This window comes from Chenopodium album, chromosome 11 (genome assembly GCF_948465745.1).
Source record: "Chenopodium album chromosome 11, dcCheAlbu1.1, whole genome shotgun sequence".
NCBI classification, from domain to species: Eukaryota; Viridiplantae; Streptophyta; class Magnoliopsida; order Caryophyllales; family Amaranthaceae; genus Chenopodium; species Chenopodium album.
The window spans coordinates 37,710,711-37,782,799 of NC_137844.1; the positions used below are offsets into that span (position 1 = coordinate 37,710,711).

Below are 72,089 nucleotides of genomic sequence, written 5' to 3' on the forward strand. Positions count from 1 at the left end.
AAATTATTTTCTATTGCTTCTGTGTAGCTTTTGATGTATGCTGCTAACCTGACTCTACCGTAGCTACTGTTGAAATGTTGATGTTGGTGAATTTTTCTAATGCCCACTGTTGCTTTTATTTTTGGAAAAATTAGAAAAAATAATCCCAACTTTCATCAATTTATGTAGAATAATCCCAACTTTCGATTATTGTGGAATAATCCGAACTTTGGGGGGTCTTCTTTTTCATCAATCCCAAACTGGTCAACAAAAGTCATTGACCTATTATATCAAGTCACTTGACACGTGTCAAGTCCTGATCATGGAAAAAAAACTCGATCGTTCCGTTGTATAACGGCCGCTTTGTAACGGGTTTCAGAGTTGCCGATCCGAAAAAGGCCGTTATATAACGCCGAATTGAAATTCACACCCAAATCGCCGAGTTGGCCGTTACGTAACGGTAGAACGCCGTTCTGTAACCGTTACATTCGCGAGTAATTGTTTTGGGCATGCTGAGATGCTCAGAATTCTCTGTGAACCAGTGTTGCCATGGCTATGGAGAAGTCAGATTTTTTTTTTTAACGGGAGGTTGAAGAAGGTAGTACAAAAAGAAACTGAAAGTAATAAAAGTCACATGATGCTTTACAGCTGTCTCCCTTTTCCTGGTTCTTTTTTTTTAAATCCTTTTTATTTTAACAGTTGTGTCCCATCGCTTTTTTACCCCTTTTACTTATCCTTTGTGGTAACTGGTAAGTTACTAACTTACTTATTAAGTAGTCATCTTTACCCTTTTTCTTTTTTTTTTTTAAAAAAAACCCAAATTAGTAAAAACCAAATAAATAAGTGCTTCAAAAAAAAATTAATACTACGTGTAATTGTCATAGCTTTAGCATAATATGGTATAAATAATTAGTAAACAAGCTAAAATTCTACTTATGTGTTTTTTTTTAAAAAAAAATTCACACCGCGAAATCCTCGATCCGTTCTATTTAACCGTTACAAGCCGTTTCCGCGACAACGCGACCGTTACTGCAAACGCGACCGCGACCGAGTTTTTTTTCCATGGTCCTGATTGGTCCAAAAAAAATAAAAATAAAAAAATACATAAAACTACCCAGCTACCCCTAACCTCCACCACTACATCCCAGCACACCACCCCACCATACACCCTAACCTCCACCACTACATCCCATCCCGCCGCATCTCCCCCTCATCCCTTGAGTCTCCATTTTCCCCACTCCCCGAAACCCCACGCAACCACCGAAATCACCAACCAGCCTAACCCCCAAAACGCAGCCACGAAACCACAGCCACGGAACCGCAGCCACAAAATCGCAGCTACAAAGCCGCAGCCACAAAATCGCAACCAAATTTCGCTAGTAGGTAAGGTGGTTTTGGGGGTTTTCGGTGGGGCTGGTGGCTTTGAGAAATTTTCGACAGTAAGATGGTGGTTTTTGGGGTTTTCGAAAGTGGGGTGGTGGTTTTTGGGGTTTTCGAGAGTGGGGGCTGGTGGTTTTTGGGGTTTGGCTGGTGGCGTGGGAGTTTTAGGGACGGGGATGGTGGTTTGGCTCGGAGTGGCGACTCAAGTGGTAGAGGAGGTCCGGTGGTCCGGTGAGGGAGGTGGCTGAGCTGGGTGGGTTGTCGGATTAGATGGGTGGTTGGGGCTTTGGCTGGTGGTTTTTTAATTTGTTTCTTATTTATTTTTAACCAATTAAATTGTGACACATGTCACTTTAACAAAAAAAAAAATTTAACCCCTCCAACTGGTCACTGGTATTTGGGATTGATGAAAAAGAAGACCCCCCAAAGTTTGGATTATTCCAGAATAATCGAAAGTTGGGATTATTCTACATAAATCGATGAAAGTTGAGATTATTTTTTCTTATTTTTCCTTTATTTTTGTATATAGTTGATGCTTTTATTGTTTGCTGCTGCTTTTAATTGTTGTATGTTCTGTTGTTGATGTTCATGCTTTTTATTATTTAATAGTCTTCTGCATCTCTAAATTGCCATCATTAGAATAGAAAAGTTTGTTTGTCAAAAGCCTTGCATGCATCTTGGTATCTATGATTAATATATATGTAAAATGCTTGTTATTATTTAATTAACTTAGAATAAGAATATGCATTCTTTAATTAACTTAGACACTTGTTATTATTTTACTTTTGTAGAGTTTATGAAACTTGCACTGTCTAGCTTTTTTGTATAATGCTGCCTTAATTCTATTGTAGCTGTTATTGAACAGTTGCTTCTATTATTGAACTGTTGCTATACAGTCCTAGGAAAAAGTTGCAAAAAACCCAATGGGAAGGAATGGCCCAAGATTCAACACATCCCTTACATTATTTATTAGATTACTGAGTAGGTGCGCTCCAATCCATTCATTCTGTTATTTAGTCGTTAAAATAGTTTGTAATATGAATATATTTTTCACTCAATCTCTAATTTGCATCTCTTTTTCTACTTGAGCTTTGATTTAGCATGGGGGTGATACAAATTTTTCGAGAGTAATCCCCATAATAAACTTTTTGAATATACCATTAATTTGCCTTTTCATTAATTTTAGAACCTAACAGAATGCAAAATTCTATCTAGTTTGTCCTTTTCTTGAATCAACCACATGCCATAACATTTTTATTTAACATTCACAGTAACTAATTTACCGAGTGTCTAATACAATAATTTGTGAACCTTTTCTGACTTCCAAGAGGTCTTGATTGCTCTACAGCTCTGCTAGTTGTGCTAGCTATTTGTTGTCTTGCTTATTATCAGCTGGCGTAAACATTTTTATTTTGCTCCTCACTAGGGATGTCCCATCCCCATCCCCACCTAACATTTTCTCCCCATCCCCGCGGCGGGTCCAATATTCATCTCCATCCCCGTCCCAGCTGGTACAACTCCAAAACCATCCCCGCCCCACCCCCCACTTGGATATCCATCCCTACCAAGACCTGCCTAATCCCCTCCCAAAACCCACCTAATCTCCGTCTCTCAAATACACAATCCTACATAATTAATACGGATTATAATAATTAAAAAAAAATTCTTAATACTACGCATATTTTTGTTTATAATATAAGTGTAGTACAAAGTATTATAATTAATATTTTATTTCACGTAATTATTTTATAAAATAGTATAAAAGTATATAATTTTCTTTTAAAGACATATAGATGTGGGTATGAGGTGGAGATGGGGCGGGTACGTAGTGGGAAAATCCACCCCCGCCCCATCACCCATGATGGGTATGGTTTTTATCCCACTCCCCGCCCCACCACCCGCCAAATTGAGACCTATCTCCGCCCCATTTGGGCGAAGATGGGGCGGGTCTCCTACTTGACCCGCCCCACTGACATCCCTACTCCTGACCTTCAGGTATCCAACTCACTTTTCTGTTCGATTTATGGACTCTAATCCATTGTTTTTTGTTTTTCATCAATCCATCTACATCTGTATGTTTGTGCAACGAGATTTTATTTGGTGTGATTATGTGTTTGCTTTCTAATATAGACCGGACTAGAGAAATCTGGGTAATGCTTGTGTGTACACCTGATTGATGACTAGATTGCAGCTCTAGAGTCATTGTTATTGGTTCAATTTTAAAATAATCTCTGAATATTCATTGTGAAAACTGGGTGAACTTTCTACCATATCTTATTTTAAGAAGCGTAACTATAATTTGCAGCATTAGGTTAGTAAATTCTTGTTGTTTAGCAAAAAAAAAAGGACACTCACTAAGATTTCACCTCTGACACTTAGCATTGCTTTTGACATTGACCTAAGACTATTTATGCTATTTATGTTCAAGATATTGAAGTATGTTTTGATTTCTAGAAGTTTCTCCGATCATGTTTTGATTAACTCTGATAGTTCTTGAGTGTGATAATAGTCGATGCTATTATTTAATAAGACTAGAAAAATAATAAATAAATGTACACTTCTCGAAGAGAAAGTGTCCTGTTTATTGGGATTTAATTTGGTTGTGCTCTGATGAACAAGTTTGGAGTAATTTGCTTTCCTGTCTAGCTTATTAAGTAAGAGAGCTAAAATGGGGGTTGCAGTGATCCTTAAGTAGTCCAGTCGCATACGTGTTAGAGTATGTACCTATTGCAATTTGTTTTATCAGTCTCAAGTTCATAATGCTTGGTGATCAACATATTAACCCCTTTCCCTTGTATCTACAAATATTGTCTTGGTGAATATTTTAGAATATTATTTTTGTTATGTAGTACTATATAAGTTGGGATCAATATGTGGTTATCATCATAGCAATTGCTTTGTTTGTTTTTTTTCACTCTGAAAATCTGGACATTCTTTTCAGTAGTATTTTATATAATACCACCAGGCTGCCATGAATTATATGCTAGCAGGTTTGCCTTCTCCTTTAATGATTTTATGTGTGTCTCTTCTCCTTCTAATGATTTGAAGTTTGGTGACTTATTATAGATTCTTATATATAATTGGATTAATTTGTTTATCTGGTATATCACTTAGATTTGAGGTTTCTCGAGTAGTGTTATTAAGGATTATTTATGTCTGTGAAAAAAAAGAGTATACTAAAAAAGAGTGGGAGCAGGTTTATGATACCAATTTGCTCTGTTCTTGTTTGATTTAATTGGTTGGTTGTATATGTCTTTGTTTTACTTTATATGAACTATGACCTTTTTACCATTCATGTTAATATTCAAACTATTATATTTCAGAGGGGGAAAAAAACAAACATCAAGTTCCTTTTTTTTTTTTTTTAATTGCTCGATTCTTCTATAATCCCATTTTGATTTTTTTGGGGTTTTTGTTTATCAGGGGAATCAGATGAATTGGATATGTGTAAATAGTTCTAGAGGTGGATACTGAAGCTGGAGAAGATGCTTCTTGAATTGTTCCCGAATTGCTTTACTTGAGAAATTGGAGAAGCAGGAGAAATAAATGGAATTGGAGAAGCAAGAGAAAAAAAAATATGATAATGTGGTCCAAAGAATTACTGATAATATTTTTGGAGGGACAAAATGATTTATGTAATACTTTTAAATATTTTATTTCTTAGTTTAACTAATGATAATTTAATTTTAATTTTAATTTTAATTTGTAATTGTTCTTATAGATAACGATGTGCAAACTTTTAATTTATATTAATAAAATTCTATTTTTTATTTTGGAAAAGTTTGATTTTATTTGTATTATTATTATTAGGAGTACTATTATTATTGTTGGCATTAGATATATGCACTGTGTGGCATTAGGTTTAGGGAACCGTGGCATTAGGGTATATACATTGTGGAATTAGGTATAGGAAACCGTGGCATTAGGTATAGGAAACCGTGGCATTAGGTATTATAACTAATGCCATGGCAATAATGTTGTCGTTGCATCAGTTATTGATCTAACGCAACGGATCATTGATGTCGTGGCATTAGGTCTCATATGCCGTTGCATTAGACCTACTGCAACGCCAACAGATACCACGGTACATGGCCGTTGCATTAGGCCTAATGCCACGGATTTTGACGCCTAATGCAACAGATTTAGGGGTTGCAATAGGTCAAAAATGTAGTAGTGAATATTGTTGGATGTATCCGTTTGAAAGGTTTTAGCTCCTACAAACTCATAGCTGCTATTATCGTTTATACACCTATAGTTGTTTGCATAACATAGAACTTATTCAATATTTTTAATTATAGGTTCCTTAATCATTTGAAACGTAAAATTGGAAATAAGGCTCGTGTTGAAGGTTCAATCTACAACGCATATCTAACAGAAGAGATAGGGTACTTTTGCTCTAACTACTTCCAACAAGGAGTGGATACTAAAACACGTGACTTAGGTCGTAATGTTCATGATGATGTTGAGAGCACTTTGGATGATAGTGCTCTGGAACTGTTTAGGGTTGATCATGGACATGCTTCTACTGGTGGAGTGCATCGCTTTTTGGATGAGAAAGAACTAAAACGTGCTCATTTATATGTTTTGGGAAATAGCGGCATTCTGGAACCATATGAGAGGTATTAAATTTGTCTATTATCACACTTACTAAGATTTCATTGAATTTTGTAACGTATCCAATGTCGACCACCATCATTAATGCTCTTTCTCTAGTTATATGGAAGGGGGTTTGAGGACCACATTGTTCTAATGCAACCCACTATTCGCAAAGAAGATGTGTGGATTAAACATGAAGCTGAATTCCTCGAGTGGTTTAGGTTGAAAGTGAGTGTTTTACGCATTTGACATCAACACGTTTTCTTACTTTGTTGCTATAACTTCATGACATATTTCAATTTAATATAATTATGCCATATGAGCAGGTGATTCAAGACAAGCCAAATGATGAAATATTGTTTGCTTTAGCTATGGGCCCATCTAAGCGAGTGCGTACTTGGAGCCAATTCTATGTGAACGGATACAAATTCCAAACTTATGGCCATGGAAAACATAAGTCAACCATGAATTATGGAGTAAGTGTATCCAATGAAGATGGTGGAGATTATTTTGGTTTTGTAGAGGATATCATCGAGTTGGAGTTCACTGGTGCCCTACGGACTTATAAAACTGTTCTCTTCAAGTGCAGTTGGATGGATTCCACTAGGGTTATGAACATTGATTAATAAAAGCTTATAGAAGTCAATCATACCAAAAAATATCCTTTTGTGCTTTCTTACCAAGCCAACCAAGCCAAAGTTATGTGTGACAATAGCTTATAGATCGCGATAACATGGCTATATGATTTTTACTGATGTTCATAATGTTTTTCTTACTGTAGGTTGTCATGGCTGGTGGTGGTCGTCGGATGTTGGGACATGCCACCCCGAGAGAATTGTTTCCGTTGATAAGCCATGCAAATACGGAAACTTCTCTGGAAGTTACCCCGTCCCCTGAGTCACACGTGGATGGTTCTGGGACAACTACTCAGGTTCCTCAGACGCAAGACGATAACTCTCCCATGGGTGAGGTACCTACCCCCGTTGCAAGAAGGACTTTTCACCCTACAAGATTATGGTAAGTTAATCATGGTTAGCTTAATTTGCATTCCAACTTGAACAATCTTGGTTATATTTGTATTTTATGTATGTAGTGACTTCATTTGTTTGCTTATTAGTACTAAGGTTCGATGATAACACCGTGAGCACCTCCATTACAAGTATTTTTCAAGCACATTGGCGCAAACCATGGCTTAACTATGAAGAGATTGACAAGATTACTAAGTCCCATTGGTGGAACCAGTTTACGGTATTATAAAACCTCCGAGTTCAATTTATTTATCTAACTTTGGTGTTTGTTGGTTACTTATTACAATATATTGATGAGTGTCATTTATGGCACTCATAGGGTAGTCTTTTAGGGTTATTTCTTTCCCTTTTCCATGCTTTCTTCTCTTAATTTTGGTCCTTTTTCCTTTAGTTTCTCCTTTTCGTCTTTTCTTTATGATTCTCGTGTTTTTATCGTGTTTTCCTTTATTTGGCTCTTTTTCCCTTTTATTTTCTTCCTTTGTTTACTTGTGTAGGTATTGTGAGAATCACCTTGGAAAAGGATTCAATTCGGCACCTTAATGATCAAGCAAGGAAAAAGCATTTGGCTAGAGAGGGCTTAGAGAAGCCTTGGAGAGGCCTCGGAGAGGTCTCTAAGGAAATTCAAGCAAGCTGCGGGCGCGGGCCCAAGTTGCTCAAAAATTCCAAAACTTGGCAGGAACTTGCCGCGGTTGCCCCGCGGGCTCTCCGCGGGCGCGGGTAAAATGGAGAGGCCGTTCCTTTCAGAGAGACCGCGGCCCCCCTGATCAGTCTTTGGGAGTAGGGGATTAGCCGCGGGCGCGGGTGTCACTGCCGCGGGCGCGGGTCCCTGATGCCGCGGGCGCGGGTGCTGCCCAGATAGACCGCGGAGGGTTCCGTACCCATTTCTTCGCGGGCGTGGGTCTATCGGGAGAGGGCGCGGGAGCTGCCGATTTCTTCTTAGCTTATAAATAGAATTGTATTTCCTTTTTGAAAAAAAAACTTTTGATAATATTTCATTAGCTTAGTTTTAGAGAGAGAATTTAGAGAGAAGTTAGAGAGAAGTTCTTGGTTTTGGATTTGTAACTCAACATTTGATCAATCAAGTTTGGATTTCTTCATTTTCAATCATCAATATTAGTGAGAATCTCTTCCTTCTTTCATCTCTTACTTACTTGCTATTTGATTTATGCTTCATGCTTGTTTTTCTATGGATTTGAGTTTGATATTATTGAATACTTGATTTCTATTAGATTTTGATATAGAATGATGATCAATGCAATTTCTAGTTATTTGTTCTTGAATTTCACCATGATTAGTGAGTAGATTAGTTGCTAGGGAAAGGGGGAAGCATGTTTGATTAATGAAATTGCTAGTTGATGCTCTTTGATTGATTGATTTGTTGCAATTAAATTGGTAGACATAGTTTTGCATGAGATTGATTAGACTAGGATTGATCACCCTATAAGATTAATCTAGATTGCATTGCAACTCTTAATGACATGAACAATTGATTTGAAGGTGTTGCTCTAATTGATTGAGTTTGTTTGTGATTCTTCTTGGTTTGCCTTTCATAGTGACCACTAGATTGGCCTATAGGGGATAGCATTTGAACTCTCTTGATTGCTACTATTGTTTGTCCATTGCAATACTTGAATTAATTGATTGAGCTTTAAACTAGCATTATCATTGATCTTGCATGTGGAACCCATATCCCTAGTGTTTAGACCTTTGATTACTTGTTAAACTTGTTTTAGTTCACTTTAGTACCAATCATAATCTCAATTTCGTCTTCGAGGTAGCTTGACTTAGACTTTAGTTTTCATCATTGCATTCCCTTGGGATCGACCCTTAACTTGCCCTATATTCATATAAGGTTGGTTAGGTGTTTACAAATTTAGTTTGACTTGGGGAAAGGGTAGATAACGACATGCATTTTCCTCTTGTCAAAATGGCGCCGTTGCCGGGGAGTGCTATTGGTGCTTAGCTTTTGTTGTTGAGTCTACTTCATTTTATTTGAAAAATACAAAATGATTTTGTTTCTTTAGGCTACACTTGTAGCCATGCTACTAATATTTTCTTTGAGTTTTGCATGCATAGAACCCGTGATCGTTCCATTGTTCCCCTTGATCCGGAAATTGAGAGAACTCTTTCAAGAAGGAGAGTGGCTAATAGATCCTTGGGTTATAGTTCTTCAAGCGAAGAAGATATTCAAGAAGAGCAAGGCATGGGTGAAAATCCTAGAGTGGCCTTGAAGGAGCTTGGAGTGCCCGGTGCATATAGGTTTGAGAGCGGCATAGCTCCACCTACTACACCGGCAAATGACTTCGAAATTTGGCCGGCAATGATCACCTTAATTGAGAGAAGACAATATAGTGGGGCTAAGAATGAGAGCCCATTGAACCATCTTAAGGAGTTTGAAAAATATTGCAACACCATCAAAGTCAATGGGGTTTCTCAAGAATTCATCCGCCTCAAGTTGTTCCCCTTCTCTCTCATAGGAAGATCTTTGGAGTGGCTAGACAAAGAGGTGAAGCCCAACTCCTTGAGAACTTGGGACGATGTCACAAAGGCCTTCTTGTCCCGCTTCTACCCTCAAAAGAAGACGGCGGAGGCAAGAGCCTTGATTCAAGGGTTCAAGCAAAGGCCAAGTGAAAGCCTTTACGAAGCATGGGAGAGATTTAAAGAGTATCAAAGGGAGTGCCCTCACCACGGAATCCCAACATACCAAATGATCTAAATCTTCTATGGCGGTTTAAGTCCCCAAGGCAAGTCATGCCTTGATGGAGGGGCCGGGGGCCCTATCATGAACAAGACCGAAGAAGAAGTTGTGGACATTATTGAGGACGTGGTGACATACTATAGGGATTGGCAAGATGGGGAGAGGGACTCTTCAAGCAAGCAATCTTCATTGTACTCGGTGGACCATCTAAATGCGATCAACAACCTTTCCTCCCAAATGACAAACTTGGGAAAGGAGATGACCGCAATCAAAGCTAAGTTGGAGAGCACTTCTTCCTCTTCTCAAGCTTCGAACCTTCCCTCCCAATTTAAGGGGAGAGGTACTCCTTCTAACTCTCAACCCCCTCCCTCTTCACATAATATGCCTATGGGTTGTTTGTTTTGTGATGCATGTGGATCGTATGATCATGACTCTAGTACTTGTCCTAATGAATGTGTTGATGAGTTTGATAACAATGAGAGTGAGCATGTGAATTATGTGTCAAATAACAATGTTCAAAGGTTTGATAATCAAAGAGGTCAATGGAATAGGAATTACCAAGGCCAAGGCAATTTTGACAACTATAACCAAGGTGGTGGTTATAGAAACTAAGGGAACCAAGGTTCTCGTGGTAGCTATAATAACCAAGGTTATAGTGGCCAAAATCAAAGCCAAAATTATGGAAATCAAGGCCAAAGTTATGGTAACCAAAACCAAGGTTATGGAAATCATAACCAAGGTAGTGGTAATCATAATCAAGGTGGTGGTAACCATAATCAAGGTTATGGTCAAAGTCAAAATAGGGGTACTTGGAACAATCAAGGAAGGGGTAATTTTCAAAATAATTCTCAAAGAGGTCCCCCACCCGGATTTGTTCCAAATACTCAAGGTGAAAGTTCCTATTCACAACCTTCTTCACCTAGGACTAATTTGGAAGAAATAATTGAGAATCAAACCAAGTTGTTGAACACATACATGGCCGTTAGTGATAAAAAATTCAATGAAATGATGACCCACAATAAAATGCTTGAAAACTAAATCTCTCAACTTGCTAATGCCTTGAAAGATCATGTAAGCACTTCTTCTTTACCTTCCCAAGGTCTTGATCCCAAGAAACCCGTGAATGCTATTGTTACAAGGAGTGAAAAGGTTCTTGAGGAGAGATTGCCTAGGAAGGGTGTAGATAAGGAGATTTCTAAGGAGGTTTTGGTTGAGAATGAGGGGGATAGGGCATCATTGGATGAGGTTGTGGTTGAGACACCTAAAGAGGTGAGAGTAGAGAAAGAAATTGTGAGACCTAAGCTCCCCTACCCACAAAAATTCATGAGACACAAATTGGATGAACAATTTGGGAGATTCATTGAGATGCTAAAACAACTTCATCTTTCTCTACCTTTTACCGATGTGATCAACCAAATGCCAAATTATGCCAAATTCCTCAAAGACATTTTGAGTGGGAAAAGAACTTGTGAGGTTGTGGAGACCATCAATTTTGACCGAAAATTATAGTGCTATCATCATGAACAAAATGCCACCCAAGTTGAAAGACCCCGGAAACTTCTCCATCCCTTGTGCCATTAACAAGATGCAAATTGATAATGCCTTATGTGACTTGGGAGCTAGTGTGAGCCTAATGCCATATTCGGTTTATCAAAGACTTGAGCTAGGGGAACTCTTACCTTCTAACATTACCTTGCAATTAGCGGATAGGTCAATCAAGTTTCCAAAAGGTAAAGTAGAAGATGTCCCTCTGAGGGTTGGGAAGTTTGTGTTCCCGGTGGATTTTGTTGTTCTTGAAATGGATGAAGATGCTACCATTCCAATCATTTTAGGTAGACCCTTTCTTGCTACCTCGGGAGCCATGATTGATGTGAGGAGTGCAAAGATCTCCCTTAAGGTAGGAGAAGAGGTTATAGAATTTGATTTGAATGAGAGCATGAAGTATCCATGTTCTTCTTTGGAAAATTGCATGATGATTGATTCACTTGATATTGTTGTGTCTTCCATGCATGAGCACTTGCTCACCTCTAACGATGCTCTTGAGAATGTTTTGTTGAACAAAGACAAAGTAGGTGCATCATGCAAAGAGATGACTTTCTATGAGGAGTTGCTTGATGGGAGTGTGGAGGAAGTGGATGAGCAAATGTGCTTGAAAATCTCAAGCCATGAAGCTTTGAAAGCGGCCACATCAAAAGAAGGTAATGGTGTGCCTATGGTAGAGCTCAAACCTCTACCATCACACCTTAGGTATGAATTCTTGGGCCCTCATTCCACTTACCCCGTGATAGTTAGTGCATCCTTGAGTGTGAGCCAAGCTCAAGCGTTATGTGGTGTTTTGAGAAAACACCAAGGTGCTTTGGGGTACACAATTGATGACCTTAAAGGTATAAGCCCCGCCTTATGCCAACACCTTATAACGCTTGAGGAAGGCTCCCTTCCCTCTATTGAACGACAAAGGAAACTACATCCCCAAATGGGAGAGGTAGTTAAGAAGGAGATCACCAAGCTATTGGATGCGGGAATCATATTCCCCATCTCTAGCTCTAGGTGGGTCTCCCCGTCCATGTCGTTCCAAAGAAGGGGGGCATGACCGTGGTTGAGAATGAGAAAGGTGAGCTCATTCCAACTAGGACGGTCACCGGTTGGCGGATGTGTATAGATTATAGACGTCTAAACACATCTTCCAAGAAGGATCACTTTCCTCTTCCATTTATTGATCAAATGCTTGAAAGACTAACAAGGCACAAGTTTTATTGTTTCCTCGATGGGTATTCGGGATTCTTCCAAATCCCCATCCACCCCAATGATCAAGAAAAGACCACCTTCACATGTCCTTATGGGACCTTTGCCTACCGGAGAATGCCCTTTGGGTTATGTAATGCACCCGCTACTTTCCAAAGGTGCATGATGAGTAATTTCGGGGATATGTTGGAGGAAGAGATGGAGGTCTTTATGGATGACTTTTCGGTGGGAGGTGTTTCTTTTGAGGAGTGCCTTGTGAATCTTGAGAAGTGTTTGGCAAGATGTGTGAAAGTCAATATTGTTTTGAATTGGGAAAAGTGCCACTTTATGGTGGAGGAAGGTATAGTGCTTGGGCACAAGATTTCAAATAGAGGCATTGAGGTGGATAAGGCGAAAATAGAAGTGATTGAGAAACTTCCACCTCCGGTGAATGTCAAAGGAGTGAGATCGTTCCTTGGTCATGCGGGTTTTTATAGAAGATTCATCAAGGATTTTTCACTTATTGCTAAGCCCCTTAATGACCTTCTTCAAAAGGATGTTGAGTTCAATTTTGATGACAAATGCTTGAAGGAATTTGATAGATTGAAGAAGGCCCTAATCTCTACTCCTATTGTTCAAGGCCCAAGGTGGGATCTTCCTTTTGAGTTGATGTGTGATGCGAGTAATTGGGCGATTGGAGGTGTTTTGGGACAACGGGTAGACAAGAAGCTTCATGTGATTTACTATATGTCCAAGACTCTCAATAGGGCTCAAAAGAACTACACAACAACGGAAAAAGAATTTTTGGCAATTGTGCACTCTTTTGAGAAATTCCGGTGTTACTTGTTGGGTTCCAAGACCATAGTTTTCACGGATCATGCGGCCCTCAAGTATCTCTTTGCCAAGAAAGAGTCCAAGCCTAGGTTGATTCGATGGGTGCTTGAATTGCAAGCTTTTGAGATTGAGATTAGGGACAAGAAGGGTGCGGAGAATGTTGTGGCGGACCATCTTTCTCGCCTTGAAGGGGATCAATTCATGATGATGGTTTACCAATTGAAGATAGAATGCTTGATGACTTCTTGTATGCCATAGAGGTGAAGGAACTACCATGGTATGCCGACTTGGTGAATTTTCTAGCATGTGGGGAGTTTCCACCCTCTTTCTCAAAGAACCAAAAGAAGAAAATCAAAAGAGAGGCAAGACACTACTCGTGGGATGATCCCATCTTATACAAACATGGGGTTGATGGCTTGCTTAGGCGTTGTGTTCCAAATGAAGAGGTGCCTAGTGTTTTAAGGATGTGCCACTCGGACCCTAGTGGTGGGCACATGGGTGTTTCCAAGACCGCTACCAAGGTTCTTCAAAGCGGTTTTTGGTGGCCACATCTCTTCAAGGACTCATGGGGCTTTGTTAAGTCATGTGACCGATGTCAAAGAGTTGGGAACATTTCCAAGCGGAATGAGATGCCTCAACAACCTATCCTTGAATTGGAGGTGTTCGATGTATGGGGAATTGACTTCATGGGACCATTCCCCTCTTCATACGGGAATCAATATATCCTTGTGGCGGTGGACTATGTTTCTAAGTGGGTTGAGGCCATTGCCTCTCCAACAAATGATCACAAGGTTGTATTGAATTTGTTTAAGAAAATCATCTTTCCAAGGTTTGGTGTCCCAAAAGCGGTGATAAGTGATAATGGCTCCCATTTTGTCCATAATGCCTTTCAAAAGATGTTGAGGAAACATGGTGTGCATCAACGATTTGGGCTTCCCTACCATCCTCAAACAAGTGGCCAAGTTGAGGTTTCAAATCGTCAAATCAAGCTTATTCTTGAGAAGACGGTTGCTCGCAATAGAAAGGATTGGTCGGACAAATTGGATGATGCTCTTTGGGCTTATAGGACGGCTTTTAAGACACCCATTGGTACCACTCCATATCGCCTTGTCTATGGCAAATCATGCCATCTCCCGGTTGAGCTTGAACATCGTGCCTTGTGGGCCATCAAGAAGATCAATTTTGACTTAGCAAGTGCGGGAGAGAAGAGGTGGTTGGATCTTCATGAGTTAAAGGAACTTCGGCTTGATGCTTACGATTGTGCTAGCACCTACAAAGCTCGCTCCAAAGAGGTTCATGACAAGTTGATTGAGAAAAAGGAGTTTTGTGTAGGTGACAAAGTTCTTCTCTACAATTCTAGAATGAAGTTGTTCCCCGGAAAACTCATGTCAAGATGGAGTGGTCCATTCTTGGTGAAGGATGTTTTTGGTAATGGTGCCGTGGAGATTTCTCCTTTGGATTCCTCATCTTCATTTAAGGTTAATGGTCATCGGCTCAAGAAGTACTTTGATGGAGTGTTTGTTGGTCTTGTTCACAAAATGATTCTTTTCAAGCCACCTTGAGAGGGTGGTGCACGTCGAGCTAACGACGTTAACCAAAAGCGCTTACGGGAGGCAACCCGGATTCTCATCTCATTTTTCTTTACTTTTATTTTCTTTTAATTTTCCTTGATTAATTTTTGATCTTTAGTTTTGTTGGTTTTATGTTTGTTTTGTAGGTTGCCTATTGTCATCTCTTGTTGGAAAGAAAGGGTTTGATGAAGAGTTTAGAGTGCAGGGGAGAGGGCTCCCCGAGGGCTTGGAGGGACCTCGGGGGGCCTCTTCAGCTTTAAAGAGCATTTACAATCAGGAACTCCCCGCGGTTGCCCCGCGGTCTCTCCGCCGGCGCGGGGGAGTTTAGAGAGGCCTCGGAAAATTGGAGAGGGCGCGGCCCTCATTTAAGCACAAAAATGAATTTTGGATCAGGAACTTCCCGCGGTTGCCCCGCAGTCTCTCTGCGGGCGCGGGAAGTTTTGGAGAGGGCGCGACTATATTGGAGAAGGCGCGGCTAGCATCAGGTATAATTTCTTAATTTTGGGTAGGAACTCCCCGCGGTTGCCCCGCGGTCTCTCCGCGGGCGCGGGAGAGTTCCCGAGACTGCGGCTGTATCGGGAGAGGGCGCGGGTTCCTAGGTCTTCTTTAACCCGGCGCCCCCCCTCTTCTCTCTCTCCTATCTTATTTTCTCATCTCCTCTCTAATTTTCCCCTTTCTCTCTCTACATACTCTCAAACCCTAACCCCAAATCATCAAATTCTTACTCTTTTCTTCAAATTTTCCATCAAATCTTCACAAAATCTACCTTATTTCTCCATTTTCATCACTCCTACTCAATTTTCTCGTGGTTTTTCGGCAAATTTCGGTAGTGTGTGGTGCTCTAAGCTTAATTTGAGTCTCCAATCTTGGTATACTTCTAACCTTTGTATTATTTTTGTCAATTTCACTTGATTTCTATACATTGGTTTGTTTACCTTGAATTTGAGCATGATTTTTGTGTTTTATGGTTGATTTATGTGAAATTTGGTATTTTTGAGTGATGGTTGATTTTTCTTGATAAATCTTGCATATATTTGGTGGATGATTGTTGATATTGGTATTTGTTGTTGGAATTTTGGTTGTTGTGTTGATTGAAACAGGTACCTTGTAGTTTTTGGGGGTTCGGTTGGATTTGTAAGGAGGTTTGTGAGTGATTTGAGGTGTTTGTTGTTTGTTTGAGGGAGTTGGAGTATTTCTTGTGAATTTTTGTGAATTTTGTGTGGTAAAAATGAATTTGTTGAGGAAAGTCAAGAGTAGCAAAAACCGCTCGAACCAATCTCCCGGCCAATCTTCTCATGGCCAATCCTCAAACCCTCAACCCCAAACACATTCCTCAACCCAAGATGACACCCCTCCTCCTCTACCACCTCTAAAATTGTGGAACCGGTCTAAACAATTGCCCATCTATAACAAAATGAAAGACCGACGGTTTAGACCCACCCGCCACTATTTTCGTGAGGACATGGCCAAGCTATGCATTGAGAACGACCTTGACATACTCCTCGAAAACCTAAGCTTAGGTGAGTTTTTGAAATCTACCCCTCGTACCTATTTGGAGCCTTCAATTGAATTTTTCTCCACATTTGAATTTAATAGTGTGGGGGAAACCGACTTCATCATTTCCTTCCAACTTTTCAATGTAAAACACACCATGAACCTAGCTGAGTTTAATGTAGCCCTCGGTTTCAACCCCAATGGTGATATCTTCGAGCCCCTTATCTCCCTTGCCCAAAGTGAGTACAATGAGGTTGCTTGGTGGAGAACCATAGCCCACAAAAAGCAGTTTGACTCAAAGATATCCCTTGCTAGTGAGATTATCCATCCGGCCCTTAGGATCCTCCATAGAATTCTTGGGTATTCGGTTTATAATAAGCAAGATTTGGGGAAGTTATCTCGAGAGGAGATCTTGGTTTTGTGGATGGCTACCAAGCCGGAGTTGGGGTCTAGGCTAAATTTTGGCTATATTTTCATGGAGTGTTGCAAGGATATTATGCATGGGGTTAAGACGGGGGAGATTCATTGTGGGGGCATGGTGACCCGTCTAGTGAGGTATTTTAAGCAAGAGCGGTTCTTAGAGTCTTGCACTCCGGTTGGAGGGAGTGAAGACATTTGGATTAGTTTGAAGCAGGTCAACACCCTTCGTTTCATAACTAGTACTAGGAGAGCCGGTACTTACTCTTGGCTAGTGAGGAATACCCACCATTGCCTTCTCCCTAACCCGGCCGCCACCTCCATCTTTCGCCAAGCTAGGAATGTTTGGATGGTCCCTAGGGACAATGGAAGGATAGAAGAGGATGAGATGGAGGAGGATGAAAATTTTATTGAGGGAGTCGGGATTGAGGGAGTCAATGAGGAGGAGGAGGAAGGAAGAGGAGAAGAACAAGAGGAACAACAACAACAACCGCCGTTTCATCAACAACATGAGCATTTCCAAGATGATGCTCAAGGAAGAAGAAGAGAGAGAAGACAACAACGACAACAACAACATCAACAACAACAACAACAACAAGACTTCCAAGGAGATGCTTATCTCAGGGAGATGGAAGCCATGAGAGCCAACATGGAGCGCATGCAATTGAGCATGCAAGGTATGTATTCTAACCATCAAACATTGTCTTATCAAACTAGCGCCTTGTATGACGCTAGTGTACGTAGGGGGGAGGTCGCACCTCCGGTCAACTACCCTTATGTGCCGCCCCAGCAAGGGCCGGTACCTTCCCGGGGTGGCGACGACCTCCCTACGTACCCTTATTGGCCCGGGGTTGAGAACCCCGATGTGCCAAGGCGCAACTTCCCGCCCTATGATTATAGGGTCTCGGGGGGGAGTGATTATCGGGGTGATCCCGCATATTACTATGTTCACCCCCGTCACCCCGAGCTCCTTGTTCAACAAGAGCCTTTCGACCAATTGACCCCATCCCAACAAGACCTATTTAAGGGTCATTATGGATTTCCTCCCGGTTACACCGGAGGTTGGGATAGGGGTGATGATGTTGGAGGTGATGATGGTGCCGGCCCTAGTGGCCAATAGTCCCCTTTTTGCGTGTTTGTTTCCCTTTTTTGTTCTCCCCTTTCCCTATTTTTGCATGTTTGTCGGCATCGGGGTCGATGCTTTCATTTTGTGAGGGGGGAGGGTCAAAAAGGATGTGTTAGTGTGGGGGAGGCACCTTGGGCTCGGTGGGAAGTTTTTTATAAGGCTTTTGGTGGATTTTTGGCTATTGGTCTCGTTGTTGTGTTGCTTGTTGTTGTCTTATTTCTTTGGATGATGTTTTTGGGAATTTCTTGAAGAAAAAATTTTGGTTTTGATGATGATAGGTTTTTCTAGGTCTTTGTATATATTTAGTGTTTAAGTGTTTTATTGTTTGCTTTTGTTTGGAAGTTACTAACAATTTCATTTTGTATATATATAGCTTTCTTTTCTTTAACTCACCTTGTTCGTAGCTCCTGCTTCGGATCGTGGAACCTTTTGGAGAAGCTCGTTCCTACTCCTTGGGTACTTTAGTTTAGCACGGACGCTTGGTGAGGCCTTTCTTATTTTACTCCTTTTATTTTCACTTCTTTATTTTCTTGGTTGCTTAGATTAGGATTAGATTTAGGGGAAGTTGAACGGTTCGAGGATGTATGAATTTAACACCTAGTGTGTTTAGGGTCTTTGGCGATGTGGCCATTAGACCACTTGTATGTCGATTGGGATAAACGTGTTATGATTGCATCTTTGCCCTTTCTTCTTTCCCTTTCTTATCTTTATCTTAGTTTTCCATCTTCTCTTTTCTTTCATTTCCCTTTCTTTTATTCTTGTTGGTGTGCATTACTTTTTGAGGCTTTATTTTTACTCTTTCTCTTTTTGAATGTTGGACTTGTATGCAATGGACTTTTTCTTTTGAATAATAGTCTTCCTAGGTAATAATGGTATGCACGGTTTGAGATTACGTTTGGTTGATTCTAGGATAAAGCATGCTAAGATAGTTGTCTAGAACTAGGGGGATCATGAAACCGGATTCTACTCGTTTGTGGCATGTTGGTAGTTGCTCCCTATCTTTGATTTGACAACCTTAGTGAGTTTTTGCTACAACCATGTGAGATGTATAATTGTTCAAGCTTTCATCGTATTCTTGCATGAGCGGCATGGATCCTTGATTTTCGCAAACCTAATCTAGAATCTTAGCGTATGATTCCTAAGACCGTGACCGAGCTACCTAGGAAGGACAAAGGCAACTTTTCGGGGAGGTATTTTCTTTTTTCTAGGATAGTCCCTTTTATGTTTACTTTTTGGGTTTGGGATACATTTGCCTACTTATTACCCCTTTGAACCTTTTTCCCTTTTTTAAAGCCGCATAATTAGATATCTTGAACCTTTTGTTTCGTTCTCCTTCTTTTTGGTTTTTGTGAAGCAAAGGTCAATGTTTGGTGATTGTGGTGTATGAAGTTGGAGTTTGGTTCGAATTGGTACACATATTCGAGTTGTTTATATTTTGTAAAAAATGGCAAATGCTTATGTAAAAGCCGTCCTTTAAAAAAAAGGCAAAGATGTTAATAAATGCATATTTGAAAAGAGCCGTCCAAATTGAGAAAGAGGCAAGGACTAATGCTTAAAAGGAGTAAGAGAAAATTCAAAAAAAAAAAAAAAAAAAAAAAGAAGAAGTAAAAAATATAAAAAAATTTCAAGTGACTTTCGCCTCTCTTTGCATTGAGGACAATGCTTCCTTCAGCTTGGGGGGGGGGGGGAAAGCGTTCACGCTTTTTGTTCGTATAGTAGTAGAGTGTTGCTTTGAATAAGCTTGGGGGTGTTAATACATTTTTGTTTGGTGATTACTTAAGTTTGGTGTTGAGATTTGGCCGGTCTTTGCTTCACATTTTAGGATAACCACCAAATTTTAAATTTTTAGCCTACCTTAACCCTTCTTGCCTTACGTTACAACCTTGGGGAAGACCTTTGGACCTAGGATTTGAGTCTTTCATCGGTGGAGGGAATCATAGGTTGTGGACTAAGGAAAGGGGATGCGAAATCAAGATGTCGAGTAGCCTAAAACTTTGATCTTTTTCCGGTTCCTTCGCGGAATCTATGAGATGCTCACTAAGGGGAGATATGAGATTAGTAGGGGGAACGCGGTAAGACCATTTGGGATGAAAGTGGAGTGTGATAACTAGTTCCTATGCTTAGCATATTTATGTTTCAATCAACCTTAGGTATCTTATAACGACGTGCATACCATAATTCACTTTAGAAAGGTTGTTATTCATTTGAATTATAGTCTCTTTGTAAAGTCCATTTCGTAAAGATTTTGTTTCCTTTTTCCTCTTTCTTTTCTTTCTATGGTTTTCCTCTTGGGAGTTTGGTGGAGAGTTATGGGTAAACTCTTAGGATACCCTTACGAGAGCATCACTCGTCCTCTAGGGTGATCTAGGGGTTTAAAATGGCTTGTTGTAGCTAAAAACAACCGTGATTCCTACGACAGTGAGTCTTAGTGTAAATTCTTGCCCCTCTTTTTCTTTTTACTTTGAATAAGCCCTTCTTTTTCCTTCTTGGCCTTTGTTTTGCTCGGGACGAGCAAAAGTCTAGCTTGGGGGAATTTGATGAATGTCATTTAAGGCACTCATAGGGTAGTCTTTTAGGGTTATTTCTTTCCCTTTTCCATGCTTTCTTCTCTTAATTTTGGTCCTTTTTTCCTTTAGTTTCTCCTTTTCCTCTTTTCTTTATGATTCTTGTGTTTTTATCGTGTTTTCCTTTATTTGGCTCTTTTTCCCTTTTATTTTCTTCCTTTGTTTACTTGTGTAGGTATTGTGAGAATCACCTTGGCAAAGGATTCAATTCGGGACCTTAATGATCAAGCAAGGAAGAAGCATTTGGCTAGAGAGGGCTTAGAGAGGCCTCGGAGAGGTCTCTAAGAAAATTCCAGCAAGCCGCGGGCGCGGGCCACCTTGCCGCGGGCGCGGGCCCAAGTTGCTCAAAAATGCCAAAACTTGGCAAGAACTTGCAGCGGTTGCCCCGCGGGCTCTCCGCGGGCGCGGGTAAAATGGAGAGGCCGCTCCTTTCAGAGAGACCGCGGCCCCCCTGATCAGTCTTTGGGAGTAGGGGATTAGCCGCGGGCGCGGGTGTCACTGCCGCAGGCGCGGGTCCCTGATGCCGCGGGCGCGGGTGCTGCCCAGATAGACCACGGAGGGTTCCGTACCCATTTCTCCGCGGGCGTGGGTCTATCGGGAGAGGGCGCGGGAGCTGCCGATTTCTTCTTAGCTTATAAATAGAATTGTATTTCCTTTTTGAAAAAAAAACTTTTGATAATATTTCATTAGCTTAGTTTTAGAGAGAGAATTTAGAGAGAAGTTAGAGAGAAGTTCTTGGTTTTGGATTTGTAACTCAACATTTGATCAATCAAGTTTGGATTTCTTCATTTTCAATCATCAATATTAGTGAGAATCTCTTCCTTCTTTCATCTCTTACTTACTTGCTATTTGATTTATGCTTCATGCTTGTTTTTCTATGGATTTGAGTTTGATATTATTGAATACTTGATTTCTATTAGATTTTGATATAGAATGATGATCAATGCAATTTCTAGTTATTTGTTCTTGAATTTCACCATGATTAGTGAGTAGATTAGTTTCTAGGGAAAGGGGGAAGCATGTTTGATTAATGAAATTGCTAGTTGATGCTCTTTGATTGATTGATTTGTTGCAATTAAATTGGTTGACATAGTTTTGCATGAGATTGATTAGACTAGGATTGATCACCCTATAAGATTAATCTAGATTGCATTGCAACTCTTAATGACATGAACAATTGATTTGAAGGTGTTTCTCTAATTGATTGAGTTTGTTTGTGATTCTTCTTGGTTTGCCTTTCATAGTGACCACTAGATTGGCCTATAGGGGATAGCATTTGAACTCTCTTGATTGCTACTATTGTTTGTCCATTGCAATACTTGAATTAATTGATTGAGCTTTAAACTAGCATTATCATTGATCTTGCATGTGGAACCCATATCCCTAGTGTTTAGACCTTTGATTACTTGTTAAACTTGTTTTAGTTCACTTTAGTACCAATCATAATCTCAATTTCGTCTTCGAGGTAGCTTGACTTAGACTTTAGTTTTCATCATTGCATTCCCTTGGGATCGACCCTTAACTTGCCCTATATTCATATAAGGTTGGTTAGGTGTTTACAAATTTAGTTTGACTTGGGGAAAGGGTAGATAACGACATGTATTTTCCTCTTGTCATATATTATTAAACATATTATTTTTCTTGTTTCTAAAAAAATTTGCAGAAACAATACCTTTGGAATGCTGATCTTGATACCCTTGTGAAGAAGGAGTATGAAAAGAAGGCACATAAGAGGTTGAAAGAGATTACATACAATGCTTCTGTCAGAAACAAATCAATTCCTAAATGGATGGGACAGTGTATGTTTGAGCAAATTATGGCGAAAAGAAAGGGGAAGGACTTTCTGGAGAGGTCAGAAAAAGCTAAGAAGAACAGGAGGGGCGGCTCCCTGTCTAATCCAATTGAGCCGTCACACTTCCAAGGTTCTATCTCTGCATCAAAGCATGCAAAGAAAATGGTAATACTTAATGGTATATAATGATAATGATAAATTTTAGTAGTTACATACACTAAGCATTTAAGGAGTTATTTGAATTGTCCAGGCTCAGAAAGCCGGTGGAGTGCTTCCAACTGCCCCTGAGGTCTTCCTAAAGACCCATTTTAAGGAAGTTCCTGGAAAAGGAAAAGTTGCGGCTAACAAGAGGGCACAACAAATCTCGGTAACACATCTAACTTTTGAAACTAATGAAATAATTTTTTAAGGAAGACAGCAAAACATAGACACTTATACTTGTGATTTGAAACTTTAGGCACCTAATACTTTTCAATATTGGTATGTTAGGTTCAATTTTAGTTTATAAAGAGCACAAAGAAAATGGATACGTTAGAAGGTCATTTTAGCCATTTTAGCCTAGTTATAACCCTATAGCCTTGTAAATGCTTGAAAATGTCTATGATTAAGCAATTTAAACCTATAAACATGTTCCATATGCTAAATATGTGTTGTTTGAATGATAAACTCTTAGAATATATCAAAAACAAACAAAATGAGTAAGTTAGAAGGCCATTTAAGCCATTTTAGCCTTGTTATGCCCCAATAGCATTGTAAATGCATGAAAATGTCTATGATTAAGTATTTTAAACCTATAAACATGTTTCATATGATAAATATGTGTTTTTTGAATGATAAAATATTAGAATACATCAAAAATAAACAAAATGGGTAAGTTAGAAGGCCATTTAAGCCATTTTAACCTAGTTATGACAGCATAGCCTTGTAAATGCTTGAAAATGCCTATGATTAAGCAATTTAAATCTATAAACATGTTTCATATGCTAAATATGAGTTGTTTGATTGATAAACTCTTAGAATATATAAAAAATAAAAAAAAATGGGTAAGTTAGAAGGTCATTTTAGCCATTTAAGCCTAGTTATGCCCCTATAGCCTTGTAAATGCATGAAAATGTCTATGATTAAGCAATTTAAACCTATAAACATGTTTCATATGCTAAATATGTGTTGTTTAAATGATAAAATCTTAGAATATATCAAAAACAAACAAAATGAGTAAGTTAGAAGGTCATTTAAGCCATTTTAGCCTTGTTATGCCCCAATAGCCTTGTAAATGCATGAAAATGTCTATGATTAAGCAATTTAAACCTATAAACATGTTTCATATGATAAATATGTGTTGTTTGAATGATAAAATATTAGAATATATCAAAAATAAACAAAATGGGTAAGTTAGAAGGCCATTTAAGCCATTTTAACCTAGTTATGATAGCATAGCCTTGTAAATGCTTGAAAATGTCTATGATTAAGCAATTTAAATCTATAAACATGTTTCATATGCTAAATATGAGTTGTTTGATTGATAAACTCTTTGAATATATAAAAAATAAACAAAATGGGTAAGTTAGAAGGTCATTTTAGCCATTTTAGCCTAGTTATGCCCCTATAGCCTTGTAAATGTATGGAAATGTCTATGATTAAGCAATTTAAACCTATAAACATGTTTCATATGATAAATATGTGTTTTTTGAATGACAAACTCTTAGAATATATCAAAAACAAACAAAATGAGTAAGTTAGAAGGCCATTTTAGCTATTTTAGCCTTGTTATGCTCCTATAGCCTTGTAAATGCATGAAAATGTCTATGATTAAGCATTTTAAACCTATAAACATGTTTCATATGCTAAATATGTGTTTTTTGAATGATGAACTCTTAGAATATATCAAAAATAAACAAAATAGGTAAGTTTGAAGGTCATTTTAGCCATTTTAGCCTAGTTATGCCCTTATAGCCTTGTAAATGCTTGAAAATGTCTATGATTAATCAATTTGAATCTATAAACATGTTTCATATGCTAAATATTAGTTTTTTGAATGATAAAATCTTAGAATATATAAAAAATAAACAAAATGGGTAAGTTAAAAGGTCATTTTAGCCACTTTAGCCTAGTTATGCCCCTATAACGTTGTAAATGCATGAAAATGTCTATGATTAAGCAATTTAAACCTATAAAAATGTTTCATATGCTAAATATGTGTTGTTTGAATGATAAAATCTTAGAATATATCAAAAACAAACAAAATGAGTAAGTTAGAAGACCATTTAAGCCATTTTAGCCTTGTTATGCCCCAATAGCCTTGTAAATGCATGAAAATGTCTATGATTAAGCATTTTAAACCTATAAACATGTTTCATATGATAAATATGTGTTTTTTGAATGATAAAATATTAGAATATATCAAAAATAAACAAAATGGGTAAGTTAGAAGGCCATTTAAGCCATTTTAACCTAGTTATGACAGCATAGCCTTGTAAATGCTTGAAAATGTCTATGATTAACAAATTGAATCTATAAACATATTTTATATGCTAAATATGAGTTGTTTGATTGAAAAACTCTTAAAATATATAAAAAATAAACAAAATGGGTAAGTTAGAAGGTCATTTTAGCCTAGTTATGCCCCTATAGCCTTGTAAATGCATGTATTTGTCTATGATTAAGAAATTTAAACCTATAAACATGTTTCATATGCTAAATATGTGTTTTTTGAATGACAAACTCTTACAATATATCAAAAACAAACAAAATGAGTAAGTTAGAAGGCCATTTTAGCCATTTTTGCCTTGTTATGCTCCTATAGCCTTGTAAATGCATGAAAATGTCTATGATTAAGCATTTTAAACCTATTAACATGTTTCATATGCTAAATATGTGTTTTTTGAATGATGAACTCTTAGAATATATCAAAAATAAACAAAATGGGTAAGTTAGAAGGTCATTTAAGCCATTTTAACCTAGTTATGACCCCATAGCCTTGTATGTGCTTGAAAATGTCTATGATTAAGCAATTTGAATCTATAAACACGTTTCATATGCTATATATGAGTATTTTGATTGGTAAACTCTTAGAATATATCAAAAATAAACAAAATGGGTAATTTAGAAGGCCATTTAAGCCTAGTTATGACCCCATAGCCTTGTATATGCTTGAAAATGTCTATAATTAAGCAATTTGAATCTATAAACATGTTTCATATGCTAAATATGAGTTGTTTGATTGGTAAACTCTTAGAATATATAAAAAATAAACAAAATGGGTAAGTTAGAAGGCCATTTAAGCCATTTTAGTCTAGTTATGACACTATAGCCTTGTATATGCTTGAAAATGTCTATGATTAAGCAATTTGAATCTATAAACATGTTTCATATGCTAAATATGAGTTGTTTGATTGGTAAACTCTTAAAATATAGTAAAAACAAACAAAATGGGTAAATTAGAAGGCCATTTAAGCCATTTTAACTTAGTTATGACCGTATACCCTTGTAAATGGATGAAAATGTCTATGATTAAGCAATGTAAACCTATAAACTTGTTTCATATGCTAAATATGAGTTGTTTGAATGATAAACTCTTAGAATATAGCAAAAACAAAGGAAATGGGTAAGTTAGAAGGTCATTTAAGCCATTTTAGCCTAGTTATGATCCTATAGCCTTGTAAATGCATGAAAATGTCTATTATTAAGCCATTTGAAACTATAAACATGTTTAATATGCTAAATATGAGTTGTTTGATTACAGGATGCCTACCAAAAGAAGCTTGGCAAGTCTTCCACTCAAGGGTCACAACCGGACCCTGACCAGCTATACTGGGAGGTTGTTGGTGGTAGGAAAAAGGGTGTAGTGAAGGGCCTAGGTGCAAGTGCTAGTTTGTTTTACAGCCCCTCTTCTGAGAAAGGCTTGCAATCATACAATCCTTTTATAGCTTCATATTTGGAAGAACGTGTGCAAGCCGAGGTTGCCGAGCGAATAGAGGAGGCAAAAGTGCAGATGCAGGCACAGATGGAGGCACAGTTTGCTACGCAATTGCAGGAGGCATTGAAGAAGGAGCGGGAGGAGGCGGCAATTGAGAGTAAGTGAATGATGGAGATGATGTTGCAGAACTTGTTCTCTAACTGTTCAGGTGGTCCTTCATTTCAGCTTCATAGGGAAGATGACCCGGACATGAGTGGTGGTGGGGTTGGTCACCACACTCCGGTGTCGTAGTTTATTTGTTCATATAGCTCTTAGATTAGTATTGTTCATATAGGCCTTAGTTTTTTTTTGGGGGAATATAGGCCTTAGCTTTTTTAGGAATATAGGCCTTAGCTATTTTGGAGGGATATAGGCCTTAACTTGGTATTATATTGTTCATATATATTGGCCTTATTTATTTTTGAAATAACATAGGCCATTACTAACTATAATTCATATAGGCATATATATTGGCCTTATCTATTTTTGAAAGAACATAGGCCATTACTAACTATAATTCATATAGGCCTAACTTGGTTTTTAAATTTGGCTTTGTAAACTATTACTAACTAATTACTATTATTATTTACTTGAACATTGTTATTGTAAGTATTGTTGTTGGACTTATTATAATATGAATTATGCATTTTATTTTTATTTTTTATTATTTTTCAAATTCTATAATATGATAACAGGTTATAGTTTCAGGTTAGGATGACAACGCAAATGCAAACAGTAATATTATGAAAATTGCATCCATTTACATGATATTTGGGACTGTCTTGGCCTGTCGCAAATACTCTAAAATTGCAACCGTCGGTGCCAGTCGTAATTTTGCAACATTTTGCGACCGTCTATGCTTGTCGTAATTTAGCAACATTTTGCCACCGTCTACGCCTGTCATAATTTTGCAACAATTTGCAACCGTCTATGCCAGTCGTAATTTTGCAACATTTTGCGACCGTCTCTGCCTGTCGCAATTTCGCATTTTTTGCGACCGTCACTGCCTGTCGCAATTATGCAACTTTTTGCGACCGTCATAGGCGGTCGTAATTTTAGATATTTGCGACCACCATACCAGTCGCAAATAACAAATTACATCTGCTAATAAAACGGTCGTTGAAAATACAGAAAACGGTCGCAATTTGATATGCGACCGCCAAGTGGTCGTAATTTTTTTTTTTGCAACCAATAAAATAACGACGGGTGACGGTCGCAATTACACTTTGCAACCATTTTCCTTTACTTTTACAACCGTTTGTGGCGGTCGCAATTCACTTGGTTTTTAGTAGTGTTTGTCCTCCTCATTGTGCATAGTAATGAGTCATACAAACATTACTCAAAATTAAAAACCAATACTCAACTTCATTCACATACTAGGAACTAACACACATTACTCACCAAATCAACTAGTCAAGCACTATATTCACAGGTAGTTGGGAAAAATTGACGCATATTAAGATTTCAAGGCAATCAAAAATCAAATCATGATAAAAAAATCTACAATATTTATCATCAACAACCAAGAATAAAAACAATTTCGAAAAATTTTCATTAAGGGCACAGGGAAGCATGATTCATAATTCATTGGAACATAATTTTGGATTTTTTTTTTATTTTTTTGAAATAAATAAATCTATCTTAAGAAGGAAAAAAATCTGTACTAGTAAAGCAATAAATCTAAACTAAGCACACCAAAGAAAATAAAAAGAAAAGGGAAATAAAGAGTACCTTATATACAAGAAATCCCCCCAAGCAAAATCAGACAATGTCATCATTGGCTTAAAGGGAAGTTAGTAACCCTAGTGATTGCCCCTCATCATCAAACTTGTATCCACTACCATCCCAAGCATTGCAATGCATCACCTTGGTACAATTTTGGACGAAAAAGAAATAAAGTGTTAGTAAGAAAAGAAGCAAAAACGAGTCAGGTTTACTTTTTTGCTCATAACTTTTTTTATACAAATTATAATGGAGTGATTCTTATTTCATTGGAAAGTAGACTTAAAGAGCTTTCCAACGATAGGTCACACATAAAATTTCGTTAAGAAATGCAAAAGTTAGAGCGTCTTGAAGTTGGCCAGTTTTGTTGTCACGGTCTCACGCCCGACTGGGTGAGAGTGGCCCGACCGGGCCCACCTCCAAGGTACGAACTGGTGGATTTTCACGACTACTTGCTGCACGAGACTCCTCTTTGGCCTCGTATACCTTCGTTTTCCCATAAGATCGGGCATTTATGACCCGATCGGGTGGAACTTTAACCATGCACTCAATTTCTACAGTTTGTTTCTCTCTCCACTTGTTCATCTTCAAATCTGAGCCCTACACAATTTAGAGCTCTTTCTACAGCATCCACTTCATCTTTCGATATACTATTTTTTTCCTGCGTAAGATGCAACACAAAATACCACCTCCAAGGGATCTCTAACGAGAGTTTGGGGCTTATTAGACAAACTATTTACATCAACCACACCAATACTATAACACTTTTCCTCTAACATGGGGCTTTTTCCCTACACATAATGTAAGTTTACCACTTTTTCACATCTATTATTTCCCCTGTAGTATGAAGGAATGGTCTACCCAAAATAATTGAAATTTGCAAATCTTCCTCCATATCAAGAATAACAAAATTAACAGGTATATAAAATTTACCTACTCTAACAGAACATCCTCTAAAACACCTAAAGGGTATTTAACATAATGATCGGCCATTGTTAGGGTAATATAGGTAGCTTTTAATTTACCGATATTTAATTTAGAGCTCGTGGATAATGGCATAACACTTACACTAGCGCCCAAATCACATAAAGTTTTTTCAATCGACAGATTACCAATATGACATGGAATAGAAAAACTACCCGGATCTTTTAGTTTAGGTGGAGATTTATTCTGTAATATAGTACTAAATTCCACAATAAAAGCAACTGTCTCTACCTCACTAATAGATCTTTTTCTAGTCAAAATTTCTTTAATAAATTTAGAATATGCAGGAACTTGAGTAATTAAGTCTGTGAAATGAACGGTTACCTGCAAATTTTTAACAATCTTCAGAAACTTACCAAACTGCTTATCTAAATTACTCTTTAGATGTCTATTTGGGAATGGAAGTTTGATAACAGGACCTTGCACATCTCCATTCTTGTCTTGGGGTTTACCCTGCAAAGAATTATTAGAAGAGTTAGTTTTACCCTTGAGCCCTGTAGGGCTAGTAACAACATTGTTTGGTTTAACAGAATCGGGATTAGCAATTTTTGTTGTAACAGGTTCATCATTTTTGGGCATAAGAGGCCTATCATAGTGTGAACCACTCCTCAAGGTAATTGCGTTCGCGTATTCTGTTGGTTGTACTGGCTGTGATGGTAGGACTCCCTACTGGCGAGTTTGCAGAGTAGAGGAAAGTTGCGCAATTTGATTATCTATGATTTTATTTTGTGCTAGGATCGAGTCAATTTGCGTATCTCTACTCTGCATCTGCTTCTGCATATTGGCTAACATCGTGTTGATTTTTGATAGGCCAGAATCAGATTGAGGAGTAACAACCTATTGTGGTCTCTGATGTGGAGGTTGGTAATACCACTGCTGTGGTTGTTGTACCTGTGGTGGAGAGTTGAGCACATTCGTACTATTGTACGACATACTTTGGTTATTTTTCAACCCTGCATTGTAGGTGTTAGAGTATGGACTAATTTGCTTATAGGTTTGAAAAGCATTAATCTTCTCAAGTGAACTCCTACAGTCCTGTGCCCAATGACCTACAAGACCACAATTATCACAAAATATTGCAGAGTTGGTACCAATATTAGAAACATTAGCAACGGAAGATGAATTAGAATTATTAATATTGTCTAATTTCTGGCTAATAGAAGTCAATTATGCTTGCAAAATGGATATAGAATCGACTTGGTGTTTTCCCTTGTTTGCAAATCCTCTAGGATTCCCATATTGGGAATTATGAATAGCCATCTCTTTGACAACATTGCTCGCAATATTCACATCTAAATTCATAAATCTTCCGTTAGCTGCAGAGTCTAAAATCATTCTTGAATTATATCCAAGCCCGTTGTAGAAGGCTTGTATTATCTGCCACTGTGCTAGTTTATGATAAGGACATTATCTCTGCAAATATTTAAATCTTTTCCAAGCTTCATATAAACTTTCATCAGTTTCTTGGGAAAAGTTTTGGATTACACTTCTTAACAATGTTGCCCTCTCTGCAGGGTAATATTTATTATAGAAATTCAAAGCAAGAGTATCCCAGTTAGTAATACCAAGTGCAATTCTATTCAATATATTATACCATAATTTAGCTTGACCACATAAAGAAAAGGGAAAAAGAATCTCCCTGATTTGGCCCCGCATGACCCCAGTTTGCCTAATAGTGTTGCAATATTGGCTGAAATCCAAATATGAAGATTTAGATCTTCACCCTTAGCTCCACTAAATTGCTTTCTTTCGATCATAGTAATAAACTGGGGCTTAATCTCGAATTGATGTATTCCATCGAGATTAGGTGTAGGAGCAAGATGTGGAAAATTTGTCAGGGATGGCTGCAAATAATCGCTAAGCTTGCGAACAAAAGGAGGTGGTGGTGCAGTCATCTCTGATTCTTGATCTGTACTAAACAAATAGATATGAGATACTATCCCAAAGAACTTGCGTTCTCTGAGAGGGGAGAAAATAATCTAGACTACAAATTAATCAGAAATAAAAATAAAACCATTTCCCCGGCAACGGCGCCAAATTTTAACAGGCTCTTTGCCGAAAACAAAGTCTTCAAAATAAAAAGACAAACAACCCAAAAGCATGCTCCTTTAACCATGAAAGATGGATTTTATTAATGGGCCCAAGGCTGTTGGAAACCGACTTAAGCAAGAAGATTGTAGCACACTTGCCCGATCGGGCTCGATATTTTTACTCGCACAGCTGAACTTTTGGCTTGTTCTCATGGGTTTTGGCTTCTCAAGCTTGGGTCCAATTATTAACTTGTTCGGTCCATTGCTAGTTTGTAAAACTTGGACTCCTTCACTAAATCGAACTCTTAATCACCGAACTAAATTTATTTAGTACGGTCTTGAGCTTTAAATACTCGATCATAAAATACGATCCAACTCTAATGTATTTGTAGTGGCTCAATTGTCATATTTCTGCAAATTCCTACAAAATAATACTAACTCTACAAAAACATTAGAAAATGTATATTAGTAATAAAAATAGCTCTGTAGAGCTCAAATAAGCATAAATATGACCGTGGGACAGGTAATAAATATATGTATAAAATAGACTCATCAGTTATAATTTTAATATTATTTTTATTTTTCAATTTTTCAGTGCTATTTCTGAAGATAATATTTCAGACATAACAGTTGGTACTAAATCCACTACTAATCAACTTTGTCAAGTTCTGGAAGACTTAGTGAGCAGCAAAAGAAGGAAGTTAGAGAGATTGGTTTTGGTGGTTTGCTGCATCTTAATTTGAAGGATAACATTAGCCATTAGTTATACAACTATGTAGTTACTCATTATAATCCTAAGACTAGAAATCTGATTGTTTGTAAAAAGGAACTTGCCATTCATATAGATACCTGTGATATTGCTAATGTGTTGGGAATTCCTTATACTAATAAACCTGTGAAAGAAATATCCAAAATGAAGAAAAGATTTAATCCTAATGATGCTTTGAAGTCGGCAATTTTTGGGTTTAGATGATGTTGAATTTGAAAAATTTGGTGAAAGTAAGAAAAGGAAAAGTGGAGATACTAAAAAAGAAAGACATATGTCAATTTTGACACTTATTTGGAGTTGTTTGAGAAATATACAGATAGGGGTTATCAATTCAAGAGACTTTTTGTTCTTTTTGTTGTATCCCATTTTTTGGTTCTAATGGGTGATAAGTCTCCAAACTTTAACATTATTAAGTCTTTAAAAGATGTTCGTTTTATAAAGACTTACAACTGGGCTGGTTATGTAATGGATTCTATATGTGAATCAATATTAGAATTTCAAGCTTTTGCTTTGAAGAGGAAGATAGATGGGGGAGGGAAAACTAAATCAAAACAAATAAATGGTTGTCTTATTGCGTTTGTTATTGCCTTTTTGCAAAAGTTTGATTTTGGGACCACCTTTGATAGGAAGCAATTTATAATGAATTGGACTTGTGAAAGTCTGAATGAAAGGATTAAGGCTGTTGCAGAAAATATGGATTATGCTACTTTGAAGTTATATCCTCAGACCATTCCAAAACAGTATGCTGGTAAAAGTGATAAGGATGTTTTAAAAGCTTTTTAGCTTGAGAAAATTGAAAAAAGAGTGATGAAGAAGATTTGGATGTAAAGAAGGAAGGTCCTGGTGTACGCTAGCTTTAGTTTCAAAGCTGAAGATGAAAAAGCTAGATATGTTATGTACATGATTCCTCAAGATTTTCCAACTGATGATGAAATTAACAAGATGGATATTGATGTAAGTTTAAAATCTCATCTTTTGATTAATTTAAGTTTTTAGTCAGCTTTTAAATTTTTTGTTTGATAATAGATTAATTTAGTCAAGAAATATATTATTTTAGTTAGGAATTGTATTATTTTGGACAGGAATTAAGTTATTTTTGTCAGGAATTAAATTATATCAGTCGGGAATAAGATTGTTTCAGTCGTAAATTAGATTTTTTTGTCAAGAATAAGAATATTCGGTCAGGAATTAGATTATTTCAGTCAGGATTTATATTATGTCAGGAATTAGATTATTTTTGTCAGGAATTAGTTTATTTTTGTCAAGAATTAGTTTATTTTTGTCAAGAATTAGTTTATTTTTATTAGAAATTACAATATTTTTGTCTGGAATAAGATAATAATTGTCAGGAATTAGATTATAATTGTCAGGAATTACAATATTTTATTATATGTTACTTATTCACTTTTTGTTCTATTTTTTACTAGTCTGTGAAGAAGAAAATGATGAAATTTGGTCGTGACTTGAAGATTGTATTAGAGAACCAAATTCACTTTGCCATTGATTTGAAGGATGAAGCAAGGACATTTTCACAAGAGTCTCAATCTCAAGGAGAAGATGATATATATTATAATCCCGAATTCTTTGCAAATATTGATGAAATAGTGGAAGTTGCTATGCAGAGCAAAAAGTTAGCTTCTGATTTGGATCAATTTGATAATAAGCTTAAGTCTGATGATATTGTAAGTTTTATTATCTTTATTATTATTTTATATCTTAACTATATTTAAGATTTGTATATGATATTAATCTTGATTTTATATAGGTGAATAATGTGTTTGAACCATTTTGTGCCAGCATTCTTCAAATTCTGATTCTGAATCACAACCACTTAAGCATTTGTGAAACATATTCTTGATATCAGGATTGCTTTTAAGAGTTCCAAAGTGTGAGACAAAATTCTTTTGTAGATGCCATAGACACAATCTATGTCTTGAATTTGGATTAACCTTCAATAATAATAAGAAGAATTAGATTATTTTAGTCAGGATTTAAAATTTTTTAGTCAGGAATTGGATTGTATTAGTCAGGAATTAGTTTAATTTTGTCAGGAATTAGTATGTTTTAGTCATTAGTTTATTTTTGTCAGGTATTAGTTTATTTTGAGAATTAGGTTAATTTTGTAAGGAATTAGATTATATTTGTCAGAAATTAGATTATACTTCCTCCGTTTCTTTTTAGTTGACGCGTTTCTTTAGTCACGTTTGCCATTGCACGATTTCAACCGTTAATATCTTTAATTATCGATAAGTAAAATTTATAAAAAGTTGATATTTTGAATATATATATACCGTGACGAATCTAATAAGACCCCACATGATTATATTTTTCATTACGTATAAATCACAAAACATGATCAAAGGGAAGTGTGTGAATAGTGCTAAAGTCAAAACGTGTCAACTAATAAAAAACAGAGGTAGTATTAAATTACTTATACTAATCAGATATTAAATTATAAAACATATATATTATAAAGCTAAAATTGCTTACCTCGGTATGGCATTGCTTATTGCAAGATCTTCATCAATGAAGATTGATTTTGGTTCAATTCCACACATTGATTTTTTGAAAATTGAAAGTAGCCAAACAAATGTTGTAGTTTTTTCATCAGTTATAAAGGCATATCAAAACATTGTTGTTCTCCAATGGTTGTTTATTCCAACAAATGTTGCACATATCAACCCATATTTGTTTGTTCTGTATGTTGTATCAAAGATTAAAACATCACCATAAGCTTTGAAATCTTCAAGCATTTGATAGTCACGCCAAAAATAACTTACCACATTATTTTCTTCTCCAAATTTCAGTCTATAAAAGAATGAAGGATCTTTATCTGCTCTTTCTTGAAGGGTATCTAATACATTATGCATGTCTCCACCTTCAACCATACTCATTTTCACCCTTGATACATAATTAAGGTGGTCTCTCTTAGAATGACCTATGCATTCTTCTCCTCCAGCTTCATTGCTTATATAGTTGTAATCATCCATTAGTTTAATGCCACTCTCAACCATGCTCTCAATTAGCTCACCCATTGGAGCCGATATTTGTCTTTCTGATCTAAGATGATGTCGTTGAACTATGTTTACCAATTCATGATTATGCTCCAACTCATTATAAGAACATCAAATGTACTTTCTGCGTTTTTCTTGAAACTAATAAGAGCTTTGCATCCATTTCTTGTGTCATTTACTTCCCTTTCTTTTCTCTTTTTTTATCAGTTCTATCTAATATTGGTATTTCAACTAGATTTTGTTCACCTGCAATCTTCATTTTACTCTTCGTCTGTTCGTCCTTATAGCATCCAAAATAAAACTCATACAGAATATCATTATTATCTCTTCTCTTTGTTGACTTTCTGACATTGAAACCAACAGATCTTGAATGAGCTTTGTATAAAAAAATATCCATCATTGTAGTCTGATACTGTATAACCTGCTAGACATCTACTTATGTTTTCATCATTGTCATATTTGTAATAATCTGCAACAAAGTAAAATATAAGTCATACTGTTAAAAATTTATTATATTATTTTTGTTTGATGATAGATTAACTTTTGTCAGGAATTACAGTATTATAATTTAATAATAAACTATGTTAGTCAGGATTTAGATTATTTCACTCAAGAATTATATTATTTCAGTCAGGAATTAGGTACTTTTGTCGGGAATTACATTATTTTTGTAAGAAATTAGATTATTACATGCAAGAATTAGATTATTTTAGTCGGGAATTAGATTATTTTAGCCAGGAATTAAATTATTTCAGTCAAGAATTAGATTATTTCAATCGGGAATTAGATTATTTCAGTCGGGAATTAGATTATTTTAGTCGAGAATTAGATTATTTCAATCAGGAATTAAATTATTTCAGTCAGGAACTTGATTATTTTAGTCAGGAATTGAACTCGAAATTAATTGTCAACAATTACATCATTATAATTATAGAGCATTTAATTATCAGTGTATTATACTTCTAATTTTTATAATTTCAAACAAACATACCTATTATATTCGCAGCATCTTCATCTCTTTCTTCATCATCTCTTTGTTGATTGGTGTTCCCTTCTATAATTATATCATCAATTAGTATATTTGAATTTTAGAGCTTAAAATTAATCAATAAGTGCCATGCAAATTTAAATTAATGCTATGCGAAATCTTATAAATACGATCTAAAATTAAATTTGCATTTCATTTATTAAAATTCATAATTTCTGTAATTTATTTATAAAAATCTTATTACGATCTGAAACTAGATGAAACAAATTGTACCTTTTTCAGCAGTAATTGAACTCGAAATTGATTCTATAGGTGAATCAGATTCTTCTTGAATTATCATCATGTTGTTTGATTTCTCCATTTTTGTGAATTTTTTGAGATTGAAGATTTGAATTCTTTGAAATATGAAGATTTGAATGCTCTGAGGAAATGACGACGTTCGAAATTTGAGGAAAATGGCGGAAATGAGAAAATTCATTGATTTTATAAAATGTTAGTGCGTGGGCTTTGGTCGGGTTTCTCAGACCTGCGTCTTTTTGTTTGTGAGCCCGGTCTCACACAAAACTTTTTGATTAAATTTTATTTTAATAAAAAACTGCTCTAAAGCAGTCTATTCCACGTTAAACAAAAAAACTACTCTCTATTCCACGTTAAACAAAAAACTACTCTATTCTATTCCAAAAAAAAAAAAACAAAATAAAATAAAAATAAAAATAAAAATTCTAAACTGCTCTATCATTACTTTTCTTCCACGTTAAACAAGCAGTTATTAACTTTAATACACCATCAAAATTGACAGTTATCATATACGGAGTAGCAAAAAAAAAAGAAAAAAAAAGAAAAGATCATCAGGCATATCATTGATAACTGCTAAGATAAGCATGTTATCCCAGCATTTGACGAGTTTTTTTTTTTTTCCTCTAAACAAATCTCTTCAAAATTATCAGCTTCAATTTTCCAAATCTATTATACCATATGTGCTTTTTAATTATATTGGTCTCATTTTTCACCAAAAACTTGATTAACCCCAAAATTCATTATTTCGTTTAATCATAAACCATTAAAGTCAATTGTCACTTTCAAGAAACCATCTTTTATTTCAAGTATTCATTTTTTTAATTATTTCAATTATGATGATGATGGCATTAGTTGAATTTGCAGGAATTATTGATTGTTTGATGGTTGACTACATCGGACTCGACAAAGAATACAAAATCACGAACATTCGCTTATTTTTCGAGTGACATGATCTTCAAAAAGGTGAATAATCTTTTTTACTTTTAAGGTAAAAAATAAATTTATCTACCATTGATTCACGGATTCTATGGTTTGTTTGATGATAAAAAAAAAATGGTGATTCTACATTTCTAATAGCTTGATATTATATTTTGTGATTACAATTAGAATCATGTTTTAGGATAAACCCCATTCTTAATTTATGTCAAATTCACATGCTCCTTTCCTTTATTTAAATCTCGTTTCAAATGTTAGAATGATCAAATTGTATGATATTCAACCTATCAAAAATTATGAAGGAAAATATTGGATGAAAATGGTTCTTCAAAATGCAACGGTATGTATTAATAATTTTTCTACTCTCACTTTATATTGCATAAGCTAAGAGATACACGCGTAGCGTGTGTCTCATAGCTTGCAAAAAAAAAAAAAAAAAAAGAAAAAAAAAAAAAACCGAACAGTTTCCTTCTTGTATACATGAAGATAGAATATTACATCAAAGCATACTAAAATTACTTCTAAATTGCAGACTAAAAAAATCTTTGCATAAACTTGTTAATTTCTTACAGTAGATTTTTTTTTTTTAAAAAAACGTCTTAAGTCTAGCTAAAATTATTCAATTTAGGAGCCTTAAATGCACAAGCATGCAAGGTTTTGGAGAGAGCTTGATGTCCAAGACTTTTGTGATCAAACCCACAACAGTTTACCTCGGGGTAGCGGTGCAACCCACAATAGACGCCACCACACCGGCACATAAACCCGATCAATCTAATCCGTTTCGTACACGCACCACATCGGCTGATAGAAGTCTCAGTTATTTTTGCTCTAGTTGCACCATTAACTTGCTTTTTCTTGGAACTATTGGCACGAAATATTTACTCCCAAAACAAATTTGTCCCACCATGAGATCGTTTGATTTCCTTTTCGACGGCGATTGATAATAGTTCTTCGGTTATTTTCGGGTCTCCAAACAAACTTTGACGAACATTCTTGTTTTTGTTGTTGTCTTCCATTGTTTTTCTTCTCTAACCTCTAATCAATCTTAGGTGTAAGCCCTTAATTTTTTGTTGTTGTTGTTGTTGTTGATCGTATTATTGTTCTAGGGAAGTAGGGACTTTATAGAGTAGTAGTACTAGCTAGTATATATGGGAAATTCGAAATAAATGTACGATTGTTTTATACATATAATCTATCTATTAACCTATACTAAAAGCAAATCCTTCCATGGCATTTGTCATTATCTTATGAAAAATTTTCCCGCCTTTTTTGAATCTCTCTCTTTTATTTTATTTTATTTTTTTTTTGGCAAAATCTGTAAGTAAACTATTTATACCTTATGATATTTTCTTTCGAAATTACCAATTATACTTCATATATACATAACCACAATATTTCTGAATATCTTTTATATACTTTATATTTTGAAATATTATTGTCAAAATCATTTAGCAACCGTGCATTACACGGGATTTTAACCAAGTCAATACTATATACTAAAAGACACACCAGCGATGACACATGACATCTCCTGGTGTGTCCTTAACTTTTTTTTAAATTAAAAAAATTTATTAATTAAGGAAATAAATCATTTACAAAAATATAATATTATACATATTCCATATTAATGTAGTAATTATTATATCTAAAATAAAAAGATTTCACAACTCTTTCTAAAAAAAAAATAAGGCAATTATAAACAAAAATTTATACTCTTAAAATAATTTGTGACTTATTTTACAATAAGAAAAAGACTGCTTTTTTTTTTTTGTCTATTTTTTTTAGTGTTATATTAGATGTTTCAATTCAGAAACGCAAATATTAAATCAACCTATCACATAATTTGTTATTAATCGACTAATTTATAATAATATTCATATACCAATAATCTATAAGTATAAATATAACTATTGATCACCGTGCATGGCACGGGATCTAACCTAGTTAACAATTAAACACAAACTTTTAAAAAAATCAGGTGTACAATAATTATTGTACATCCATTATAAAGATAATTTAAATTGATCAAAGGTTAACCTTAAAATGAATAAAAGTTACCCCAATATTCATAAAAGTAACCCAATATAAATAAAAATTATCTACGCTTTATTAGCAAATAATCACATTTTAAATGAATAAAAACCAACTATTAGTGATTGAATGTAATTAAATTACCTTTATAAAACTTTTCTTGTTGTTTATTTATATAAAATTTGTATTATGTTTAACGTTAGCCAAAAAAGGCAAAAAGTTACCCTAAAATTAGCTAAAAGTTACCCTTATACTGCTCGATGTATACTAATATTAGTGTAAAACGGGTGTATACAAAAGTTTTTTTATAAATAAATAAAAATATACTCCGTAGGATAGAATTATTTAAACGTGTATTCCCTTATTTACTTCTTAAATGTGTTTTATTTATAGAAATTATTTACAGTTTTATCCCACTCGATTCTATCTAAAGATATCTTTTGGTTCCTTTGCGTATTAGTTAAATGACTTAAAAAAGGAAATAACAAAAGTAAAAATCTGATAAAATATTTAAACAATTAGGAAACTTCGACAAAATGTTAAAGAAAATCTTAATCTAAATTCATTAGAGTAACGAAGAACTTGCATCAAAACACCATTACGCTGATGGAGAAGGCTGGTTATTCGCATGATATTTAAGAAAATCTTAATCTAAATTCATTAGAGGAGTAACCAAACATCAAAACCACCTAACACAAAGTGAGCCCTTGTTTCCATGAATCGCAGCATCATGTGGCTTGCTTGCTTCAAGCTTCATGTCAACACCTAAGCCGTACACAGCTATACCATGAATCCCATCTTACAGGGTAGTAGAGACCGGAATGTATAAAAGAGTTCCTATGACTACATTCCTTGTCATAAATAAGGTTACAAGCAATACATATCCATCCTTTACATACAAAAGAAACACACCAAGTTTCATCCATGTGTACAGGAGCTCGAATATATAAAAGGATGAGGTATAATGTTACATTACATCATCTTTCAGCCTAAATCAGTAGGGAGGGGGATGCTAAACAGCTACATAAATTAATCTCATACATTTCCATGGATCGAATCCATGGACACAGCAACCCATTTCTCATCTCTATGCATGACGGTGGCTCCTGTAGGTAATGTCATATTGGGTGTCACAGGGTAAACTTTGATCTTTTTGTGTGATGACATAACACCAGAACTGGATGATGGCTGATCAATCTGGCGGACCCCTGATCTTGAAGGGGACTGAATGGGAGCACTTGATGAGTTTGGCCCAGAGGAAGTGTTCAACTTCAGTCCACAATTATTTTGATCGAAGTTAGTGCGGACTTCAGATTTCCCCCCAGTCTGTTCAGCTACGGTATCCTGGTGATATGCTCCTGCGAGGACAGAAAATGAAGAATGTCATTCTATTTATCCTAATACTGTTATAAAAAATAAATAAATAAATAAAAATAAAAAACAAGTTTATATTATAGAAATATTAAAAGAAAATATACATGCAACTTCATTTATCTTCTATCAATAAATTTTCTGGGAACTTGACCAGGTACAAAAGCAAGTCAAAGATTCAGCCATTAGGTCTGTGAGGACATTTCCCTTCAAATACAACCTGAGAAAGAAATAATTCGGTAACTGTTTGTTCAATGAAATTATAAGTCAACAATTACAATAAAGGATCTTGTTACCACAGTTCCCTGCTCATGAATGAGCAGGCAACTGAAAAATGGTGAGACTTGAGATGCTCTGTAAATCTTTTTGTTTGGTCAATAAATAAAGACCTAATATTGAGCAAGCTCTTGGCCTTTCGTTTAATCTGACACTTATGTTGCTGTTAAAATGTCTTTGGCCTATTTAGAAGTATCAATGTGATCATACCCATGTTCAACATGGCTGTTGTGAAGTTAATTGAACAGCTTCCCATAGGCACAATAAAACTTCTGTGCTCCCACCAGGAAAAAATAAATACTTCTGTAAATTAAGGTAGAGATGACTAGCCAAGATCTGGGGGATTATATCAGTTAAGCTATTATTTGTGAATGGGGCTGAACAATTTCTATGTGTATAATTGTCATCTACGTAAAAGGATTTAACCTATTTGAGCATATTATCTAAGTCAACTAACACTACAAAGAGTCCCTTTCAGAAAAAATCAAGGTGTTAGTATATAAATATGCCAATATTATACCATGATCTATGTACAAATATAGCATAATCTATGTACAAACAGGTCATGATCTATGTACAAATATGTCAAGTAGGGCTCTATGTACAAATACAGCCCTACTTGACATATTTATACACAAACACAGGGAAAATTCTTTCTTTGGACATCAATTACGTTGAACGTAGAGTTGTATGTGATGCAACATGACCAGTGGTGTAAATGCATGGATTTGAACAAAAGCATAGGAGATCAAAGCAGTCAGAGATTTAGACTTCTCAAGTTAGTACACGAGCTCAAAATCTGAAAGCTCAGTCTGTTTCTTTATGTATTCCCTTTTATGTAGAATGCCTTCCTCCCTCATATTAAAACAGGACAACTGAAGAAGGAAAGAAAAGCAATCTTGCCGGCATCAGCAGTTACCTTTGAGTACGATATTTATTATTTATTTATTTATTTAATTTTTCATTTTTCTAATACTCCTGTAATTCACTGTCATTTTTTTCATGGTTTCCATTTATCTCACGAATTTTAGGCCTTTAAAAGGAAGAATGTTGTGGAGTTTCAAGACTTTCAACAGATCTATGCACAAACCTGTCAGATCAGGGTTCCTTTTAATCCGTTGTCCTTCTGGACAGTAAATAATTACTTCGTTTTGATCATTAAGATCATCAAGACCTGTTTTCAAAAGAAAACCGGGTTATGAAATTAGATCAAAGCATGTGTCTAATGATATATAATACAACTCCTTTTCAGAAAATTGTCCTAATTTTCTGTTGCAAAGTAATTTATGGCATCATTTGGTTGTTGGTTTTTAATTATGCTGTTGCTCCGAGTGCAAGCAAGAATATAATCTATGAATAGAATATTAGGCACATGTTCGAGAGCTATGTCGGCACAAAGAGAGATAGATCAAATAAAGTACAGTGTGGAACCTTTAATTGAAGCTCAAATCTCTCTCTCTTTTCCCCTTTTTTTTTGTGGGGGGGGGGGGGGGGGGGGTAACAAGGAAATAATACAATAGAAAGATATGAAGGGGTCTGATTATAAGGAGACCTAAAAAGAGAGACAAAAACCTCTTCCCCTGATTTGGGAGCTATGCATACTAGGCATGAAGAGAAGAAAAATACCCTTCAGCTAGAGAATCACTTAAGACGATAGCTGGTTACCAAAGTTACTTTGAGCAATTTTAACATCAAAAAGTTCAATAATTTTCACAAATGATATAGGAACCAATTGACCCTAGACAGGGGCGAAGCTAGGATTTTCAAGCCCTAGGGCCGGATTTATTAGACAACAGATTGATGGAAAAAATTAAAATGTACTATTATTTTATTGTTACAAAAAAAAAAAAAAATAGTTAAATCATACTCGACGATTTTTCATAGTAGCAAAATCACCAATCAAAGATTCAACACTAAAATCTACAACAATCTCATTTTCTATGTATACAACCAAAACATCTCTAAGAAAATCTAGTGTTTTTGATTTCATGATTTAACCTATATTAATACAAAAACAACGGTTCTCAAATTAAGTAGCATATAACCCTAAAATTTGATCCTAAAAGTCCATTCAATAAATTAAAAATTAGCCAAAATTATTAAATAATAAACATATTAAGCAAGTAAACAATTATTCACAATCATGAAAATCGCACAAAGAAATTTATTAATTGAATGAAATTACATAATTTTAAAAAATTAATCAAAAAGAAGAATTTTAAAAAATACCTGATTTGGTTTATTTACTAGTAAACAATAGTAATTGATGAGTTGAATCTCAAAATATGATTGCCCTCCAAACATGAACCCAACCCCCTTGGGAAAATGAAACATTACCAACCAACATGATCAGGTATATTTATTGTTATGTATGTGTCTTGAATACTATATATACTAATTTTAACGGGGCCATAAGATATAATACATGGGCCCCACTGACCATCCATCAGTCTTATATAAAATGACCTTGAATATATTGGACTTACTCAGTTTCCATATGAGGCCTGATTCATAACACTGTATACTATCTATCACTCACAATTTCTCAAAAACTCTTAGCACCCAATGGCTAGAAATTAAAAATTAAAAATTAAAATAGCCTACTTATGGACCCTTTTACAGCTAAGAGCCAACTACCAGAAAAACTAACAACACTCAAGATTCCCACCTTCTCATCACCAGTGCGTAAACTTCTTTTGCAGCAGAAATTCTTAGCAAACTTGTTCTGAAGTTCCAAAAGAATTTGAGCATTCAAATATATAATAGAGCATACATAAAGATACTCCCACTTCCCCTTTTTCTCCTTCCCATAAATTTAATTTGATGGATTTATACCCAGTCAAAAGTTTCTAAACCTAATTCCACATGCAACTCCATTCACAAAAGTGATGCATATAAATGTTCCATTATCCAATCATCAATAACATTTCACTATCAGACATTTATATTAACATACACTGCAAATTTAAAATCATGAGTACGGTTATGATTAAGAATCATACAAATTACCTTTGTTGCAACTAACTAGGTCCATATGAGCTCTATTGGATATGGGATCTGGAGCCGAAATGTGTTTATCAGATAATTCAGCAATGGGAACAAATTGTGACTTGGGAGGTGCATCATTGACATGGTAGCTCAGTGAATCAGGTTTCAAGTTTGGTTTCCCTTTACCTACCAAAAAAAAAAAAAAAAAAAAAAAAAAAAAAATTGCTTTATGCGTTAGCAACAGAATTAATTTGAGCAAAATATTACATCCCAATTCTGAACAGAGATAGATAAAATAAACTCACACAGCCAAATCCAAGAGAAGAGTATCCTAGAAAAATATGCAAACGAAACCCAGAGTGATGCCATGAAAATCACTTAGCTTCACCGATAATGTGTCGGATGATAAAATAAACTCACACAGCCAAATCCAAGAGAAGAGTAAACTAGAAAAATATGCAAACGAAACCCAGAGTGATGCCATGAAAATCACTTAGCTTTACAGATAATGTTTTGGATGGATGACACACGCGCGCGCGCGCAAGCACACACAACACACAAACTTGGGATGGCTCATTAGTTAACCTTTCTCCATTCAGGTGTATGTGCTACTGTATGTAATATCCCAAACAGTCAACCAGATCAAATTCGGGCACACACACACACAAACTCATTAAGGAATTGAGGAAGGTTCTGGCTCATTATTTGTTCTTTTCTCCATTTAGGGGTTTGTGCTACTGTATATAATATCCCAAACGATCAACTAGATCCAAATTTGCAGTCAGTTCTTGAAGAGAGGTAATCGCCTCATTTTTTGTGCAAGCTGATTTGTCAATCTAGAATAATTGTTTTGATTTGACAAACTTCAGCTTCTGGATCTTGCAGCTGGTGCAAGCATATTGGGGTGTTTGTCTAATTAGACAAGATTCTCTTCGGTTAAAATTTAGCACAGATCACATGTCTGATGAGCAATAACTCATACTACTATAATCACCTTTCCAGCACGAATTGTAGCTGACACTAGCAAAGACTGTAAGTTCAGTCAGAAAATCAAGTCTATCCATGATGCTGACAGTTGACTTCAGATGTAGAAAAACTACTGGACACCATTTCGTCCTCATTCTTTCCAACCCAAAAATTTAATAGCCAGTGTAATTCAGTTAGTAAGTAAAAAGTAATAGTCAGTTGCAACCAGTAAAAATCAAGTGTAATCAGTAGATATCATGAACCTCATTTAAAAAAAAAAAAAAAAAAAAAAAGAAAAGACAGTTAAGATCAGTCTCAATCAAGAAAAACAAATATTAATCAGGATAACAACTAGATTCACTTTAATAAAAATCAGAAGGGATATGGGCCTTCTTGTGCACTCCAGAGGTAAGCCATTGCAAAAACTTACAGACTTAATGTTCTATAAGCTTCAATGAAGAGAGATTATGAAGAACAGATAGTTAAATATCACAAGACTTCAAAAACTTTCAGTCTACTGCCATTTTGTTTACAATCTTTCTTTGAGTGTCAATTTGTTACTAAAATAGCAACAGAAGATTATGTGCTGGATCAAAACCTCCAACTTTATTGTTAATGGGTAGTAGGTTATATGAGATAGAAGATGGCACTCTTCCAACCTCCACCGTTGTTGGTGGCTAGATGCAGTTGAATTTGAGGTCAAAGGTGGGCTCCCATGTTTTCCTATGAAGTTTGTCACATAGTAGATGTAAATGAACAGTCTGTTAGCTGAATTTGGGCATTTGCTTGTTAGAGAGATAAGTTGAACTCTAACCAGTAGGTGTACCCTCTTCTGAATCCGGTCTCACAGTCCAAACCTTTGCAATAGAAAATCTTATAAATAAAATGAACAAAAGACAGAAGGGAATCAGACAATGGTATTTAGCGTTGACAAATCATAAAAGCGCAGGCAAGCATAAATCAAATATGGAATTTTATCCCCATTACATATCTACCACATGTTGTCATGTCGATTCTTTTAAGCCCAGATAAATCAATATCAACCTTCGCCAAAATATCATCTCTATTAGCAAATTAAACCCTATGGTGTAGATTTTATGATAAAAAAATGTGAACAAGTAATCAAAATGATCAATTTCAAAGTATCTTACGTTCTTTCATAGCAATATAGGCAACCTTCGCTGCATTCATTTCTGCCAACTTTTTAGCCTTTGCTTCTTGTCCAGTAAAGGACTCCTCATTTATTTCAACAGTTGAAGAAAAAATCGGGTTATGAGAAGGGCCAGACCGGGTTGTAACATATGCTGGTAAACAAGAATATTCTTTCTGAGCTAATTCTTGTAGAAGATTTTTGAAGAAACTTGGATCTTCCTGCAAATTGGGACAAAATACAAGTTTATTGTGTTAATCAATCATGAAAATATGAATGTAGATGACCACACAGTGCCTATAGGTTTATAACCAACCTCTTCAGTTTCATCAGATGATACTGACGTTAACGCAGCTTTTGCAGCAGCATTTTCAGCATCTTTAATAGTGCTAAAAAATTCAAAACTTTCATAAGTCTTCCCTTCTAGCATGACCTTCGATTTAAAACGACAAGCATGAGGAGGGCCCTCTCGCTCGGATATGTATACAGGGAGATTGATATTTTTCTTTTGAGCATAGATCTGCAGTTGATTCTTATATAAATGTGCCATATCTGCTAACAACAAATTTGAGAGTATAATTAAAATTTACTAGATTAATCTATTGAAGAAAACATTCATCAATACGTAATCAATCATATTCATCAGATAAACATATGTATTCAATCATAAATTGTAGTATCCAACCAGTCATCAAATAAAAGTATACTCCCTCTCCATTCTTTAATATTCAACTCGGTTACTATAAATAAGCGCTAAGGAAAAATTAAGAATGTAAATGAGTGTAAGATAAAGTAGGATAAATTAAGAAAGAAAATGTAAAAAGTGGGTTTGTATAAGAAAGGTGAATAAAGTATGAGAGAGTGTGGAAAGGTGCAATAATTGTGGGGTTGAAGGGGTATGATGGTAAAGGGCCAGGCCAAAAAATAGAATAAAGCAAAGAGAGTAGAACAACAAAGAAGAAAATTAAATGGTAAGTGAGACAGTGAGTAGAACAAAAAAAGAACATGGGAGTACTATGTAATTTAGAATCAATTATACTCCTGCAGTAATTCATAATCACACATAGTCAATACTGACAAATTGGTGGTTGCAATTTCACAATCAAAGCAGGAAAAACATAAATATACCTACTTGATAATAGCAGCCTGAAGCATACAACAATTTCCTATCATAGTTGATGAGGATAGAGTGAGTATAATATGGGGCAATTCAAACAAGGAAGGATTTAAGGAACCCCTAACACATCAACCAATCACACTCCAGAATCATCCATATACATTAACTTATTTGGAAAAGGCCACACATTGGAGTGGGTTCTCTCTCGGTCATGAGGTAGTCCATGGTCTTATCATATAAGTCCCAAGCATCCCACAGAAGAATCCCAACAATACCCGGAACTACAGCATTATGCAGCAGATAAGTAGTAAGGAAGAGGATATCAGAAATTTGGGTTTTGGGAAAACAAGAGAATGACATAGAGGAATAGAAGAGAATGGTAAGTTTTCAATTTGACAGTAACTCAGTATACCTTTTGTGGTTTGCAGGGCAGCAAATAAAAATGGAAATCAAGCCAAGACAACAATCTATCGCAGTTTTACCATTTGGAGCATCAGCTGACACCCCATGACACAATTCACACAATGTGGCTCTCCTAGCATACTCAAAGGAAGATCTATAGATTTAGTGTGGGTGCTACCCACTTTAGTGCTGAAAAGAACATAATGCCTCAGATCTATTTCAGGTTTTGTATTGAGCCTAGATTCAGCATGAAGTAGCTCAAATATCCATCCGAACCCCAACCAAAGAGATTGAAGTCACCTAGATAGAAATAAGGAACAAAAATGTACGTCACTAGTAAGTACAGCGTAATAAGATCTCTTTTAGTGCTCTGAAATTATGCTCCATAATACAAGGTGATTTAGCAAGCCATGTTTCGCCAGTGATTATGCACATGAAGAAAATCAGAAATGGTGTGTCAATGATGATTAGTGTTTTCATTTCCTAGCTGTAGGCATTATCTACATATACATATATATATATATATAAAATAAAAAAATAATAATAATAATAACAATAACAATAACAATAACAATAACAGTAACACTAATAATAATAATAATAATAATAATAATAATAATAATAATAATAATAATAATAATAATAATAATAATAATAATAATAATAATAATAATAATAATAATAATAATAATAATAATCTCAACGAGATGTCTAAGCAATGAAATTTTTTATTCTTCTTAAATTTATTCCAAAAAGGGAGAAAGGAAACTTTCTTCAATTTCCTTTTTTAAAGAAAGCAAACGAAAACACGAGAAATTCTAATTACAATGTCCTTGCAGAAACCAAAATGGGCATAATAAACCAACAGACATGTCCAACTAAGTTAATCCAAGGCCTTCACAACCTGTGAGGAATAAGAATGGAAGCCTCATAACAGCCAATAGAAGGATCATTTAAAACATTAGAAGAAAAAAACTTCATGTCCACAAGCAAAAACCATTTTAGGAAAAATGAGGTAATTTTTCTATTACTGCAATTTGAAGGGGCAAGAAATATGAGGTCTCAAACACTGCAAAAATCAATGGGCTTCTCCCTCCTATTTGATGTCTAAATTTCATTTCTCTAACAAAAGACAACCTTTAGAAGCTTTCTGCTTCAATGAAATTTACCAGGATCCACTTCGAAGCTAGGTGAAACACCTGTGTTATTTTTTTTTTGTTTTTAGTCAAAGGAAAGTAATTCTCACTTCTCAAGCAAACTCACATTTTTGTTTTGCACTTTTATACATTTTGAGTTTGTTTAATTTTTTGGACTAAGCCACATTAGGCACCAATTTCCGTACTCATGGTATTACAGATGGCTTTTCTATTCTAGATGCTGCGACGCAGTGTTTTGATACTCTTGTACCTTTTCATTAAATAAAGAAAAAATGAAAGACCAGCATACAAGAGTGCAATTTTATATAAACAGCTATATCAAACTTTGAATTAATTGCAAGTGGACTGAACAAAGATACTACTCAGCTTAAAAAGAAACACTTCATACATCAAATTAAAATTAAATTAGTTTAAAATTTACGAAAAACAGGGACATTAGGCAGAGTGATACTTCTATATTCAAACACTGCATGTGGAAGTTCTGGTGAGATAAATGTGTGTCAGTGTATGGCCTGCAATAGTATGGTATGAATGAAAATGTAAATGCCTGCTATAGTAATCAAAAGATTCCTTCTTATTGTTGGAAAGGGAGGGGGGGTGGAGCCCAACAAATCTCATATGATAGTAGGTTTGCAAGGTATTGGGATGCAAACAAGCAACGCATGGGCGAGACTAAGAGGGAAGTTTGGAATGGACTATGGTGGAAGAAGGGTTTGATGTTGGATAGAGAGTCATGTACATGGCCCATGTCATGTAAAGGGTCCAGCAATTAATTTCTTCCAGTCAATTGTATAAGGATAGGATATACATAAGTTGCTTGTATTGTATTAGAAAATAGAAATGTTATTTTTGCTTTAAGATAAGAGTTTGGTAGTAGTTAGGAAACAATATATTGACTATAAGTAGGAAAAGATAGTTTTCTTAATTATGTTGGAAATTCTAGTTCTAGTTGAACTACGTGATTGTTAGCCTATAAATATGGGATAAATATACTATTGAGTTATAGTGTGTAATATTGAGAGGAGGTCTTGAGATAACATGGAATGTCTCTAGGGAGAGATATTGTTGTTAGGATTGCTCAGGTGTGAGATACCAAAGTTAGGGTGACTCAAGGGAGAAACACCAAATCTCCAAATGATTTCTCATTGATAACAGGTTTGATAGATGATTAAAGTTTGGGAGGACGATTCCTCCCTCCATATAGATTATTGTGTCACCATTGTTATGTATTTGTCTATTTCGAATTGTTTCCATATTGTTTACTATTTGATAGAGACATACAAGTCCTGACACTTCAACATCAATCTTTGCCAAGGCCAATAGACAATGTTGCTCAATAACTTCAAAGACAACCTTTACAAATATATGCAACTATCAAAGACTACAAATCAACTTCTATTAGACAATCAGTATGAACCATACTTCACATATTATAACCAAAAATACAGTACTCTGCAGTATCTTTGATGAGAAATATTAACAATCATTGGATATGTATTTGGTATATCCAATTATTGAGGAAAGAATTTACTAAGGCACCTTTCAGTAAAGAACTGTGGAGGTGTTCTAAAATCACCATCAGAGATGTTTAAGACCAATCGATAAACGCTTGGAAAAAGGAGGGACAAGAGACTTAAAATAAGATGTATTAAATCTGTTTTTAGTTAAATTTCAATTATAAACGGAACAAATAGAAGCATTCAGAATAATAAAGATTAAACACACATTTTGCATCACCTTTAAATTTCTTATCATCCCGACTTGAGAAGTTTACATCACTAACAGTAGCAGCTTGCAAAGGTTCATTCATTTTGGGTTGCTGGGCATCAACAGAAGTTGGTGAAACTTGTAAAGCATTGTTTGCACTAGGAGAACCTGCAAAAAAAATTTCAAAATTACTCCCAGCTCAGAATCCAGCAGTGAAGTACAGAAGAAAAATCCTGTTTGTTGGCAGCAAGTACTATATGAGAAGCATATTGCGAATTAAAGTGAAATAGTTCTAAGCTGTCGTAATCTTCTGTGATATATCAATGTACATACATTCCAGTGTAGACCAAGCTGGTTTGTAAAAAACGATAAAAATAAATAAATAAACCATACAAGATCCTATAAACTACCTCTATAAATTATGAGAGCAACTACAATGCCAAATCAAGCTTCGACTTTCATAGAGTTTAAAGGCGCAACACAAACTTTAGGTTTGAGTTACAAAAATGCACCAGCCTGATGGCATGTTTTATTTTTTAAAAGGAAAAAAGAAAGTGTGTATTGATCAGATGAAATAAAGAGTACAAAACAATGAGGACAAATCTTCTAAAAGGAAACCAATTTTCATATTAAGCCGGTTTCTTTGAACCTCAACAATTGAGAACCTCTTAAAAACCCCAGCCCCCTTTGCCCATAACAATGCTATTCAAATCATTTGTCCCGTTATAATTGACAAGACATAAGACTTCTGAAAAGAACCTTGAAGTAGGCACCTACCAATCATACCACAAGATTTCTACAGAAGCATTGTGCCACAACTTCTTCTCCTTAACAATTACTTACCCTTACCAAACCCTCCAAAACTCACCAATCCACAACCTCTAAAGGGAAAACCAATTCCTCATACAAAGAAAACAGCCCCCTCCAAAGGTATCTTGGCACATCAAATGTAGAGATACATGTGAACAAGGATTACTAGCAGATCCCCAAAGCATAATAATGTCTGGTGAAATTACCAAACCTGGCCTACTCTTTTAGAGCATGTTGACAGTATTATTACAGCCCCACTGCCAAAGTCCATGCAAAGACCCTCACACTAAGAGCTTGCCTTCCAAATAAATTTTGTTGTCGAAGAGGCTGGATAGTGAGGGGATTAAATCAAGTAGCTTAGAAACAATTTACAAGTAAAAAGGGCTTGAGAAGTTGCCCCATCCACACCCTAGAGTCTCCATTGCAGATAATTGAAAGTCCAAAATTTCCATTAAGGAAAAATGCTCCTCCAATTCCCTGTCATGTATATCCCAAGCATCATTGCAATAAAAGCATGACACCCGGTGCATTATGTAGAAGACAATTGGAATAAACATGGGAAACAAATACAAAAAGGTTGATCTCACCAAAATCTTGCCAAAGACAAAGCGACAACCCACCCTATTTTGAACCTCGTTTAAAGTGAGAAGAAAGGGTAACACATTTGATTATGTGAAATGAACTTTTAAGGGCACAAATGTGAATGCATGTGTCACTCTCACAGCTACTAATGCAACCCGTATTTGCCCTTGATAACTCAATTCTGAAGGAAATCAAAATTGCAAGAAAACGCGATAACCATATTTTAAGAACAGCAATATCTCATCTCCTGACACCAATATGCCCTAAATCTAATTCTCCCTCGTCCTTAGTACGACACACCAAATCCCAACTCACTGTATGTGCACATCACTAGACCAAAGCCAAAAAGGTCCATCGCCTTATTCTTATCTTACCTGCAAACATTGCAATCAAAACCAAATCCAAAACTTTGAATAAATAGCAGAGAAGGATGCTAGACAAACATGATTGAACCCACCCAGAGAAAAGTAGACCTTCTTCCACCCATTATTTCTCGTTGGAATCCACAAAAGGATTCCAAATGTAGGTTTTCCAATTTGCCTCCAAGAGACAAACCCAAATAACTAAGAGGCCACCACTCAATCTAATACCCAACTATACTGAAGATCAGGATGCTCAAGCTAAGTCCTTGCTATACTAACTTAGAGATGCTAATATTCACTCCTAATATCACCTCAAAAATTTTGTAACCCTTGTGAGGACTTGATTGAGATCGTCAAAATCAGCTGTCAAAAACAATATAGAGTCATCTCACATGCAAATGTTAAATATGTACCTTATCACTCCCCATATTTATACCTCTATCTCATTCTCTATCACCCTCTCTCTAACATTCTCCCAAGAAAATCAAATACTTGAGTGAAAAGAAAAGCAGAAATAAGAACCCCCTATTGTAACCCTCAAGCTGTCAAAATCTACTCTCCAGAGGTACCAATGACAATAACTGGAAAATAGACATTTAGACAAACATCCACAACTCCAATGCTTCCACAGTTTACCGAATCCCTTGCACTCGAGCTACATCAAGCAAATTTCAACTCACTTAACATATGCCTTCTCAAAATCTAGCTTGGAAACCACCACCTTAACGCCTTTTGGACAAGCCACATCAAACTATTCTTTAGCAACACATGCCATTAGGATTTGTCTTTCCTCTACAAAAGCACTTTAAGACTATGAAACAGTGTATGAAAATCCTCTCCCCATTGATTTACAAATGCCTTTGTAGCAATTTTGCAAGCACCGGTAAGGAGACTATTAGGAACTAGGGAGCAAACCCCTTACCTTGATTGAAAGTCTTTCTAGATAACCAAAATATAAAATTGAAACTCATGCCTTTGTAGAAAATCTAAAATCATGAAACTCCAAAATATAGAATTAAAAATTAAAATTAAATACAACTAAAAAAAAAAAAAGGCATATCACTATTGATTACAAATTTTAAACTTATTATGGATGAAATATGCCATGTAAACCCATTTGGGAGAACTTATTCTTTTCATTATTTCAGAATCAAACCAAAAATATTCAGAATAAAAGTGTTAATTTCCATATATTGTTGCTAATATCTTTGTTCTTTAATTGCATAGTAATAAAAAAAATTATGAATTATGCTAACTCTTCCTCTTAGTTTTTCTTTTTTTTTTTTTTTTTTTTTTTTTTTGAAAAAGCAAAAAGAATATTATTAATCACCAAAACAAACAATCTTTACAAATCTGCTCCTAAAGCAGATCAAACAACTCATTCAGTCCTACCCAGGAACAAAATACTCCTAAACCAGTTTATGTTATTCCTGCTTGTTTTAACAGGAGTAACAAAGCTGATTTTCTGAAAAACTTCAAATTTCAAGTCCTTGGTCACAGCTTCTAGACGTCTCAGACACTTATCCCAAACCACCTTGTTCCTCTGCTGCCAAATGCAGTAAATAAGCCAGCAAAACAGCTCTGAATGACTCTCCTTCTGAACCTCCCTGAAACCTGATCCAGCATAGAATTACAGTCCTCAATATGCACAGGATTAACTTGGACCCTAATCTCATTAGACAACTGAGAGTAACACTTCCTGCTGTACTAGCAATAAAAAAAATAGATGATCAATAGTCTCAGGCTCAAGATTACAAAGAGGACAAAGATCATCACTGATAATGCCCCACTTTGCAAGCTGAGATTTAACTTTAATCCTTCTCCACTTGACCAACCAGCAAATGAATCTGTGTTTAGGAACATTAAACCTATTACAAACCCAGTTACACCAGTCAACTGTACGAATCCTGAGTTGACCAAGCATAACCACTAGCAACTGAGTAACCCTTAGGATTAGCAAGCCAAGCATCATTTCTGAACCCATCTTTCAGATTATCCTAAACCCACCAGATTTGCATCCAGTTCCAGCTGCAATCTAAAGGGCATTTGAACATCTTTCTTACCCTTCCTCCTAGTTAATCTCCTTTTTTTTTTTTTTGAAGAACTAGTTAATCTCCTTTTTATTATTTCTAACTCTTCCTCCTACCCTTCACTACTTGTAGAAGATATCAGAACTACAGGACACACATACCCTTCCTCGCCCACAGGAAAAGTCATGGTACGAGATGTACAGTCATGTTTAATCAGATGTATGCCAAAATTCACTCAACCATTACTAGATTATTTTGGGCATCTAAACAGAACTTCAGAATTCAGATCTCAGAAATATATAAAATCAACCATTTCTGTATCATGCAAAGCCTTATCCTAAACTGTCATTTCCAGCAAAAACAAAACTAGTTGATATCAACAGTTTCTTACAACACTTTACAATAGATGAAAATTAAGAAAAATACAACCGCTACTGTGATTCAAATACCTTTTATTTTTTTCTAAAGTGTGTAATTCAAATGCCTTTGCTCTGTTCACTCTAACTTAAAAATGAAATATTTCGTATATATAGTTTCATTTAAGTAGAATTAATTTCATTTCAATAAAAATTAGTAACTTTAAAGAATAAATATAATAGAAAATCAGTTAAACTAATTTCCGCTCAGTAAGAACAGTTTAAGTTTTAGTAAAATAAAATAGTTTAAGTTCAGTAAAATTAGTTTTTAGTTCCCTCAAAAAAAAAAAAAAAAAAAAAAAAAAAAAAAAAAAAAAAAATTATTTTTAGTTAATTAAAATAATTTCAATTCAGCAAAATAAGGTACAAATGAAAATAATTACTGTATATACTTTGTATATACAAGTAAAGTTTTTTTTTTTTTTCTTTTTTTTTTTTTTTTGGTGAATAAACAAGTACTCGTACTCCGTAATAGTTATAGTAGTAATAATAATTTCCATTCAATTTTTCAGCTCATAAGTGCGAACATTCATTACAAATTCTTATAATTACATAACCATTAAAAATTATTGATACAAAATCACAAATATAACCCAAAACCAACCCACCTCGATATAATCCAAAAAAAATATAACCCATTTCCCCGAACATGATATTTCAGACAATTTGAAGCAGAAAATTAATCCAAAACATAATCAAACATTCAAACCAACCTGAAGATAATTAACCAAAAATTGAAAAACCCCAAAAATCAACAACAAAAAAAAAATGAAGCAAAAATTACCAGTAAGATGTTGGTAAGCAATGTTAGCAACCAAATTGTGGGCTTCTTTAGAAGATTTGGAGGGATTTGGAGTAGTAAAAGTTGAGCCATTTACTGTTACAGTAGCCTGAAACTGAGGGCAATGATCAAGCCCTTCTCTTGTTGTCGAGTATTCTGGAAGATTCCATTTTTTTGATTGACAATACTCTTGTAATTTGGATTTGAACATTTTTTTGTTGTTTATTTTCTGTGTTGCTCTAAATTTGAAGAAGTATCAAAGAGTAAAAATAAAATTGCTGGAGAAAGAAGAAGAAGAAGAAGAAGAAGAAGAAGAAGAAGGGAATGAGAAGGGAGGGAATGTAGGAAACAGAAAAAATTTTAGGTGAATGAAAGTAAAGATGACAGATGATACCTATGTTGCAGAATGCAGATTGATTATAACTTTTATCAGTCCTAAACTGATTTGGTAATTTTGGGGAATGACCTCATCTTGGCTATTGAGATAGGTACAATTGTACAAGTATATCTTTCTAATAGTACCCTTCGTTTCATAATAATCGCAATAATAAATAATGTAATTAAAAAGTTACTTTATATTTTAATTAATGATGCAAATTAAGGTTTTTTTTTCACCTTAAGATATTAAAAATAAATTCAGTTCAACAAAAATAATTTCAATTCATAAAAAATAAAATAAGGTTAAGTGAACAGAGTGCTAGTATAAATATATAAAGATTAAGGGTCTGTTCATATTTACTGAATTGAGCTGAACTGAACTGAACTGAACTGATTGGAACTGAACTGAACTGATTGGAACTGAACTAAACTGAACTGAACTGAATTGAGCTGAAATGAATATTTTATGTGAGAGAAAAATTAAGAGCTGAATTGAATTGAATTGAACTGAACTGAACTGAACTGATTGGAACTGATTGGAGCTGAACTGAACTGAACTGAAATTAAGTAAATGTGAACAGGCCCTAAGTATTGAACTTTTAAGAAAATTATTACATTAGAATATGGAGGGAATTTTTTAATATATACTTAGTTCTTATTTTAATACTCTCTCTTTATTTTAAACTAAAAATATGAGAGAGTAAGGTCTTGTTTGGTTGGATGCAAAAAGTGAAAATTCTTATGAAATTGTAATTCCTAGAAATTCCCAAAATTATCAAAATTATTGGGGGGTTGTTAAAGTCGCTCCCCTTTTACTAGGCATCGCTCGCATTTTTTTTAGGATTTTCTATTTTTACCCTTAGCAAATAAATACCCACGACTCACTCCACGACACTTACAACTCTCATACTTCACTCTCATACCTCACTATCATACTCTCATTCACTCTCATTTTATCTCTCTAAAAATTAAATTAATTAAAATCTGAAAAAAAAAAAATTACACACACACCACCAACCACCCACCACCGACAACCACCAATCGAAGGGAGGTGAGCAATTTTCCGGCGATGGCTGATCAGCGGCGAATCTAGGTGAATTACTGTAGTCGAGGGCTGGGCGGCAGCGACGAATAGGTATGTAAAAAAAATGAAATCAGGACTTCCGCCAGAAAATTTCGGAAGTACCTAGGAGGATCCACCTGAAATTTTCGGATCCTCCTCGGTTCTTCCGGAAATTTTAGGCGGGATCTAGAAATTTCAGGCGAGGTACATCCAAAAATTTTAGACGGATGTCCTGATTTGGGTTTTTTTTTGGTGAATAATTTTTTAAAAAAATGTTTATTGTTATTATGATTATTGTTAAAAAAACTTATTAATATTATTATTAGTAATGTTATTGTGATTAGTATGTTATTGTTAGTATGATTATAGTTATTATGATTATTGTTGTTGTTGTTATTATTATTATTATTATTATTATTATTATTATTATTATGTTATTGTTAGTATGATTATTGTTATTATAATTATTGGTGTTGTTGTTGTTATTGTGATTATTGTTATTGTTGTTGTTGGTGTTATGATAATTGTTATTGTTGTTGTTGGCCTGGTGTTATGATTATTGTTATTGTTGTTGTTGTTGTTGTTGTTGTTGCTGCTGTTGTTGTTATTGTTATTGTTATGATTAGTGTTGTTATTAGGATATTGTTTTGTGTTGTTGTTGTTGTTGTTATTGTTATTAGTATATTGCAAAATATGTGGTTTCGGTTATAATTACTATTATTATTTTTTATGATGGTGTTGTTATGAAATTATTATATTTGAATATTAATATTTGTTGTCCAACTTTAATCAAATTGTGTTATTTCTAATTATTATTGATAAATGATTTTGTACTTATTTAATGTAGATTGAGGGTTCGGGTGCTCGTCATGCAATATCACGACGTTTGAATGCGTCTGTTAGGAGGCAATCATCTCGTTCAATAATTACCGGGTCATCGCTTCATCATGAGCAGCAATATGGGTCTCCTAGTGGTTGGTCGATCGGGAGAGCATCAGTCACAAAGGTAGCCGGCCCATGTATTCACTAGGTGGACTACCTACATCTGACGAGGAGGACGAAGATTCGGCAAGTCATGCTGATCGGGACGAAAAATCGAACCCTCAAGATTATCATACGGTATATAAGGGTCAGCATGGGAGATTTGTTGGTAGTCAAGCGAGTCAGTCTACCACCAGCTCGGCAGAGCCATGGTATGTGCAGCAGCCGATGCCAAGTGATCCTGAGGATGGGACTGTTATCCCTAGTTTTGGTGGTCACGTGGCGTCATATATATAGGTCGAGAAGGAGCGAAATGTTTTGCAGTGTTTGAGTAGGACACACTTATGTTCTGAATTGGTTAATTAGCGAGGTCATCTTCCACAGGAGCACCTCGAATTGATTGATGGCAGTTGGTTGTCTCACTTACCCTGGCTTATGTTTAAGCGTCTTGATTGGCCGTTGATTTCTGCTTTTGTTGAGAGATGACAGCCAGATACGAACACATTTCATATGCCATTTGGGGAGATCACGATCATGTTGCACGATGTGTACAATCTTCTTGGGATTCGTGTCGATGGTTCCGTGGTTACCACTACCCTTAGCACAGACGCCATACGGGACACGTGCTCAGTAACCATGGATATGACTACGGATGAGTTGAATGAGAAGTGCGGTACTAAGACGATTTGGCAGGGTAGTGGGGTGTTGACTGAGAGGATTTGTAGTACGGCATTGGAGGCTCAGAGGCCCTTTAGTGTCCATTATACTGCATACATGTAGTTAGTGCTTGGAGGATCACTGTTTTTAGACAAGAGTGGTAACCGGACTCATCCTTCCTTCCTCCACGAGCTTGTTGTTGAAGGTGTCCCTATTAATGAGTACTCTTGGGGTGCAGCTACTCTAGCTTACTTGTATCGGCAATTGGGTACGGCAACACGAAAAGATGTTGATTCGATCGCTAGTTGTCTAACGCTTCTGCAACCATGGATTTACGAGTAGTTTTCGTGCTTTCGGCCTTAGCAGGGTACCTTGACGAGGGACCTTAATATCCCTCGTGCGTCTGCTTGGGATGTTAGAGCTAGATGCCCTAACAAGAATATGGAGCGCCTCTTATCTTTTCGTACTAGATTGGATGCGCTAACTGGCCTTGAGGTTAACTGGCTCCCGTATGAAGTTGATCTTGCACAACACGTGCTAGCCACTTTATTCATATGCTGCATCCAGTACCGTAACATCATTGAGCCGTACATGCCTGATCGAGTGGTTCGACAACTTGGATTCGTGCAAGATATTCCAAGGAGCATTATCAGGCCAGAGAAGGCCAAGAGACCGACCAACTTGAAGATGTACCAGGTAGAGTTCCCGACCAACATGACATTTGTGATGTGGTCTAGGTTTGTCCCTGGTTCGTCTTTCAGTGTAGTTTTAGGTGCCCTCACCAGACTTAGGCCTGGAGCTCCTACGATTATATTTTATATTTCTTTTTATTCGGCATGTAATGTAAGAACTGGACACTTTTATATTTTGTTTTGTTGGAACTTAGTTTAATTAGTTTTATTAATCTACATTACATAACTACAACTGTTCAAACTTAGTGAAAGTACATAAATAATTACATAAATAAGTTTACTACCTAATTAATGCATCCCACATATTCCTTCTAACTTTATATTGTTGATCCCATCCATTAACACTTTGCTCGTGGTTCTCAGTCCACCAACCTACGATTGGCGGAAAAGGTGAATCAGGTACAAGATCAAGACAGATGAAATGTGACCCACCAACTGTAGCGATTACGAACTCTCTACTGGGCGTCGTGACCCCATTTTGTGCCCTCAACGGTAACACCGTGATGCAAGGGTAGTAGCAAGTTGGTACTAGGCCTACACCGAGATAAATCACCCTGTAATCTTCCTGTAATCTAATTCTCAAGCCTAATAAGAACTAGAAATCCTCAACTTCAAGGTAATTTTATTCAAAATTTTCCACTTTGTTAGGTCGTCAACGATCATATTGCAACTTATGAAGAGCTTGAGCATTAGTTCTTTTATGAACTCATTCTACGACTAATTATTCTCCCCAACAAATGCAACTTTTGAATAATCTTCGTTCCCCATTCTTTTTCTAGACTATAAACTTCATTTAAAGCCTTATTATTTCTTCCCTCAAGCTTCACCCTAAGCTTCTCATACTCAATAAGAACACAATCAAGTTCTTAGTTCTTACTTTTTACTCCAATACACTAAATCACCTAAACTCTTTATTGATTCCTTAATGTAAAAGTTCTATTAACCTTAAACAACTTTCAAATACATATAATTGATAAAAAAATTTAACTTTAGTATGTTAGGCACTTGGAACTGTTGGTCTATGGGTCCCTTCCTATTTGGAGAAAGCCCATTTAATGTTGTGATTGTTTTGGGACAACTAGTCAAGTTTTAGCCCAAGTGATGTTAGTGCTTCTTTGAGAAGCTACTACTTGTTGACTTTTTGGTGCATTTGCCGTGTGAAATGGATGGAAACAAAGTCTTGGTAACTCCTTTAATTTCTGCCAGCAAGTGGGAGTAAATGTGAGGGAAGCAAGTAGTTGAGAGTAAGAGAGAAAACACAAAGAGTCCAAGAACAGCCACAACTCACGGTTTTCACTGCGTAGCCTTAGAAATAAGCCCTGATCGAAGCTCATCCGTGGTCCGATTTATCTCAAATTTTGACATCTTGTCAAGGACATCTAGGAATTCGTTTTCAACAGTTGGATTGTCAATTTATGCTCTGGTTCGTGAGATATAGCTGCTGGACAGAAGCTCTATTTTCTGGTTTAATCTCTCAATTTCTTCCTTATTTGTTTGTTCATATGATTGTTGTTGTTGGGTAAATTGAGTACCCAACTTTTAGGATTTAGAATTGTGTTTGTGTAACATTCCTTGATCATAATAAGAACAATTTGGGTGGACTCTTAAAGTCTCGTGGTTTTTACTCTTCACATCGAAGAGGTTTTCCACGTAAAAATCGTGTGTCTTTTGCTTGGTTGTTTACGCTCATTCTTTATCTTAAGTTGCTGCATTATATGTGTTGATATTGCTGGTTGTGTGTTGATCTTGGAGATATATCATATAGCTTGGGTTAAGTGTGACCTTTGAATAGAGCTGGCAATTTCACCCGAACCCGCGGATAACCGATCCACCCGACCCGAAAATATGGATAAAAACTCGATCAAAGGTAGATTATGAATGGATGGATGACGGGTGGATCGATTGACAAATCGAGTCGGATTCGGGTGGACCTTCATCCAACCCATCACCCGATCCACCCATCCATCTACATATATATATTATTAGCCATTTAATAAATGTAAACAAATATTAAAATAAATAAAAATATATATAGTATTTACTACATCTAGAAGCTACTGATAGAACAGAGAATCAAATACAATCTACTGTTTAATTCATGGGTGTTGATATTAGTGGACTACATTTCCAAATCTGATTTTTTTTTAAAAAAAAAAATAGAATGCAAATAGAACTTGAATTTCACCCATTTATCACCCAATCCACCCGATTCATCCGTGGATGATGGATGGATCGGATATGGATGGAGTTTGGATCGGGTGACGGATGGTTTGGGTGATTGATGGGTATAGGCGGATGGAGCATAATCCGACCCGTATCCGGTCCATTGTCATCCCTACCTTTGAACAAACTAGTAGTTTGTGTGTGCTTGTAGTTTGTTTGTTTGGTCGATTGATTACTCCGCAAGAGGTGTGTTTATCCTCAACAATGACTTGTAAAGGAACTTGGAACTTTGTCAAAAAAACTTGTTGACATTTAATACATAATATATCTCTCATGATCAGATAATTTCGTTTGAGTCAAACAATTTGGAATGACAAACAATAAAAGCAGCCTGATCTAATTATTTACTATTAATAGCCAAGCTCAGCGAGTCAATATAATTTGATCATGTTCGCTCAATGAGAAACTAAACTAATTACGACAATTCCTGTACTTTATTACTATGATATATCTCTCTTAGATAATGGTATAACCATTAGGCTGGTGAATTATAGTCACAAATAATTCTTCTCTTTCTCACTAAAAACCTAAAGTCTTGCTTACAAAAAATTATAACCCTAACAGACTTAATTCTCTTATAAATTAGACTAATTCATATACTTAATGAAATTTAGATGAACCATTCCTTCTAATTAACAATTAGATTAATTAACATAATCAAATTACTATTAATTAGCATAATTTAATCACTCTACAAGTGTAGTCATGCGCAAAATCACTAATATAGAGATCAAATTTGTATATGAGTACACAACAAAATTAATTGAAACTTATCAAATCAACCATCAAATCATGAATCACTCGATATTCATCATGTGATCATCATCTGAGCTTAAATTTATAAGAACATCAAAAATTAAAATTAAAGAAGTGCTTAGTACAATAACAATTAAGAATTAATAAATTAAAAGTAAGAAGGTACTCTTTTATTGTAGGCAATATCGATGCAGTCGTTGCACATGTTCTTCCCTTGCACCAATAATATAATGGAGAACCATTAATCTATAGTCACCTTTGTTGGAATAAAGAGAGGAAAGGTAGCTGACCTCTCTCCTGATAGAGCTCGTCCGACCGGGCGCGAGAACAAGTGTTTTTTATACAACCAGGCTCGAGAGTAAAGTTGATTTTCATCGTTTGTTTGCCCTACCGGGCGGAAGCTCACATTGCCAGGCACGCCACCGAGCGAAGCCAACACGTCAGATTACCAACAACTCTTTCTCTTCCTCTTCTCCTTGTAACTTCCTCTTAACTCCTAATTAATGGGAAGTTTAAGGGGTTGTTAATATGCCTTAATCTCTGTTTAATGATAGTCTTTTTGGCTTTCTCATCTCTTGATCTTTCCATTCACATTATATATTTCTTGGTTGGAAGAACAGAAATATGAAAAAAAAAATACATCAAACACATTAAGCAAAACATATTCCTGTTTTTGGGCATAAGTTTATGTGACTCCAACCTCTCACCCAAAAGTTCATTTGTGTGAGAGTGGTATGTGAACCTTAGGGAACGTGCCAACGAATACAATTGAGCACCACGGTTGCGCCAGAATTTCGTTTTCAAGTCAGTGATTTGCATCACAACACACCATATTTGTTCCATTGATTATAAGATCAACTTTTCGATCTTATTGTTCTCTTATTTGTTTTGTAGCCTTGAAAACACCTTATTTTACAACAATTTGAAAATGAAATTATATATTTTCATTGGCTACGCATTAGGTATTGGTCGAAGATTGGATGATGTGAAGAAAAATAATTTTTTGGAAAAAAAGTTGTTCACATTTTTCTGGGAGTATTCCTGAAGATGGCCCCCGATCAAAGGTCAATCATTGTCGATTTGGGCTGACATATTGGGAGCTTGTTCGGTACTTATGAGGCTTCATTTTCAACTGTTGGATCGTTGATATCTGCTCACGTTTGGGAGTAATGGCTTCGAAGTTGAGCTGCACTTTTTGGAGAGGATGTTTGGGCATACTACGGAGGATGCTCATTTTCACCACTTGAATTAATTCAAGGGAGGTCCTTTCTAAATTAATTTTAATTTTGATTATGCTTTGCATGTGATTTTAATTCTAATAATCATCTTGACAAATATATGAGTTGTGATTGGCATTATAATGTTGGATGATTATTTTGGGTCCATAATGTATTATTTGTTACATGATTATTAGCTTATAGACTAGAGTATAATTCATGTTATATATGCGTGACATTACATGATATGATTATTTTTATTTCTTTGTTCTATACTTGTGGTTTGAATTTAGTACTTAGAAATATGTTAATTGGTTTTATTTACCAATTTAATTTGTTGGTTTTTTGAACATATGTTTTGTTTTGTTCATTGAGAAAGTAAATATTAGGCTATTGCTTTAGATTAATTTCTATTAGCAATGTGTTGATGAGTACCTAATGTTTACATGCCTATGTTGATAGATAATTCATGGTTAATTTTTAAGACTTATTAAATTGTAGGTTTTATAAACTTTACCATGAATCTTGGCGTTACGTTGAGTATGTTATTAAAGATTATTATTTTTTGCTAATATATACGTTGATATGTATATGTCACGCTTGTGGAAACTTTGTTCATGCTCATAATGTTTACTTTGCATAATTCTTTTCAAGAACTTGTATTAATTCTATCAATTTAGTATGAGAAGTTTTAAATGAGAATTATGTAATTAATTTGTGAAGAGTCATTTGTGTATTTTTCTTCATAAGAGATTATCATTATAGTTGTTGTTTTTGTGACTCCTAGTTGTGCCATGTATAAATCTATAGTTCTTGTTGGAGAATACTTATATGACTATTTCTATTAATTTTACTCTTGAAATTCTTTTGGTGGCTATTTTTGATATCTTAGTGTGTTAACTAAGTTGTGTTAATCTTGTGATGAATTTTTGAAATATGATAATGTTTGAATTATTTTTAATTCAATGGTTAGATTATTTTACTTCTTTGATTGTCCACCTTAAGAGAGAGTTTTCAAGAGTTATTAATTCTTATAGCATGTGTTTCTCATTTTTGTTCTTATTTGGTTCGATTTGGTTTAGTATTGACATTTGTCTAACGTATCATTATCGATTTCTTTATGTGTGGAAAGTGAGTCTTAAGAATTTTATTTTTTTGATCTGATGTTATGCCTAGTAAATCTCCACATGATGCCAATGTGTCTCCATGGATCCAAATGTCCTTCAAGAAGCTCAAAATAATTAGTGGATTCACAATCATTACAAGAGGTAGGTGGTCATTGGGTTGTTTATCGTTGATTGCTAAGGTAAATTATTAGAGGCACCATGGAGGTATGTTCACATATTATTTTCTCCCCGTTCACATATTATTTTCTCCATAATCAACTATGTTTAGTGTTTAGACTTAACTTTGATATGTGGGGGTTATGATTCTATGAGTGTATAGAATTTTGTAGTATGAATTTAGTCCTTTTATGCCCCATGTGAAAGGAGTATAGTTTACATTATCTAATTTCAATACTTAGTTGAAGACTTCTGTCGTCCAATGTGGGGGAAAAGTGTAATATGAGAATTAGTGTTGGACTCAAAGTCTTGGTTTATTTGATATCTTGTTTTTGCTTTTTAAGCAATTGATTGTATGCTTCATGACTTTGTATATGAATGTTGGATTATTTTATTATCTCCATGCATCACAATATTAGATTATTGTATGTTATTGTTGGCCGGATTATTGAATTATCTCTGTGTACCACAATATTTGACATCTTTTACTATAATAATTCTTTTTTAGCAATTTTATGCATTATGTCATGTTTTAGTGACAAGTGATTGGCTATGCACATTGGATTCTCATGTCTCTTGATTGCTATATTCCCATCTATGTATTTGTTTTGTGAACAAGTTGACTATAAGAGGAATAAGAGACATTAATATTAGATCTCTCTATTATTTGATGCAAGGCATGAAAATGACTAGTTATGCTAATGACTATTATTTTTTGGCCTTGATTTGTTGTTATCGCATCTTTATGTTTGAAGAGTGTTTCTTTAACTTAATATGAATTGATGACTTGAGTGATTGTTTACCTTGGAAGAAACTGTTGAGGATAAGTTAGATCATTTCTAACATAGTTGGAGTTCTCCTATCCTTTTTAATATGGAGTGTGTTTCCTAATATTTTTTCTAAAGTTTTTCCATTGTCAATTCACTAAGTGTTGTTGGAAGTATTCAAGGCTAAACTTGTGAGTAAAGGTTACTTTGTTTTTCTTGTCTTAATGGAACAATGTAGGTCTCACTTAGATGACTTAATTATTTTGGATCTTGGTCCTTGATGATAACTTTATTTTCCTTTTAATGGTTGAAGTTTGTTAAGCCTTTTGAGTGGTGACTTAAGTGAGTAGATTGGGGAGTTCCTTGTTGAAGATAAGAAATGGGAATTGAAAGTTCAAGTGTGAGTTGACTTGAGTTTATTACCTAGGAAGTGGTACTTGCGATTAAGTTTGCTTCTCATTACTTGTTTCATGGTAATATATACTTTTTGTGTTATTTCTACAATGTGAGTGTGGTGGTGTTGAGAATCACATGTGTAATTGTAATTAATAACTTCTTTGAACTTCTTATCTTTCCAATTTGTTTTTTCACGACTTTGGATATGACATATGTTTTATTATTTTGAGAATAATAATAATTATTACGAGTTTTTGGTTTTTCCAAAGTGTCATACATGTTTCGTGATTTAAAAGATTTTTGCGATGATAGGATATTTGTTGTTCATGTCATCAATTGAGTAGAATATGTTTTGCATTAACATGATTTATGGGTACTTTAAAGAGGTCTTAAAGTATGTCTTGAGTGGAGTATGCTAATACGTTTAGCAATGTGATAGTGACATGCATTGCATTTTATCGTAACATAACATATATTTGTGAAATAGTTGGAGTGTAATATTTTACAAATTTAATAGTGAATGACTAACGTTGTTTAAACTTGCTTCATCTTTTACTAAGTATCTTTTTAGGTACGAAGGTTGTGAAATAATACACTACCTTTTAGGAAAAGTTGTTCAAAAAATTTCCAGAAGGCAAGTGTTGGTGATTGATGGTTGATTAAGAAAGTTCACTAATGCGGCTATGCTATTTTCAAGGATTGGACTTGATTAAGTTTTTGAAATTTCCAGTTTTGGGTTGTCTTGTTACTTTATTCATCTAATGGTGAATGTGACATGTTTTCTAACCATTTGCGCAAATTAAGTTGGTGTTGGTAGCATGCTAGTTTTCCTTGTTGGAAAAGTATTCTAGCAAAAATAATTTTGCATTATGGTAAGGAAATTTTGAATATGTAACAATCCTTGATAACTTGTGGAAATGTCGAGGGGGATAGGCCTTAAGCCCATGTGGAAATATTAAAAGCACTACTTTCCTATCCCTATGGCATGTGTTGTAATGCTTGATTAAGATTGAGGTCTTAATGGATCAATAAACTATTCAGGTAGGTGCTATTTGAGACGCACTTGATTGATCCACCGTTTCAGGTTGAGTCCTTAGACTCTTAATGAATCCAATTTTTGAGTGGACGTACTAAAATTTTGGAATCACCGTTGTTTATGATTGTTGTGAGGTTGAGCATTAAGCTCTTAATGAATCCATGGTCTTGTGGGGGGTTAATGGCTACAATGTAGCATTGGTTGAGTTCTTAGGAACATGTTTTAACCCCATTGACTAATTGCTTCTGAGAAGTGCTTGTGATTCACCTATGTGGTTGTGAAGACTAGCCATCTTCTATGGAAAACTTGGGCGGATTTCCTAGAGCTTCCACTAGACTAAAGGTTAATGTACTTGGCTATAAAATAAGTGCATCTCTTCGCAGAGTTCATATAAAATCTTGGAGTGATGTATGTGTTGTGGGGGTCTTGTACTAAATCTTGGAGTTTCAAGGTCCGTCCACTCCTTGATTAAGAGTCCTAAGGGTTTCAAGGTTTGTCCACCCTTAGACTTGTAGTTCATTGCCTCATTTCACTAAGCACTAGATTTCAAATTACTTATGTAATATCTAATTGTTATGTACTATATCTCCTCTTATGCCCATATGTGGATTCTCAGTTCTTTTGTTGTTTTCCTTTCCTCACTTTAGTGGGGGATTGTTGGAATAAAGAGAGGAAAAGTAGTTGACCTCTCTTCTGATCGGGCAGAGCTCGCCCGACCGGGCGAAAGAACAAGTGTTTTTTATATGACCGGGCGTGAGAGTAAAGTTGATTTTCGTCGTTTATTCGCCCTGCCGGGCACACCACCGGGCAAAGACAACACGTCAGATTACCAATGACTCTCTCTCTTCCTCTTCTCCTTGTAACTTCCTCTTAACTCCCAATTAATGGGAGGTTTAAGGGGTTGTTAGTATGCCTTAATTTATATTTAATGATTGTCTTTCTGACTTTCTCATCTTTTGATCTTTCCATTCACAGTATATATTTCTTAGTTGTAAGAACATAAATATATATAAAAAAAAAATTACATTAAACACATTAAGCAAAACACATTCTTATTTTTGGGCATAATTTTATGTGACTCCAACCTCTCACCCATAGTGCATTTCTGTGAGAGTGGTGTGTGAACCTAAGGGAACATGCCGGCGAATACAATTGAACACCACGGTTGCGCCAGAATTTCGTTCCCAAGTCAGTGATTTGCATCACGACACACCATATTTGTTCCATTGATTATAAGATCAACTTTTCGATCTTATGTTTCTCTTATTTTTTTTGTAGCCTTGAAAACACCTTATTTTACAACAGCCTTCAACCTCGCGTGTTTGGATCGAACACGTGCAAGACGCCCACCCTAATATTGTGTATGATTATGTGTCTTAATTTGATAGAATGACCCTATATGTGTACTCAATTGATACTTGAAAATCTGTAAAAAGAAGAATGATTTGGGTATTTATACCCCGCCAAGTGGCCTAATGAGAGTGCGACACGTGTCACAAAAAGAGGCGTCCAAATGGACTACCCAGATGATGGCACGTGTCACACAGATATGGCCCCTAGGAGTGACAGCCTTCAAGGCTCAAATCCCAAGAAGCCACAAAACGGCGCTGCCCTAAATCCTAGGTCACCAAACCCTAAGACATGGCACACTTTTCTAGGACCCTATAAATAGGGAGATTCCCTCCATTTATTGGGGCACGTCTTAATCATTACATCATTGATTGCTCTTGAAAACGGAGAACACCTGATCTCGGAATCTGAGAAGATACTTACTTTCCGCACATTTTACTCCGAACCCGTACAAACTTAATCTTCGGAGGCGGACCTCCGAACATCAAGAGCTCTATTCTTTTGTAGGTACAGGCTGCTTCGTTGGATCCAGTCTTCGAGTTGTAACTCTCCCAAGGGACACAAAAACTCCCAAAACATTTGGCGCCGTCTGTGGGGAGAGTACCTCAAAGATGGCTTCACAAGAACCTGTACCGCCTCCAGAGACCAACCGGCCTGTGGTTGATGGAGAGGTCCATTCGGACCACGACTCTGGTGACTACTGTGACGTCGAAACCTATGTGGCCCATGATGGGTCATTCATCTCTAAGCGCATCCATCACAAGGAGAGACGGGAGCGGAACATTGACCAGGCGGGTACAAGCAAGCCCCCTGGGCACCCGTCTGATCTTACTCAGGCAGCAGGATCAGCCCCATTCACCCGAGACGAGCTCATGAAATTCATGGCGAGTTTCAAGGGTGAAATCAAGGAATTAATCACCAACAAGACGGCTGCTCCTGGGAAGGAATAGTCGGCCAAAAAACCAGCTCAGGCCAAGAAAGAAAAATCGGTCAGGGACCGACAGCCTACTCCTCACCCTGCTACGAAGGAGAAGGCTCGGCCCCAAATTGATCTTTCCAAATTCCGTCTCCTAGAAACGGTAAAAAGAAAGACCATCCGGCATGTGCAGCCGGATGGCAGCAAAAAGACCTTCTCTGATGCTCGACACTACATTGAGCTAAAGAAGAACCAGCAGCTGTCTGAGTCGGCATCCACGTCGACTTATCCAGGTAGCTTCAAGAATACCTCAATGAGGAATTCACAATCTGTACATGGGATTCCGTCAAGCGGCCCCTCTGTCCCTACGGGTCCCCATATAATCACATCGGCACCGTATATGGCACAACCATTATACAGGCTGCCTGCTTTGCCTTACATCCAGCCTACCTTCTTCGGAGGACATACGACATACCATTACCAGCCTATGGACTGGCAGCTTCGGTTACAAAACCTTGGAGAACAACCCTTTGCGTTCTCCAGGGAGATAGCCGAGGCCGAACAGCCGACCAAGGTTAAAAATGTGTTGGTACGGACCTATGATGGTACTTCCAACCCAGGAGATCACCTTCTAGCATACACCCACCTCATGTACCTACAGGGGTTGGATGATGCCGCATGGTGTCGCTGCTTCCCAGCTACCCTGAAGGGCATAGCCCAACAGTGGTTTGACAACTTGCCGGCTGGATGCATAAACAGCTTCAAGACGCTTGCGTTCTTATTTGCTTCTAACTTCTCTATGAACATCCCTGCAAAGAAAACAAGTCTCGAACTGAGCAATGTGCAGCAGGGAGATAGAGAAGGGCTGCGCTCTTACGTCAGGCGGTTCAATCTGGTGAGAATCCAGATTCAAGGGCTGTCAGATGAGGTAGCCTATACATAATTTTTCAAAGGTCTGAAGGACGGGTCGACTTTCAAGTTCAAACTTGTCCGCAAGAAAATCTTCACCCTCCAGGGAGCCCTGATGGAGGCGGAAGCCTATATATAGGTGACTAAACACTGCTCCTCAAATAAGCAGTCAGACTCTAAGAAGTCTGACATACAGAAGAAGAGTCGGCCTGCTCCTCAAACCGTATGTTCCGAGGTACGAGTTCCACAAGGATATCTACTCCATCCTCATGGAAGTAAAGGATCTGCTGACCTTAGAGAAGCCGACTCCAATGAAAGGTTTCGCTAAGAATCGGAACAAAAACAAACATTGCCATTACCATGAGGACATCGGCCATGACACCAATGACTATTCCAGCCTCAAGCGGACGCTTGACCGTCTGGCCGACAAAGGAGTGCTGAAATCCTATGTGAAGTCCAAAGTGACTTCTAAAGAGAATCCGGGGTAGTCCTCCAAGAAGACTCCCCAGCCTACTGGTAGTTTCAAAACCGATGAGGAGCCGGTCTACACAATAGCAGGCGGATTCGCCGGAGGTGGCCTGACCATGCAGGGCACCAAGGACCAACTGAAAAAGATGGTCCATCTGTTGAAGAGGGACATGCGGCTGGCACATCCGCCTTCCCAGAAGTCGTGATCACAGAGAAAGACCGGGGAAAAGTCCGCCGGCCGCATGATGACCCTTTGGTCATAGAGTGCAAAGTGGCCAATCAAAAAGTTGGGCGCATTCTGATTGACACAAGTAGACCCTCCGACATCATCAGCCACAACTACCTATCTAATCTCAAGTATAAGCCGGATAGCATGCATGATGTCTCCCATCCGCTTGTCGGATTTGGGGGAGGAGTGGTGCACCCAGTCGGACGGATAGATCTGCCTGTCCAGGTAGGAGAAAAGGGTAACGGTCGGCACACGACTATTCGGTTTCTAGTGGTCGAAGAGCTGGCCGCCTACAATCTCATTCTCGGCCGACCCACTCTGAACGAGTGTAAGGCTGTCATCATCCCTTCTCTCATGCTGATTAAATATGAGAAGGATGATGGCACTGTTAGCTCCCTAAACGGGGATCAGAAGACGGCTAGAGAGTGTTATCTCTCGGACGTCAAGCCTGCGGCTGCTGCAGTCGGACGGGGGAAGGATCCAATAGACCTTGATGATATCAAGGATGACCATCCGGCCCCACCAGGCTCAAAGAAAAGGAAGACTGATCAGCTGGTGGCGATAAAAAAAGAAAAGCAATAGCAATAACTGACCGGGGAACGATCGGATGACCTTCGTCCCTAGCCGGCTGGTGAGCACATTGACATTCCTCTGGACGACAGTCGTCCAGAGCAAACTGTTAAGGTGAGGACGGTTGCTTTTGTAAATATGGGTGTAGACTTACACCATCTACTGAAAGAATTCAAAGACATTTTTGTCTTTAAAGTGGAAGAGATGCCAGGAATCAGCCCGGATCTCGCTGTCCACAAACTTACCGTAGATCCAAAAAAGTAGCCTATCCGGCAAAAGAAAAGAAATCACGGCGAGGAAAGAAGTCAGGCAGCAGCCGCCGAAGTAAAAAAGCTGTTAGATGCTGGGTTTATTCAGCCATGTAACTTCCTTAACTGGTTTGCGAATGTTTTGCTCGTGAAGAAGCCGAATGGTACCTGGCGCATGTGTGTTGACTACACTAACTTGAACAGAGCATGTCCGAAGAATAGTTATCCACTTCTAAAGATCGACAGTCTAGTCAACTCTATAGCCGGACATGCCCTGATGAGCTTTATGGATGCCTACTTAGGCTTTCACTAGATTCCCCTGTGGAAAAAGGATCAAGAAAAGACGACATTCGTCACTGATCAAGAGTTATTTTGTTACACCGTGATGCCGTTTGGCTTGAAGAATGCGCCTGCTACTTTCCAACGAATGATTAATATGGTCTTCATTAATCAGATTGGGAGGAATGTAGAGGCATACATCGATGACATGATAGTCAAATCCAAGCAACAGGCGGATCACCTCGCTGACCTATGAGAAACATTCGCCACACTCAAGCGGTACAAGGTCATGCTCAATCCCAAGAAGTGTGTCTTTGGTGTAGAGTCTGGGAAGTTTCTCGGAAACCTGATTGACTAAAGGGGGATAGAGGCCAACCCTGAAAAAATACAGGCGGTCATTGACATGCAACCGCCCCACACTGTCAAAGAAGTACAAAAGTTAACAGGTTGTCTGGCGGGCCTGGGGAGATTCCTCAGCCGGTCAGGTGAAAAGTGCCTCTACTTCTTCCATGTGATCAGGAAGAAGACTATGTTTGAATGGGGGGATGATACTGAGGCGGCCTTCCAAAAATTGAAGCAACACTTGCACTCTTTGCCAAGGCTGATCAGCCCTCTGCCCAAAGAGACACT

The 72,089-nt window shown here is 36.2% G+C and overlaps 1 protein-coding gene, 1 non-coding gene and 1 pseudogene across 4 annotated transcripts; 1 reads left to right on the forward strand and 2 right to left on the reverse strand.

Annotated features, from left to right (window-relative positions):
- Positions 1-9,578: 9,578 nt before the first annotated feature.
- Positions 9,579-9,677, reverse strand: LOC145569675 (small nucleolar RNA R71; annotated as a pseudogene).
- Positions 9,678-30,251: 20,574 nt separating this feature from the next.
- Positions 30,252-30,359, forward strand: LOC145569603 (small nucleolar RNA R71). Its single transcript, XR_014096189.1, has one exon. It is a non-coding gene; the product is annotated as a small nucleolar RNA R71 (small nucleolar RNA).
- Positions 30,360-39,750: 9,391 nt separating this feature from the next.
- LOC145568851 (double-stranded RNA-binding protein 1-like) lies at positions 39,751-55,487 on the reverse strand. Of its 3 annotated transcripts, XM_081628240.1 has the most exons (8): positions 55,045-55,487; positions 53,207-53,428; positions 50,091-50,228; positions 45,994-46,229; positions 45,679-45,898; positions 43,583-43,747; positions 41,664-41,747; positions 39,751-40,284 (listed from the first exon to the last, which is right to left on the reverse strand). In XM_081628240.1, exons 1-8 carry the CDS (start codon positions 55,250-55,252, stop codon positions 39,962-39,964), a joined length of 1,596 nt encoding a protein of 531 aa, XP_081484366.1. In that variant the 5' UTR covers positions 55,253-55,487; the 3' UTR covers positions 39,751-39,961. The 3 variants fall into 3 exon arrangements, with proteins under 3 accessions (XP_081484366.1, XP_081484367.1, XP_081484368.1); XM_081628241.1 differs by lacking the exon at positions 41,664-41,747 and having other exon boundaries at positions 55,045-55,481; XM_081628242.1 differs by lacking the exon at positions 53,207-53,428 and having other exon boundaries at positions 55,045-55,480.
- Between the last annotated feature and the right edge of the window lie 16,602 nt (positions 55,488-72,089).

Coding starts and splice junctions, on each gene's coding strand:
- LOC145568851 (XM_081628240.1), bottom strand. CDS start 55,252: ATGTTCAAATCCAAATTACAAGAGTATTGTCAATCAAAAAAATGGAAT. Junction 46,230..50,090: donor GGATGATAAGAAATTTAAAG/GTGATGCAAAAT, acceptor TGTTGTTAGCAG/ATATGGCACATTTATATAAG. Junction 45,899..45,993: donor CATCTGATGAAACTGAAGAG/GTTGGTTATAAA, acceptor CCCAATTTGCAG/GAAGATCCAAGTTTCTTCAA.